Source organism: Onychomys torridus, chromosome 22, assembly GCF_903995425.1.
Source record: "Onychomys torridus chromosome 22, mOncTor1.1, whole genome shotgun sequence".
Lineage (NCBI taxonomy): Eukaryota > Metazoa > Chordata > Mammalia > Rodentia > Cricetidae > Onychomys > Onychomys torridus.
In genome coordinates, this window is record NC_050464.1 from 18763206 (window position 1) to 18833212 (window position 70007).

At 48.3% G+C, this 70007-nt stretch overlaps 4 protein-coding genes across 5 annotated transcripts in view; 2 read left to right on the plus strand and 2 right to left on the minus strand.

Annotated features, from left to right (window-relative positions):
• Positions 1–5308, minus strand: part of LOC118572184 (LIM domain kinase 1-like) — a 9169-nt gene extending 3861 nt beyond the window's left edge. Inside the window, exon 1 of the mRNA XM_036171632.1 lies at positions 5184–5308. Within this exon, the coding sequence (XP_036027525.1) occupies positions 5184–5308 (125 nt within the window). The remainder of the gene's footprint in view (positions 1–5183) is intronic.
• Positions 5309–22851: 17543 nt separating this feature from the next.
• Eif4h (eukaryotic translation initiation factor 4H) lies at positions 22852–44008 on the plus strand. Its single transcript, XM_036172083.1, has 7 exons — positions 22852–23015; positions 35327–35514; positions 37963–38027; positions 38112–38208; positions 39189–39248; positions 41774–41911; positions 42239–44008. The coding sequence occupies exons 1-7, from the start codon at positions 22957–22959 to the stop codon at positions 42376–42378; spliced, it is 747 nt and encodes a 248-aa protein (XP_036027976.1). The 5' UTR covers positions 22852–22956; the 3' UTR covers positions 42379–44008.
• Positions 44009–49268: 5260 nt separating this feature from the next.
• Lat2 (linker for activation of T cells family member 2) lies at positions 49269–63608 on the plus strand. 2 transcript variants are annotated; one of them, XM_036172521.1, is made up of 13 exons: positions 49269–49492; positions 54920–55042; positions 55672–55711; positions 57283–57326; positions 57483–57543; positions 57708–57739; positions 57993–58028; positions 58113–58143; positions 59384–59439; positions 60813–60875; positions 61149–61220; positions 61642–61742; positions 63279–63608. In XM_036172521.1, exons 2-12 carry the CDS (start codon positions 54946–54948, stop codon positions 61722–61724), a joined length of 615 nt encoding a protein of 204 aa, XP_036028414.1. In that variant the 5' UTR covers positions 49269–49492; positions 54920–54945; the 3' UTR covers positions 61725–61742; positions 63279–63608. The 2 variants fall into 2 exon arrangements, with proteins under 2 accessions (XP_036028414.1, XP_036028415.1); XM_036172522.1 differs by lacking the exon at positions 49269–49492 and having other exon boundaries at positions 54880–55042.
• A 2788-nt stretch (positions 63609–66396) lies between these two features.
• The window catches only part of Rfc2 (replication factor C subunit 2), an 11589-nt gene continuing 7978 nt past the window's right edge, over positions 66397–70007 (minus strand). Inside the window, exons 9-11 of the mRNA XM_036171974.1 lie at positions 69433–69513; positions 67703–67816; positions 66397–66684 (exon numbers count right to left, since the gene is read on the minus strand). Coding sequence (XP_036027867.1) covers positions 66574–66684; positions 67703–67816; positions 69433–69513 — 306 coding nt within the window. The 3' untranslated portion in view covers positions 66397–66573. The remainder of the gene's footprint in view (positions 66685–67702; positions 67817–69432; positions 69514–70007) is intronic.

The following is a 70007-nucleotide window of genomic DNA, read 5'->3' on the forward strand; positions in this document are numbered from 1 at the left end:
GGAAATAGTTAGGCGGTCCGCCGGGCAAGCCCAACCGTGTGCACATGTAATCATCTATCATTCCCGACTCTCATGTTTTAAAAAAGAAAAAAAAAAAAACGTGGATAGATGGGTATGGGACGCCGTTTCTCTCAAAGACTGCTTCAGGCTGAATGGTGGACGTTGATTGGTTTTGGGGGGAAATGGGGAAGCTGTCTCCTGAAGTTCTGGGATGAAATCCTGTAGCTGTGTCCATCCTCCAAGGTGTGGCTGGTCCTAGGATAAGATCCTGCAGCTGTCGGTCCTCCATGGTGTGGCTAGGAACCTTCTATCTGACAAAACACTGGTGACATAAAAAGCTTAGAAAAGACTCATTATTGTTTTGTTTTGGGAATTGACATTTATTTGAGGTAGATCTGGCCTGTCTGGATGGAGACATGTTAAAAAGGTGGCTGTGATGTTTTAGTACTCTGCTTAATTTTACCTGAGACAAGCCTTATTTAAGGCACCTGTTTGTTTTGTTAATTTAGCATTTAGGAAACACAGGTGATCAGTTGTTGAGTATTGAACAGTGATAGACTGGTATATCCTTACCGCCTGGATATTTTGATGGGCCTTTTGCCTCTGGCCCTGTGTGGCCCTAGTTGGGAAAGGAAGGGGTGATACCTTATTCCTCTGGAATTGGTGACAAGACAGTGGATCCTGGTGTCCTCTGGAGCTTGAGAGTGGAAGAGAACTTATTTTTTTAATTAGGTACAAGGCAAAGATCGTGGCCCTGTCTGTATGCACATGAGAAACACAGGTGGTAACTTTGAAATGAGACAATGAGCTCTTATCTTAGTTGGAAATCTTTCTCATTAAGTAACTCTGAAAGTGCAATTAAATCTGGTGAGGTAAGGAAGGCTGTCCTCTGTTCCCGACAATAGAAAGGAGTGACATCCTAAAACTCCCAGGACTGAGTCAATGGCTCTGGTGTCCAGAAGGAAAGAAACAGATCACTTCCCTGCTGAGTTCTGGGTTCCCTGCTGTGTCTGTAGCCAAGCCTAGGTTTGCTGGAGGTCTTAGCTTGATGTACCCTTGCGTCTTGGCGCCTGGGGGCAGTCAGCTGACTGGTTGTCTTTCTAGGCATCACAAGGACAAGGCTGTTGATGGGCATGGCATTCGCTAGCCTGTGGTCTTTTTCATTTAAAACAGGGACCCAACAGCTTTCGGGAGTCAGCAAGTGCCAGCATTTGGCAATTTTGTTTTCGGGCTTCTCTTTCCTGGCATACCTTAACCGCCACAGATGACTCTTTTGCCCGTGGGGTCAGGTGGCTTGCTCTCCAGATACTTAACTTTTAGCCGGGAACAAGAGATGGATTTTACTCTAGGTCCTGAATTTTTCCTGACGATTGGTGGCTTAAGGACAGCTTTTGGAAGATCTGCCAGTAGGCAGACTGTAAACCGATCCTTTGGAAGACTTGCTTGAGGCTATAAACTGATTTTTTTGTGGGGGTGCTTAGGAGCCATCCCGATTATTGTAAACTTAATTGTTTAGATCTTAATTGCTTTTAGACCCGTCTGTGGTTCTCAAGGCAGTTTGAGAATGAGTGGGTAGAGTTAAGGTAAATTAGGGCAAGTCTTAGAAACCGCCCAAGCCCATGTATTTGAGCCCGCCCACCAATGGCACGAAAGTCAAGACAGAAAAGGTTACATGTGGCAGACGCCGAAGTGGGAAAGGAAAGAAAGGGTTTAGAGCTTTAGCAGAAAGCTTGGAGATGAAGCAACTCTTATTTTCCCATTCGCTGGCTGAAGAACCTGCCACACTGTTAAGCGGCCAGATTTACCGGTACCGCCCCATCCGCCAATGTAAGTGCGTGGTATCTGCCCTCTGTCCCATGGCTGTAGCTGAGTGGAAATTAAAAAATTAAATAACAAACCGGGATCAGACTTCAACTCAGGCGTCCTGAGAATGAAGTAAAATCTACGATCAACTCAAGTCCCCCCCACCTTTCGTCAAGGGATGGGAAGAGCTGTGACTGTGCTGCCGTGGGTCCACCCGGTAGACCCCAGATGCCATTTTTGCTCTGAGCAAAAATGTGCCCGCCAATGCCAGCACACCTGGACAACCCCCGGGATTGTCCGTCACAAACATATAGCTCAGATTTCAGCCATTAGAACAGCAGACTCACTGTAAAAATCGTGGTGGTATCTATAGTGGAAAGCCGCGCTTCTCATGGCTGGCCACCCCCTGCGGCGGCCAGCTGGAGGTGCGTGCTGGTTGGCGGAAGAATCACAAGCCATGGTTATCTTTCTAGAGCTTTATTGAGAGAGAGAAAGCTAAGATAAAGAGCAACTCTTTCCATTTGCCTGTTCGCTGGCCAGAATTAGATAACTCTTGTAAAAGATTGGGATTTTTTTTGTTATTTTTTAAAGCATACTTGGGCCATCTCTCAGTACAGAGATGGATAAGCTTAGGAATCTTTAAGTAGGGCTGATCCAAGTTGGAGGCCTTATTTCCCATGTCTGCAGCGGAGAGGCAAAAAACGAAAAACAAACATGATCCGGAGCCAAGACCTCCCAGAGGTCTGGACAGATCTAGGGCACAAGCCACTTTATCAGCTCGTCAGCCGATAAACGGGGGCCCCACTGTGTGAAGCAAGGACTCCCCAGGAGCCCTTGACGCTCAGCCGCCCCGTTGGGTGCGAAGAATGTGCCGGCTTCACACAGACAGCCCCAGGACGCAACTGACGGTGGTGGTCCCTTTACGAAATATCTCAAGCTGCAGACATGGGAGGTGGCTGGAAATCCGAGCCCGCAATGGGGGCCAGTGGTAGCCAGTAAAGAAAAGGGGAAAACTAACCAAACAGTAGTGGTGTTGCATGCGGATTTGTGCAACCAGGCTAATGGAGAGTGATCTGTCGCGAATGGAGCAGAGTTCCCGGTGTGTGTAACACAGTTTCCGTCCCGGTTCCCAGGTTTCCAGGCAAAGAGTGCCTGGAAGCGCCCATTTCCGTATGGCACCAATGTTAGTATTTAAGTGGCACTAGGAACATGTCCCGAACACAACAAGACCACAGAAGAGTTTTATTAAAGAGGATAGAGGTGGCAGGCCTGTGTGAAACACACATGGGGGGAGAGAGAGACTAAGAGGCTGAGAGACTCATGCAAGATGGCACCGGCTTTTTAAAGGTTGGGCCGCGCATGCGTACAGGAACTCCTGTGGGTACTCCACGCATGCACGTAGATTACATGGCTGTGCACACGCTTTACGCAACCACGTAAAGCCACAGAGTCCTGGTCCCGAGAGATGTCTGACTCGGAGATGGCTATTCTGAACTGGAAATAGTTAGGCGGTCTGCCAGGCAAGCCCAACTGTGTGGACATGTAATTATCTATCACTAGTGAGACTCAGCAGGTAAAGATGCTCGCTGCCAAGCCTGAAGACTGAGCCTGATCTCTGGGACCCACATAGTGGAAAGAAAGAAGCAACTCCCACAAGTAGAACTTTGCATGCTGGAGTGCTGTTTCTCTCTCTCTCTGTCTCTCTCTCTCTCACACACACACAAATGTAACTTTAAAAAACAGCAGAGATACTAAAAAGTAATGTCATAAATGTTCCCATTTACAAGGAGCTGAGAAACTGGACTTGCTGAGGTCACCTAGCTGGTGTGGCCATGCCGTGCTCTGCTGTGGGATGGTCTGTATGTCAAATGTGTTGCTCTGATTGGTTAAAATAAATAAAATGCTGATTGGCCAGTAGCCAGGCAGGAAGGATAGGGTAGGTGGGACAAGGAGGAGGAGAATGCTGGGAAGTGGAAGGCTAGGTAGAGGAGAGACTGCCAGCCGCCCCCATGACAAGCAACATGTAAAGACACCAGTAAACCACAAGCCATGTGATAAAGTATAGATTAATAAAAATGGGTTAATTTAAGATAAAAGAAGTACATAACAAAAAGCCTGCCACGGCCATACAGTTTATAAGCAATATAAGTCTCTGTGTGCTTACGTGGTTGGGTCTGAGCGACTGTGGGACTGGCGGGTGAGAGAGATTTGTCCTGACTGTGGGCCAGGCAGGAAAACTCTAACTACAGTGCTCAATGACAAGGATGCATTCTGAGAAACAAGTCATTAGTTAATGTCATCATCATACAAACAGCATGGAGGGCACTTACACACACTGAGTGGTGAGTGTTGGTCATTCTCTTGATGCAATCGAGAGACTTGGTAAACAAGATGTATGAGATTGCTGTTGGCCGAACACCAAAGCTTGTTTCGAGGTGGAACTTCTTTTTATATGCACACTCTAATAAGGACAGAATGGCCTGGAGAACTGTCCCAGTGGGTAAGAACACTTGTTGACCAGTCAGGAGGACCCATGTTCAAATCTCTTGAATCCAGATTTAAAAAAAAAAAAAAAAAAGGCATGTCAGAGCATGCCTGTAACCCTAGTGGTGGGGGCTGAGGAACAGCAGAGACAGAAAGACCTCTAGGACTTGGTGACAGCCCAGTTCCAGTTTAAGTAAAAGAGCCTGTCTCAAAAGAATGGAGAGTGGAGAGTGACAAAGCAGGACAGATGCCCAAGGTCCTTGTCTGACCTCTACAGTGCCCCACCCCCATACGCACCTTCGTGCACACTCAAATTTTATTAAAAATTTTAAAAACACCGAATAAGGTGGCTTGAAAGATGGTTCACCAGTTAACATCACTGGCTGCTCTTCCAGAGGACCCCAAGGAGGCTCACAACCATCTATCTGTATCTCCAGTCCCAGGGGATCTGACGCCCTCTTCTGGCCTCTGGGGGCACTGCACACACGTGGTGCACAGTGATAGGAAATCAAAACATGTCCACAAGGTTGGGCATTCCCGGCGGACCACCTAGTTATTTCCGGTTCAAAATAGCCATTTCCAGGTCAGAACATATCGCATGGCTAGGACTCCGTGGCTTTGCATGGTTGCGTAAAGCGAGCGCGGCCATGCAATCTATGCGCATGTGTGGAGTAGCCACATGCGGTCCTGTACGCATGCGCGGCTCACTCTTTAAAAAGCCGGCGCCATTTTGCACAGGTCTCTCTCCTCTTTTTCTTCTCTCCTCTCCTCACATGTGTGCTTCACACAGGTCTGTCACCTCTATCTTCTATTAATAAACAGCTCTTCTGTGGATTTGTCATGTTCAGGACATGTTCCTCGCAGGGTAAGAGTGCCACTAAATATAAATAACTAACATTGGTGCTGTGCGGGAACGGGCACTTCCGGGCACTTTGCGCCTGGAAACCCGGGAACCGGGGACGGAAACTCTGCGCTGCACTATCCGGGAACTCTGCTCCGTTCCCGATAGATGACTCTCCATTAGCCTGGTCGCACAAATCCGCATGCAACACCGCTACTGATTGGTGAGTTTTCCCCTTTTCGGCTAGCGTAAACGGTTTCCTGAATCCGTGAGAACGACCGTTGAGTGTCCGGCACCTCACTGGTTATTCTTGAGACCGGGGGAACCCTGCCACGGTCTTCACTGGCTACGGTCGGCCCCCATCGCGGGCCCGGATTTCCAGCCACCTCCCACGTCTGCGGCTTGAGATATTTTTCGAGATGGGACCACTACCGTCAGGTGCGTCCTGGGGCTGTCTGTGTGAAGCCGGCACGTTCTTCGCGCCCGATGGGGCAGCTGGACGTTAAGGGCTCCCGGGGAGTCCTTGCTTCACACAGTGGGGCCCCCGTTTATCGGCTGACAAGCTGATAAGGCGGCTTGTGCCCAAGTAGATCTAACTTCGATCTCTGGGGACGCCCAGCATCTTAGCTCTGGGTCACTTTTTTTTTTTTTTAAATTTTTTGTTTTTGCCTCTCTACTGCAGACATGGGAAATAAGGCTTCCAACTCGATCAGCCCTAAATCTCCCTTAGGTTGCCTCCTTGAGGCTTTGAAACCTCTTACCTTAATGCCTTACTTAAAGATTCCTAAGCTTATCCATCTCTGTACTGAGAGATGGCCCAAGTATGCTTAAAAAATAACAAAAAAATCCCAATCTTTTACGGGAGTTTGCTAATTTTGGCCAGCGAACAGGCAAATGGAAAGAGTTGCTCTTTATCTTAGCTTTCTCTTCTCAATAAAGCTCTAGAAAGGTAACCATGGCTTGTGATTCTTCCGCCAACCAGCACGCACCTCCAGCTGGCCGCCGAGGGTGGTGGCCAGCCATGAGAAGCGCGGCTTTCCACTATTGATACGGCCACGATTTTTACAGTGAGTCTGCTGTTCTAATGGCTGAAATCTGAGCTATATGTTTGCGACGGACAATCCCGGGGGTTGTCCAGGTGTGCTGGCATTGGCGGGCACATTTTTGCTCAGAGCAAAAATGGCATCTGGGGTCTACCGGGTGGATCCACGGCAGCACAGTCGCAGCTCTTCCCATCCCTTGACAAAAGGGGGAGGGGTGAACTTGAGCTGATCTTAGATCTTACTTCATTCTCAGGACGCCTGAGTTGAAGTCTGATCCCGGTTTGTTATTTTAATTTTTTATTTTCCACTCAGCTACAGCCATGGGACAGAGGGCAGATACCACTCACTTACACTGGTGGATGGGGCGGGTACCGGTAAATCTGGCCACTTAACAGCTTTGCGGTACCAGTAAACCTGACCGCATAACAGTGTGGCAGGTTCTTCAGCCAGCGAACGGGAAAATAAGAGTTGCTTCATCTCCAAGCTTTCTGCTAAAGCTCTAAACCCTTTCTTTCCTTTCCCACTAAGGCGTCGGCCGTGAGCTTGGCCGGTTTCTCGCCCTAACTCACCTTAACTCCACCCACTCATTCTCAAACTGCCTTGAGAACCACAGACGGGTCTAAAAGCAGCTGAGATCTAAACAATTAAGTTTATAATAATTAGGATGGCTCCTAAGCCAAAAAAATCAACTTATAGCCTCAGGCAAGTCTTCCAAAGGATCGGTTTACAGTCTGCCTACTGGCAGATCTTCCAAAAGCTGTCCTTAAGCCACCAATTGTCAGAGAAAATTCAGGACACAGAGTAAAATCTGTCTCTTGTTCCCGGCTAAAAGTTAAGTATCTGGAGAACAAGGCTCCTGACCCCACGGGCAAAAGAGTCATCTGTGGTGTTTAAAGTATGCCAGGGAAGAGATAAAAGCCCGAAAACAAAATTGCCAAATGCTGGCATTTGCTGACTCCCAAAAGCTGTTGGGTCCCTGTTTTAAGTGAAAAAGGCCACGGGCTAGCGAATGCCCTGCCCATCAACAGCCTTGTCCTTGTGATGCCTAGAAAGACAACCAGTCAGCTGACTGCCCCCAGGCGCCAAGACGCAAGGGTACATCAAGCTAAGACCTCCAGCAAACCTAGGCTTGGCTACAGACACAGCAGGGAACCCAGAACTCAGCAGGGAAGTGATCTGTTTCTTTCCTTCTGGACACCAGAGCCATTGACTCAGTCCTGGGAGTTTTAGGATGTCACTCCTTTCTATTGTCGGGAACAGAGGACAGCCTTATTTACCTCACTAGATTTAATTGTACTTTCAGAGTTACTTAATGAGAAAGATTTCCAACTAAGATAAGAGCTCATTGTCTCATTTCAAAGTTACCACCTGTGTTTCTCATGTGCATACAGACAGGGCCACGATCTTTGCCTTGTACCTAATTAAAAAAATAAGTTCTCTTCCACTCTCAAGCTCCAGAGGACACCAGGATCCACTGTCTTGTCACCAATTCCAGAGGAATAAGGTATCACCCCTTCCTTTCCCAACTAGGGCCACACAGGGCCAGAGGCAAAAGGCCCATCAAAATATCCAGGCAGTAAGGATATACCAGTCTATCACTGTTCAATACTCAACAACTGATCACCTGTGTTTCCTAAATGCTAAATTAACAAAACAAACAGGTGCCTTAAATAAGGCTTGTCTCAGGTAAAATTAAGCAGAGTACTAAAACATCACAGCCACCTTTTTAACATGTCTCCATCCGGACAGGCCAGCTCTACCTCAGATAAGTGTCAACTCCAAAAATAAAATAATAATGAGTCTTTTCTCTAAGCTTTTTATGTCACCAGTGTCCTGTCAGACAGAAGGTCCCCAGCCACACCATGAAGGATGGACACAGCTGTAGGACTTCATCCCAGGACTTCAGGAGCCAGCTTCCTCATCTCCCCCCAAGAACCAATCGACATGCACCATTCAGCCTGAAGCAGTCTTTGAGAGAAACAGCACCCCATACCACTCACCCACATTTTTTTCTTTTTTTAAGAACATATGAGTCGGGAATGATATTAAATCACAACATGTCCACACAGGCTTTCCCGGCAGACCACCTAGTTATTTCTGGTTCAAAATAGCCATTTCCAGGTCAGAACATCTCGCGTGGCTAGGACTCCGTGGCTTTACATGGTTGCATAAAGCGCACACAGCCATGCAATCTACGCGCATGCGTGGAGTAGCCACATGTGGTCCTGTACGCATGCGCGGCTCACTCTTTAAAAAGCCAGCGCCATTTTGCACAGGTCTCTCTCTCCTCTTCTTCTCTCCTCTCCTCACTCACGTGTGCTTCCCACAGGCCTGTCACCTCTATCCTATATTAATAAACAGCTCTTCTGTGGATTTGTCGTGTTCGGGACGTGTTCCTCGTGGGGTAAGAGCGCCAAAAGAACTAACACACAGACGTATGTGCAGGCAAAATATCCACACACATAAGAAAATGGATCAATTTAACAAGAATATTGGTTATGGTGAGGAGTTACTTAGTGGAGCAAGAGTGACCCAAAGGCATCACTAAAAAGTGGATCCCTCGCCAGCATGGATGTGTAACAAACAGGCTTTCTTTTGGGCCACCAACCAGCTCCCAGATCATGACATGGGGACTTTTTAATTATGAATGCTCGGCCTTATTGTATGCTCACTTCTCACTAGCTCTTATAACTTAACCTGTTTCTCTTCATCTCCGTTTTGCCTTGGGGATTTTTAACCTTTTTTTCCTTCTGTATGTCCTACTCCGTGTCTGGCTGGTTGGCAGCTGCCTGGCTGGCTGGCCTCAGGTGTCTCCCTCTCTTTCTTCCTCATTCTCTTCCCCTTTCTCTGGAGCCCAGATTCCACCTCCTATTTATTCTCTCTGTCCGCCAGCTCTGCCTATCCCTCCACTGCCTAGCTATTGGTCATTCAGTTTTTTATTAGACCAATCAGGTGCCTTGGGCAGGAAAAGTAAACTGGCAACACATCTTTACCATAATTAATCAGACATAGCATAAACAAATGTAACACATCTTTGCCTAAAGTAATATTCCGCAGCATAAACAAATGTAACGTGTCCTTACATAGTTCAATATTCCACAATGTGGATGTCTTGGAGCTGGACGGTGGTGGCACACACCTTTAATCCCAGAACTTGGGAGGCAGAGGCAGTTGGATCTCTGTGAGTTCGAGGCCAGCCTGGGCTACAGAGTGAGTTCCAGGAAAGGCGCAGAGCTACACAGAGAAACCTGTCTCAAAAAAAAAAAAAAAAAGAAAAAAGAAAAGAAAAACAAAAAACCTGCATCCCTGGAGCTCCCTGCAAAACACATAGCTGCTTGCCTGGTTCAGAGTCTTCTCTCCCCAGCAATTGTGGCTGCTGCTGTAACTGACCATGACATTGGGAATGGGGCTTGCAAAGCTTCTAAGTTTTGTGAACTTCCTAGGACTCTTCGTGGACTTCCTCCCCTTCCCTGTCTCCCTCAGTTCTGAGGAAATAGTTACAGTGACTGTTGTGTAACTCATTTGTGAGTTACTATGCACCCTACAGTAGTTTGTTTCACTTTTTCCTTGGAGATAGGGTCTCACATAGCCCAGGCTGGCCTTCAACTTCTCATCCTCCTCCTTCACCTCCTGAAGCTGGGGCACAGGCTTAACCCAGGGCTCCCAACATGCAGGTAAGCACGCCACCTCCCAGCTTTGCACAGCACTTTCAGAAAAGGGTTTTGAAACACGATGGATTCAGATACACCGGCATCTCCACGAGCATGATGCATGAGTTTGGTTACCACAGGAACAGCCTCCTCAGGTGATAGGATTTTTTCTGGCTCCGTCCTTAAGCCTATGGCACGATTGAGTGTAGTGGGTAGCCATCCCAGCATTGGCCTGGAAGTTCCAATCCCCACTGAGGCTTCGGTAATGGTCACGCCCACAAGGCGGGGCAGAGGAGGAAGCGGAAGACGAAGGATCGGGAAGAGCTCTGTCTCTTGGTTCCCGGACTCTGGACGCAGGAGGTAGACCGAGCAGAGTTCTCCAGAGAACACCGCCGGACTGCGCTATACCCTTGCCAGACCCTGTAACCTACCCCTTCATTTGTAAGTTACCCCACAAAATAAACCTCCCTTTTAACTACGTGGAGTGGCCTTAATAATTTAACCAATATCTGGCGCTCACGTGGGGCAAATTCCAAAGGCCTAGGCGGCTCCCTCCCTCAGCCTCCTCCCCGGCTGGCGGGTACCTAAAACCGCCTGCAAAGTTCCATTTAACCAGGGGACACCTACACGGTTCCATTCCCGAAAAAGGGAGCAGCTAGTCCAGTCTCAGTTCCCTAGCTTATCCCCCAGACCAGCGAAAACCGCTGTGAGTGAGATCTTCCCACTCCTCCGAGTGCCGTTTCCCCGCCATCTTGGCTCCTGCCTTCAGCTGCTGCCAGACAAGGTTGCCAGCAGGCCCTGCTTTGGAGCTATACCAACGCCTCCTGCTGGCTGAAAAGTGCTATTGCACCCCCAAAAACCACGGAAAGGTAAGCTTCTTTCAAGTAAAAGTACTTGATAATTTTACACCTTAAAACTGACTAACAAATTTTGAGTAATTCTTGTAATATGGCTGACAACATTACCTCACAAGAATTTAATAACCTTTTTGCCTGTATGCTGAATGACATTTTCCTGGAAATATACGACCTCCCTAAGACATATCTGGCCTGTACCATTTTGACATTCATTGTAATAATTCACACAGTGTTCAAACACTGGTTTAATAATAAGAACAAAGATGAGTCATTATTGGGACTGATACAGGCTTTAAAAGATAACAATGAAGGCTTACAGAAAAAGATTCTGTCTATGGAATCTGCTGACCAGGACTTACATAAAAAGATTCTCTTTCTGGAATCTGCTAACCAGGATTTACAGGCTTTAAAAGTTAGCAATGAAAGCTTACAGAAAAAGATTCTGTCTATGGAATCTGCTGACCAGGACTTACATAAAAAGATTCTCTTTCTGGAATCTGCTAACCAGGAATTACAGGTTTTAAAAGATAGCAATGAAGGCTTACAGAAAAAGATTCTCTTCCTGGAATCTGCTAACCAGGATTTACAGGCTTTAAAAGTTAGCAATGAAGGCTTACAGAAAAAGATTCTGTCTATGGAATCTGCTGACCAGGACTTACATAAAAAGATTCTCTTTCTGGAATCTGCTAACCAGGAATTACAGGTTTTAAAAGATAGCAATGAAGGCTTACAGAAAAAGATTCTTTCTCTGGAATCTGCTGGCCAGGACTTACATAAAAAGATTCTCTCTCTGGAATCTGCTAACCAGAATTTACAAAACAAGCTTGTACCCAAAATTGCTTTTATTGATAATAAATATGAGTATCTAATGGATAGAACACTAACTCTCCAGAGTGAAGTTGTAGCTACTCAGACAATATATAAGGAAGAAAAATTATCATTACTTGATAAGATAAGGTCCATGGAATCATGTGTTTCAGAAGAACATAAAAACTTCCATGATTCCATGAAAAATCTGGAATCCCTTATAAGAGAAGAGGTTTACTCCCTGGAACAGACCCTAGGTGCTCGTTTACAAGCCCTGGAGGAAACTCTAAATAAACATGACAGGGGACCTAATAAGCAGAAGGGCAAGACCATACAGGTTGTAACATCTCCAAATGGCTCTCATACAATGGCTTATCCTGTTATCATCCATGAGAAGCCAGCAGATGACACACACCCCGAGCCATATACAACATATACATTACAACCAATTTCAACAAGGGACTTTAAAAATATAAAGGAAGCAGTAGTTACATATGGGATACACTCCACATACGTAAAACAGATGTTAAATTCGTGGTCTACCTCACATAGAATCATTCCAGATGACTGGCATAAGTTAATTTCAGCTGTTCTAGAATATAGCCAGCAGTTACAGTGGAAAAGCTGGTTGAGAGAAGAGGCAAGAAATTTAGAACAACAAGGTAAACTCAGAGGTTTTGAGATCTCCCAAGATCAAATACTTGGTGAGGGATGTTTCGCTGACAGGAATGTACAAGCCATTTATGATGAGCATACAATATCCCTATGCCGTACAGCAGCTCTAAATGCTTGGGAAAAAATTCCAGAACCTGGAAAAGCAACTGAGGTATACACAAAGATATTTCAGGGACCACATGAACCCTTCACTGATTTTTTACAAAGGCTGAACACAGCTATAACAAAAGCTGTATCAGATAAAGAATTAAGAAAAGTATTAACTGAGTCCTTGGCATTCGACAATGCTAATGCAGAATGCAAAAGAATACTTACACCATTAAAGATCAGATCAGCTCCTTTGGAAGAATGGATTCAGTATACTAATAGTGTTGAATCTCTTAACTACAGTAATGAGGCTTGGATAGGAGAGACAAATCCCAGAGGTGTAAGAAGGCCTCGTGGTACCAAATGTTTTAAATGTGGTACACCAGGTCATATAAGTAAAAACTGTACATGGGGTAATCCTAGAAGTAATACTCCTTCTAGGAATAGCCTAAACAGAAGACCCCAACCACCTCCTGGATTATGTAGAAGATGTGGCAAAGGCCGACACTGGACCAGTGAGTGCAGATCAAAAATAGATATACGAGGCAACCCTTTAGTAGCGGGAAACGCCTCAGGGGGCCTCTTGCAGGCCCCCAAATCAAATGTGGTAAGAACATTCCCAGCCACTGTGGAAGACATTCCTCTCCAGGACAACTGAATAAACCAATGTCTAATGTAAAAACTGATACTGCAATGGATGATAAAACAGCTCTGATAGATGAATCACAGTTTACAAAGAACACAATAAAACAAATATTTTGGCAGACTTCCATAAATGAACAAAGACCAAAGCTTAGAATTCGAATTAATGGCTTGGTTCTGGAGGGCCTGGTAGACACAGGTGCGGATGTGACTGTAATTACACCAAAATCATGGCATCCAAATTGGCCTCTTCAAGAGGTAGATGTCCAACTTTTAGGAATTGGCACCCTATCTCAGATAAAACAGAGTTCGAGATGGGTTGAATGCATAGGGCCAGAAGGACAGAGAGGAAGGCTGAAGCCATATGTAGCAAATGTAGCAGTAAATCTATGGGGCCGAGATCTGTTACAACAGTGGAATACCCAGATTAAAATTCCTACACTCTCAGAAAAGGAATACAGGCCAATGCATGTTTCTAGGAATAATCTCATAAAATGCTATAAAAAACAGTCACCAACCATTCAGGCTGTACACAAACAGAGCACAACTGCTGTTGAACTCTCAGAAGTACCAACTGCCTTACCTTTAAAATGGCTAACTAATAAACCTGTCTGGGTTGGACAGTGGCCTTTGACAAAAGAGAAGCTACAAGCTTTAGAACAGCTGGTTCAAGAGCAGTTAAATGCTCAACACATAGAAGAATCTACCAGCCCTTGGAATTCTCCTGTATTTGTTATTAAAAAAAAGTCTGGTAATTGGAGAATGCTGACAGATCTGAGAGCTATTAATAAAGTAATTCAGCCAATGGGCTCCCTACAGACTGGGATGCCCTTGCCCTCTCTGCTACCCAAAGAATGGCCTATAATAGTTATTGACTTAAAAGACTGTTTCTTTACCATACCCTTACAAGAAAATGATAGAGAAAAATTTGCCTTCACAGTTCCTAATTATAACAATTCTCAGCCAGTCAAGAGATATCAATGGAAGGTCCTCCCACAGGGAATGTTAAACAGCCCTACCTTATGCCAATACTTTGTGCAAAAACCATTGGAGTTAATTCGTGTAAAGTTTCCACAATCCATAATTTATCACTATATGGATGATATCCTATTAGCAGATCCAAAGTTAGACACATTAGAAAGCATGTTTGAAGAAGTAAAAAAAGTTTTGCCTCGCTGGGGACTGCAAATTGCTCCTGAAAAAATACAAAGAGGAGATTCTATTAATTACTTAGGATATAAGATAGAGTTACAAAAAATTAGACCCCAAAAGGTACAACTGAGGAGAGATCGATTAAAGACTCTTAATGATTTTCAAAAGTTGTTAGGAAGCATTTCCAACTTATTGGGTATCATGGGAATACCCAAAGATGGACTACAAAATTTGGCTAATACTCTAGAAGGGGACAAAGAATTAAATAGCCCAAGAGTATTATCAGCCGAAGCTGAGAAGGAATTGGCTCTAGTAGAAAAGACAATTCGAGAAGCACATGTGGATCGTGTGGATCCAGAACTTAAATGTATTCTTGTCATATTCCCCTCCAGACATTCCCCCACAGGTATTTTGATGCAGAGGGAAGATATTATATTGGAATGGATATTCCTACCACGTAAACCAAATAAGAAATTAAAGACTTATATAGAAAAGATCTCTGATTTGATTCAGAAAGGTAAATTAAGACTTCGTCAGTTGACAGGAATGGACCCAGCAGAAATTGTAGTACCTTTAACTAATGAGGAAATTTCGTCACTATGGAAAGATAATGAATACTGGCAGAGAGCCTGCAGTAACTTTTTGGGAGAGATTAACAACCATTATCCCAAAAGCAAGAGAATAGAATTCATAAAGAAGACTGAATGGGTCCTTCCTCACATTGTACGACACAAGCCAATTTCTGGAGTCCTCACATTCTATACAGATGCAAATAAATCAGGGAAAGCAGGATACAAATCAGGAGACTTAAGTAAAGTAGTACAAAGTCCATACAGCTCTGTACAAAAGGCAGAACTGTATGCCGTTCTTATGGTACTGATGGACTTCACAGAACCCCTCAATATAGTCACTGACTCTCAATATGCAGAGAGAGTTGTTTTACACATTGAAACTGCTGAATTTATTCCTGATAATACAGAATTAACTTCATTATTCATACAATTACAGGAAATCATCAGAAAAAGGGAACATCCTATATATATAACACATATCAGATCCCATACAGGTCTGCCAGGACCTCTAGCACAAGGTAATGATGAGATTGATCAGTTACTAATAGGTAATGTGCTAGAAGCCTCAGAATTTCATAAGAAACACCATGTAAATAGCAAAGGTTTGAAGAAGGATTTCTCCATTACTTGGCAACAAGCTAAGGATATTGTGAAAAAATGTCCTACTTGTTCCTTCTATAACCAAACTCCATTACCTGCAGGAAGCAATCCAAAGGGTATACAAAGAAATGAAATTTGGCAGATGGATGTGTTTCATTTTGCAGAATTTGGAAGATTAAAGTATGTACACCATACCATTGACACCTATTCAGGATTTCAGTGGGCAACTCCTATGAGTTCTGAAAAGGCTGATTCTGTGATTACACACCTATTAGAAGTTATGGCCATCATGGGAATACCTGTACAAATTAAGACAGACAATGCCCCAGCATATGTCTCCAATAAAATGAGACAGTTCTTTGCTTATTACAATATAAAGCATGTTACAGGTATACCACACAATCCCACAGGCCAAGCAGTCATAGAAAGATCCAATCGAACTTTAAAGGATATGCTAAATAAACAGCAACAGGTAACAATGACTCCTAGAAATAGATTGCATAGTGCTTTATTAACCTTGAATTTTCTCAATGCTGATGAGAAAGGAACAACAGCTGCGGAGAGACATTGGACGACAGACAAAACTCCTGAGCTAAACCAACCAGTTTATTTCAAAGATGTGTTGACCTCAGAATGGAAACCTGGATATGTCCTACGTTGGGGAAGGGGTTTTGCTTTTGTTTCCACAGGAGAAGAAAAGCTATGGATACCAACAAAATTAATAAAAATTCGATTCGAACAGGAGAAACCTCTTAATGAGGAGAAGTAAAGGATCATACACCAATGTGACATCTCTTCAGGTTGTAAGAAAAATTTTACAATCAAAGGTTGGGGTAGGGTTCTGTTTTTGTCTTTCCAGGATAATGGAAATACCCATCTTCCAGAAATCATAAGGCCTTGGATATCCAGATGTTTAGAGCAGAAAGAAAGAATCTATTGGTACCAATCTACACAGGGTAAGATATCACTGTCTAACATCTATATCTCTATCAATCTAGAATAGTTGTGGTTCCAATTTAATTATAAACCAAGCTGGATTTGGAGATGGAACTGGCTCACTCCTTCTCTAAACCCAAGCATATTGATAAAAGAAAAGGTTGAGAGATTCTTCAGTCCCATATCAGAAGAGCCCTCTGGTGTGAGACAGAAGGAAACCAATTATAAAGGACCATTATCTTCAAGATTCTAATTCTCTCCATGCTTACTCTTGATTTCTTGGAATCCTTTCTTACATGTCATGACATCTTTAAATCCAAACCTTCCATTCTGATAAAAAAAAAATAAGTTTTTTCCAATAGCAATCTCTGAAGTCTCCAGAAGGAAGATGGGGCCCCAACAACAACAACTCTACCCAATCCAGAATGATGCCATGGTAATCATCATCATATTACACTTCTTGCCAAAATTTCAGACAATCTTACCCATTACTCTGAGAGTTGCTGCAGAATCTACAGTTAGTCTAACTGAGATTTAACTATCTGAGCTTTCTCACAATACCCAACAGAGATACCATCGCTTCCTAAACAGCAGGAAGCAATTCTAAGAAAACGACGCCCCTTCTCCCTAAGGTTTCATATTTCTCAGGGTTATGGATAATGGTTCTAGGGTTGGGGGTGGAAGAAACTGTTAAACTCAGTACTCTCCTTAAGGAAAGAAAATATGTCTCAAAAAAAAAAAAAAAAAAAGGGAAAAGAAGAAATGGAATGGATAGGTATAAGATATTATGGTAGACTGTCATATACATTAGTAAACAAATTTAGTAATATACCAGCCTTTGCACTGTTATGAATTCTTATATGTTGATACAAATATAAACTTTTTACATTCCTATTTAAGATAATTTGTATATTGATACAAATACAGAACGATGTTTGTTATATTGTACATATATTTTTACTCTTATGTGAAATATTTGTATATTGATACAAATGTGAATTTATATCTGTCATACTGTATGTATGTTCTACTTCTGTTTAAGATATTCTGTATACTGATATATATTTAGGATTATTATCATATTGCATATTGCACTATACATTCCTACCTCTGTTAAAGATATTTTGTGTATTGTCACAATTTAAAGTCATTGTCCTTTTACTGTGCATTTGCTTACAGACTGTTTGCCTTATTTATAGGAAGCTTAGTCCTTAGGTTGTTTAGGTAGACAAGACTTACATAGTTATTGTCACCTATGCTTGTCATCTCTATAATTATGTTAGTTAGGTCATCCAGATTAATAAATACATAGGTCAGATGGACAGGTAATCTTCAAACACTTCATGGACCTAGAGAACATGGCATTTAAATAACTTAGAATTCTGTTGACGTGAGACACAATTGCTCCTGGCAGCACCAATTTGTTCCCGAGAGAATGTTGGGCTTCTAAGACATTTCCATTTGGAAGTTTGTCTTCTTGGCACAAAATGGCCTACTGGGCAAAGAACTGCCCTTGCCTCAACTGCTGACAGTACAAATGCTGTCCTTTCTGGACAAGCGGGACACAAGGAAAGCGACCACTATACTTTGCCAAGACAGGGTAAGATGGTCTTTCAGAATTCCTGCTTCTGAAAATGGTCTGTCAGATACTCTAGGCCTGTAGCCAATTTGAATGCACCAACGATGCTGAGAAACATTAGGTGACTGTCCAGGCTGCTAGCTGTCTCTGTCTACTCTTGCAAGACTCCCGAAAGTTGCTTGCATCCTTCTCCCATTTCTCAGGTATTATTATATTCCTTCTCAGGTCTTTGATGAGGTTGGAGATTAGCAGTTATAGTTACAACTTAGTATATATACATATATAATATTTTAGATAGGATATATTAAGTATTAGACTCAGGTTCTTTAGGATAGGACACCTTTTGGAATGATCTTTGTAACACGCCACCTACCCAAGCCCTAGACTTCCCTGGATTTTACTATGTGTTTTTTGCTTGATATTGTTTGTACTTATTGTAATTCCAACTTATCTAGGTCATTATCCCTCATTACTCCTAGACAATATTTGATAAGCATCTCTTTGTATATAGTCTTGTATTAGGTTAGAGCTTTCTTATTTAGACAAAAAGGGGAGATGTAGTGGGTAGCCATCCCAGCATTGGCCTGGAAGTTCCAATCCCCACTGAGGCTTCGGTAATGGTCACGCCCACAAGGCGGGGCAGAGGAGGAAGCGGAAGACGAAGGATCGGGAAGAGCTCTGTCTCTTGGTTCCCGGACTCTGGACGCAGGAGGTAGACCGAGCAGAGTTCTCCAGAGAACACCGCCGGACTGCGCTATACCCTTGCCAGACCCTGTAACCTACCCCTTCATTTGTAAGTTACCCCACAAAATAAACCTCCCTTTTAACTACGTGGAGTGGCCTTAATAATTTAACCAATATCTGAGCATTAGCTACATGGTTCAAGGTGAACAGACACATCACTATACAGCAAATGATTAGAGAAACTTTATCGGACAAGCAAATTAAACTTGAGGGACAGCGAGATGACTCAGGATGTGAAGGCGTCTTCCACCAAACCCAATGGATGACTCAAGTTCCATCTCTGGAATCGGCGTGAAAAGGCAGATATGGTGGCATGCGTCTGTAATCCCAGCACCACTGTGGTGAGATGGGAGGTAGAGAAGGCCAGCTGCCCAGAGACTACTGCACAACAGAAAAACAAGAAGGCTCCTGCCTCAGTCATGTGAAAAGATAACTGACTCCTGAAAGCTGCCCTCTGACCTCCATACACGTCCTGTGTATACACTGTCACATGAGAATGAGTGAGTACAGACATACACACACACACACACACACACACACACACACACACACGTACATATGCACATACCAGCACATTTAAAAAATTTACATTGAGAACCAGGGATGCTATATAGCAGGGGGGACCCTAGGATGACTGTGGCTTATAGTAAGTTTTGGTTTTACTCAATTACTGGGCAAGCCTCAATGAAACATTTCACTAATAGGATAAGAATTTATACTGTATCAAGCTGATAATAGAAAAATTAATTAATTAGTAAAAAATTACATTGATTTTTTTTAATAAAAAAAAAAAAAAAAACAAGCCAGGCACTGGTGGCGCACACCTTTAATTGTAGCACTCGAGAGACAGAGGCAGTAGATCTCTGTAAGCTGAGCCAGCATAGTCTACAGAGTGAGTTCCAGGACAGCCAGGACTACACAGAGAAACCCTGTCTCAAACAAACAAACAAACAAAGCAAGGACCAGTAAGATGGCTCAGTGGGTAAAGGTACTTGCCACCAAGCCTGACCTCAGTTCAATCCCCAGGGTCCGCACCATAAGGAGGAGAAAACCGAGTTCTGAAAGTTTTCCTCTGACCACATACACGCACTCTGGCATGTGCACAATTCCCCTCACACATAGTAAGTAGATAAACATAATAATTAAATAAATAAATAAATAAATAAGTAGCCAGGTGTGGTAGTTCCTGTTGGGCTTTCTTGGACCTCCAGCCTACAAATAATAACACAGAGACTTATTATTAATTATGAAAGTTTGGCCTTAGCTTAGGCTTTTTCCCAACTGGCTCTTATAAGTTAAATTAACCCATTTTTTAACCCATTTTTATTCATCTATGTTCTGCCATGCAGCTTGGTTACCTCTCCTCTGTACAGTATGTCCGACTTGTTCCTCTGCTCACTGGCATCTGCTCTTCCCAGAGTTCTCTCTATCCCTGGAAACCCTGCCTATTCTCTCCTGCCTAGCTATTGGCCATTTGGCTCTTTATTAAACCAATCAGAAGGCATCTTAGGCAAAGACACATCTTTACAGTGTTAACAAATATTCCACAAGAGTAGTGCATGCTTGTAATCCCAGCACTCAGGATCAAAATGTGGCAGTGAATGCCTTTAATCCCAGCACTCGGGATCAAAATGTGGCAGTGAATGCCTTTAATCCCAGCACTCGGGAGGCAGAGGCCAGTGGATCTCTGTGAGTTACAGGACATCTACGTCTATACAGAGAAACTCTGTCTCAAAAAAAAAAAAGTCAAGGTCATCTTCAGCTACAAGGGGAGTTCTAGCTCAGTCTGGGTTGCAGCCCTATCTCAAAACAAAAAATAATAACAGACAAGCAGAAAAGATAATAATAAAAGACTGAAGATGTAGCTCGGGAGGAAGGGTGTTCCCCTATGTGTCCTTGGTTTGATACCCAGTATTAAGGGGAAATAAAAACTGTGGGGGCAGGTAAGACGGTTCAATGTAGAAAGGGACTAGAGTTGGATCACAGGGACCCGAATGGAGGAAGGAGAAAATCCACTCCCGCAAGGTGTTCTACTCATAGGCAAAGGAACACCTGCATTACCCTCCCTTGCCCTACCCCAAAACAATAAGAAAATATATGCAAAAAATTAAATACACACAGCGTTTAGAAATTATTTTATTTACCTCAGTTTATTAACGTTAGCATTTAGGCATCTGTACTGGCCTACCTTTAGGATCCTGACAGGATACATCCTCAGCTGCAGCCACTAAGAGCACCCCCTGTGCACATTCACTATGTTTCCTTATAAAAGGTGGGCCTTGCCCACCCCCCATCTCTTTCTCTTCCTCCACTCTTGTCCCCAGGGACCAGTCTGTGCACCTTCTCTTCCCTTCCCTCAACAAACTTCCCAACAGTGGGTCCTGTTGTATATCGTGACTCCTCCCCGCCATTTTAAAACTGTAACAGTTAAGATAAAGCTCCCCTGTGTAGCCCAGGCTAGCCTGAAACCTTAGGCAATTGCCTTTCAAGCATCCTAACTGATGACCTCATACCAGCCTTTCCCAGGCTCTTGATTTCTACAGGGTTCTTTTAAATTGTACCAATGATACCTTAGCATCCAAGAATACTGGAGTCTCCATCAAAGTCCCAGATCACTAGAAAAAGTCCCAGGATCATTAATTCTCACCATGTAGCCCTTCCTGATATTTGGAGAAGCTGCAATGCAGATCAGGATTCTGGGTTGGGCTTTTTGTGGTTATTTTATTCTATGTGCATGGGTGTCTTCCTGGCATGTATGTCTGTGCACCATGTGTGTGCCTGTACTCTTAGGGGCTAAAAGAGGTTGTTGGGTCCCCTGAAGCTGAGTTACAGTTTTGAGTTGTTATGTGGGTGCGGAGGATGGAAATGAAGTCGACAGTACACAATGCTCTTAAATGCTCCAGCCCCTGGGTTTATTTTTTAAAACGCTATATACAAAAATGTTCATGTGCTGTGGAGTTCAGAGGTTCTCCTTAGATGTCACTCCCACCCCCACCCCCCAGACAGGGTTTCTCTGTGTAGCTTTGCGCCTTTCCTGGAACTCACAGAGATCCGCCTGCCTCTGCCTCCCGAGTGCTGGGATTAAAGTGGTGTCACTTCTTTAGGAGCTGTCCATCTTGGTTGATTTTGAGACAGTCTATGTATGTAGTCTTTGCTAGAGTGTGTGTGTGTGTGTGTGTGTGTGTGTGTGTGTGTGTTTAAGAGTGTGAAACATGAAAAAGAGAGATCACAGTTCTTGTGTGGTAGTCAGAGGACAACTTGTGGGAGTCAGTTCTCCCCATCCACCAGATGAGTCATGGGGGTCAAGCTCAGGTCAGGCCTGGTGGCAAACACCCTTACCCACTGAGCCAACCTACCCACCCTTAAAAATTCTTTTTTCAGAGCCGAGACTTCTGCCAAAGTGAAACCTATCCAGTCTCTTACTAGTTGAACTACAAATGACCTATACTCTCATCACCCCTCTCCAATATCCAGACAGCGAATAGAATTTGTTTTATTTTGAAGATTTATTTTATTTTTATGAGGTCTTTCTGCATAGAATTCACCATGTAGACCAGGATGGCCTCGGACTCAGAGATCCACCTGTCTCTGTCTCCTGGGTGCTGGGATTAGAGGCGTGCCCCACCACGCCCCGCTCTTTGTTTTGAGATAGGAACTCAGTATTCTGTCCAGACTGACCTCAAAGCCATAATCCGATCTACCAGCCTCAGTCTTCCTAGAGTAGGATTGCAGATACTTACCACCACGCTCAGCTGGTAGCAGCTGTCAAAGACAAAGCTATGTCCCTTCACCTTGTTCATACCTACACCATTCCCACTGGCAAGCCCTGGGCGTCTGGGGATCTCCACTTAGAACAGTTTGCTACCATTTGAATTCTACCCAGCGACCCTTCGTCCTGAAGAGTTGTGCCCAGGTGGAGCAGACCTAGGACACCTTAGTGAGAGCCCAGCACAGTGGCACACACCTGTCATCTCGGTCTTTGAGAGGTGGAGAGAGCAAAAAAAAAACAAAAACAAAAAAAATCAGGGATTCAAGGTCATCCCCAGCTACAGATGAGCTCCATGAGATCAAGTCTCAAACCCCAAACTGAATCAAGCGCTAACAGACAGCAGCGTGCACGGTGGCAGACACCGGCGGGAGCGAGGTGACCACAGGGCGGGGCGGGGCAGGGTCTGGAAGAGGCAACCACGCGTGAAACCCATCAGGCTAGCACACAATGGGCCTCGGCGGGCAGAGCATGCGCGCGGCGCTCCGGGGTGGGGGGGCCGGCCGCCGCACCACGTGGGCCGCAGAGCGCGCCGGGGCCAGCAGCCGGCCCCGTCGGCCCAAGGCCGGGCGCGGCGGCGCGCGCATGCGTGCGTGCGATTTGCGATCAGGCAGCGCGGCGGACAGCCCCGGTAGCGGGGCGGGAGGGGGGAGGAGGAGTTATATTGCGGGGTCCTTCCTCGCTGGCCCGCTGGTTCCTCAAGGAGCGGAGACGGCAAATGGCGGACTTCGATACCTACGACGATCGGGCCTACAGCAGCTTCGGCGGCGGTAGAGGGTGAGGCGGGCGGGCGGGGCGCGGGCTGGCGGGCTGGTGGGTCGGCCGGGCGGCGTGCGAGGAAGGTGCGGAGGGCACGGCCCGGCCGCGCTCACTCGAGACGGGCGGCGTGAAGCGGCCTGACCAGGCCCGAGGAGAGGCCTTGGAAATGGCGCGCTCCGGGAGCGACCGGCGACGGTTAGGCTGCGGGGCTCTTGCTCGCGGCGCGCATCCCTCCTTTCGGCTCCGCGCCGGCCCCAGCGCGGCACATTGCGGGGCCTCGGTCCCGGAGGTAGACCGCCAGCGACGCCGGAGGGTTTCCCGGGGAAACCAGCGCCCGCGTCCGGCTTCATCCCCATCGCGCTCTGGCGCGGCGGCGGCGGCGGGCTGCGCTGCAGCACGGAAGCGGGCGGAGGCCTGCCCCTCTCCAGGGTCCCCCGCTGCCCTGCCGCTGCTCGGCGGGACACCCCCCTCCTCCCCCCGGGTCGCCTGTCCGTGAGGCCCCGCGGACCGGATGAGGTCGCGGGCCGCGAGAGGGGCGATTCCCTTCCGCTTCGCGTCTGGATCCTGGGGACGGTGGGAGCCAGCGAGGGAGGCAGGGAGCGCGGACGTGAACCAAAACAAATAACGCCGTAGTGAGGAGTGGGGTGCGCGGCTGTTTCTCTCTGCCTCCCTCGCGTTTAGGATGCCTTCTTGACAGGTGCTACGTGTCTGCGCTGGCAGAAATGGTTCATGTCTTCCTCGTTTCTCCCCGCCCTGGAGAATCGCTTTCGCCTTGTTCTGATTCTAGTCAAAATGCAGACGACGTGTGGTTAAAAAAAAAAAAAAAATCAACCTCCCCCCCAAAAAAAACTCGTTAACTGATGAATATAGAAAGCTGTCGGTGCTTAATTCCAAAAATCGGCATCTGATACGTTGTTCGCTTTTAAATACACATTACCAGCTGGGGTTGTAGCTGAGTAGTACAGCGATTGTCTAGTATGCCCCAAGTCTTAGCCTTCTAAACAATAGAAATACACAAGCTTAAGCCACTTACTTTAAAAAATAATAATAATAATAACATTGCCAGTTACAGGAATTTTATAAGACGGACTGTTTAAGCATCTTGCTTATTTGCCAAGGACACACTTGGCCTTTATCCTTTTTACAGAAAAGGTGACTTTCCCAGGACAATATCACAGTAGTTCTACAGAGAGAGGTGTTAGGTTTCCCAAGTGGCTGCCCCCAAAGTATCTTTTGTTAGGTGAAGAATGATCACCTTTAAATACCCGGGTTTGGAAATGAGTCACAGGCTTGTTTGGAGGCAGGAGTGTACTGGATAGCACTCACTCTACCATAAGGAGGAAGTTGGGGGTAAGGTGGAGCCAGCCACATGTATTTCAGAGAGTATTTTATTTGCTAATAAAAATACAAATAGGTGTTGGATGAAATGTTAATATGAATGAATGCCCTGGGGGTAGCTTTCTAGGTACCACATCTGTTGGTAAAATCCTGTCGAAACTTTATCTTTTTTTTTAAGACGGGGTTTTTGTGTGTGTAGACCTGGCTGTCTCGGAACTCAGATAATCCCAGTGGTGAGATTAAAGACATGAGCCACCACATTCAGCAGTACTGTTTTTTTGTTTTTTGTTTTTTAAACTAGTTTGGGGAAAGGGGAAAAAGAAGTAGTGCTTAGGGGCTCTTCTTACCCAAATCCTAGCACTGTAGAGGTTGAGGCAGGAACCTGGACTCCATAGTGAGATCCAGTCTCAAGGGGAAAGAAAACTGCCTTCAAGCACATTTGCTGACTTTGTGATGACGGTGATTGGACTGGGCACATCAGATTTTGACAGTTGAGATTTCTGAACAATTTTTAAAAATTAGTAAACAAATTCAAATTCTCTTAAGATGCAGCTCATTTGGAGTACTAACAGGCAGATGAAAACAATGGTCGTTTGCTGGGATGTTCTGTCAAAGCTGTTTTAAAAGTCCCTTTACTTAGAAACCCCTGTGACCTGGAATGTTCAAGCTGGCTTAATTTGATTTCTTTCTTTCCTTTTTTTTTTTTTTTTTTTTTTTTTGCCAGAGCTGAGGACTGTTCGGGCCTTGCTAGGCAAGCGCTCTACCACTGAGCTAAATTCCCAACTCCTTCTTTCTCTTTTTGAGACAGGGTCTCAATGTGTGGCTCTGGCTGCCCTCAGAATGCAGGCCTGCCTGCCTCTGCCTTCAAGCACCGAGATTAAAAGCCTGCACCGCCACACACAAAGCACAGCTGGCAGCTTACTCATGTGAAAAGTACATTGCTCAATTTCTTTTGATTTACTTATTTATCAATCTCATTTTGTATATGAATGTTTTGTGTCCATATGTCTGCTTGCCTTGGATTGATAGAATGTTGAAAGAGGCATCCCTGAGGATGAGTTATGGGCTACCATGTAGGTGCTGAGAATCAAGCCCTAGTGCTTTGGACAATAGCCAATGCTCTTACTAAGTGCTGTGCCATCTGTGTGGGGGAGAGGGTGAGATAGGGTCTCTACATGCGATCCTGGCTGTTTTGGAACTTGCTGTGTAGACCAGGCTGGGAACTCACAGGGATCCTCTTACCTCTGCCTCCTGAGTACCACCTATGTACCGATTATGCCTACCCCCCCTTTTTGTTCATTCATTTTGTTGTTTTTTTAAGGTGGGGTCTTGTGTAGCCTAGGTTGGCAGCAAACTCACCATGTAGGATGACTTTGAACTTCCAGTTTTCCTGCCTCTGCCATCTAAGTGCTTTGATTTCAGGTATGTTTGGCTTGAAGACAGTTGGCAGGTCTTTTTGGTTTTTTTTGTTGTTGTTGCTGTTACTGTGTTTTGTTTTGTGGGGTTTTATTTTTGAGAGGGTCTCTGTATATGAAGCTCTGGCTGTCCTATATACTGGGCTGGCTTCAAACTCACAGATCCACTAGCCTCTACCTTCTCTTAAAAAAAATCTATTGAAATGGGGCCTGGTTGCACTAGTTACATCAGTTACTCAAGAGCCTGAGGCAGGCGGATTCCAAGTGAAAAAACACTGTTGGTGAGTGTGTCTATGTCTTACAGAAGACCATGTCTGTTCTCAGCTGTTGGCTGCCTTATTTGGGGTAGGTTTCTGTTTTGTGATTTTCTTCCCTCCTCTCACCGCTCAGCTGACTACCGAACCCCAGGCCTGGAACCTGCTAGGCAAGTAAGTGTTCTATCCCTGAGCTAAATCCCCAACCCAGTTCTCAGCTAGCTGAGTCTGGAATTTAGTGTTACGGTAGAAGAATTGACCAGATACCATTCATGATTGATCTTTTAGTTGCTATTTTAGTAACGTTCATATCAGCAGTTATCTCTGTGCTGTGCAATTCTTAAACCTTATGGACACTTCAGCATATATTGGAAAGCCTATCTTGTATTTTGTTTGCTTGTGTGAGGTATTTTCCCCAGTCCAGAACATGACCACACTGTGGCCTAAGTGATTTTTCAGAGGTCTATATTCTCCAAAAGCTTTTTTTAAAGCTTTGAGCCAGGGTCTCATTATGTGGCCCAGTGGCCTTGAACTGTTAGCAAATCTTTCCTCAATCTGTCCTACTGAGTTCTGGGTTCTAGTCATGCACCTCTTTGGAAAGACCCAGGCCTTTGTAGATGTGTATGACCTGCATTTGGCAAGAAGTGAGGACTAAAAGCATGTACAGATCCATCCACAGCATGGAATGAGGGCCAGGGACTGCATTGTTCTCCAACTCCAGATCCTCAAGAGTTGATTGTGCTAAGTCTTGAATAGACTTTGTTTTGCAGTTTGTTTAGTTGGGGGTTTGGTTTGGTGTTTTTGAGACAGCCTTGGCTGTCCTGGAATTCTCCTGAATGCTAAGATTAAAGGTGGGCACCATTACACCCGGTTGTTTGGTTTTGTTCTTTTGAGGCAAGGTCTCACTATGTATCCCTGGCTACCCTGGACCTCTTGTAGAACAAGCCAGAAATTTGCCTGTTGCTCTTCAGTGCCACCATGCCCCTGGGGGGGGTGGTTACGTGTCATTAAGCCCAGCTCCTAAGTTATCTTTCTGAAGTTCCAGGTTTGTGTGTGTGTGTGTGTGTGTGTGTGTGTGTGTGTGTGTGTGTGTGTTTATTTGTTTTATGTTTTTTCTTTTTATGTGTTCGGGTGTTTTGCCAGGGTGTGTCATGCATCGTGTGTGTACCTGCAGAAGCCAGAAGAGGGTGTCAGATCCAGACAGATGTGGGTGCTTGGAACCAAACCCAGGTCCTCTAGAAGAGCAGCAAGTACTGATAACCCTCTGAGCCAGCTCCAGCCCAGTGGTTCCAGTTGTTTTGTTGGTAATTGACCATAACAGAGTAATACTGATTTAATCTGTAATGACAACAAAAGCTTCTGAGTGCTTAATTAAAAGCCATCAAGCATGAGAATTAGGTGAGGAACCCAGGCAGCGGGAATGAGGTTGTTGAAGTGTGCCTGCTCGAAAGTGTGAGACTGCAGCAGGCTGAAGTGTCCCTGAAGCTGGTGTGGTGACATGAGCTGCCCCAGCTTCTTTGGGTTCTGAGGCAGAAGGATGGCTTGGGACTAGACTGCACAGTTAGATTCTGGCTCCAAAACAGACAAAAAGCCAGGTATGGTGGCACTCCATGGCTGAGGCAGGATGATTTCAAGGTCAGCCTAGGTTGCTACTATGTAGGCCTTTTCCAAAAAAAAACAACAAAAGATTGCTGTCAGATTCCAGTAAAGGTGCTTATAATTCTGACCTTACAGTCTTGTAGGGCTTCTGTTCTGTCTCTTAACGTCCACTCTGGCCCTTGGGGATAGAATTTCACTGTGTAGCCCAGGCTGGCTTGCACTCGAATCAATTTTTGAGCCTCAGCTTAAGTGCTTAAACAACAGCCAGTGCTTTTTGTAGTAAAACTCACATAACTATAGCTATACAGTGTCCCTTGTGTGCTTAAAACTGAGAAGTGGAAGCGGGGCATGGTGGTGGTACACACCTTTTAGTCCACCGCAGGGAGGCAGAGGCAGGTGGATCTCGTGAGTTCAAAGACGTCCTGGTCTACAAAGCAAGTGCCAGGGCTACACAGAGAAACCTTGTCTTGAGAGGAGAAAAAGACTGAGCAGTGTGTGAAAATTGCTTTTTCCACTGATGCTGTAATAGCTTTAATTTTAACCTCACTGGGTAGTGTATTATGTACCAGAGTCTAGAAACTTTATTTGGCCCCAAGGCTGTCCTGCTGCCCCAAAGCACAGAAGATAGTAAATGTTTATTGAATGATTAGCACTCAATCACAACTGTTTCTTTATTCATCTGTTTAATTACCACCACCCCAGTATGTCTTCTCTGGTAGCCTCTAAACCTTTGACTGGAAGCCGTATTGAGGGGAGAGGGGCAGATGAGCTAAATGAAGGAAGCAGGGGAGGCTTCATGGGAACATGAAAAAAAGCCAGGCTGTCTCATGGAGAGTATAGAAGTGTGTGAATATATTATACATGACATGTAATTAGAAGGGGACCAATGAAGGGACAAACATGGGGCATATGTGTGAGAATATGTAGGGGCTACATAACAAGACCTTCCCTCAAGGGGGGGTCTTAATAATGTCTTGGGTGTCCTGTTGTTGTCGTCGTCGTCCCTGTCCCGTCTCCCCCATTTCCTTGTACTAGTGCTTAAACTTGGAACCTGCTCATTTTGCTGTTATATTTTTGGGTTTCTTTTTAAGACAAAGTCACATGGTCTGGAACTTATTGTGTTGTCCAAGCTGACCTCAAACTCAAGACAATCCTCCTACCTTTACCCCCTGAATGCTGGGATTACCATCATAAGCCACTATATATGGCTCTCTTGTTTTTTAAATGTCTTACTGGTCTTGGCTCGGTGTGATGGTACAGGCCTTTAATCCTAGCACTTGGGAGGCAGAGGCAGGTGGTTCTCAAGTTCAAGGCCAGCCTGGTCTACAGGACAGACAGCAAGCTACACAGAGAAGCCTTGTCACAAAGAAAGAAAGAGAAAGAAAGAAAACAAGCAAGCAAAGGAACTTAATTTCTTAGCTGTGTTTCTAAAAAACAGGTTTTAAAAACCTTTTTAAAGGTATAATGCATTTTTAAAAAAAAAAATATTTTTAGACTGGGCTAGAGAGATGGCTCAACTCTTAATGAGCACTGTTCTTTCAGAGGACCTGGGTTCAATTCCCAGCCCCCACATGCCAGCCTAGAACTATCTATAATTCCAACATCTGACACCCTCACACAGACATGCATGTAGGCAAAACACTGATACACTTAAAAATTTTTTTAAAGTATTTTTAGATTTCTTTTTATTATTTTGTAGAGAAGAGGTCTATTCGGTAGCCCTGGCTAGCTTGAAAATAGGTAGACCAGACAAGAATGGCCTCTTAGAATGAAAAGCAGCTTGCTGTTCCTACTAGATTAATTTTTGTGTATTAGGAATGTTTTGTCTGCATGTATATGTGCCTGATGTCAGAGGTCAGGTGTCCAGTACCCTAGAACTGCAGTTGGGCTAGATGTAGGTACTGGAAATTGAGCCTGGGCTCTCCACAAGAGCAACAAATGCCCTTAACTATCCACTCCATCTCCAACCTTTAATTTTTATAATTAGTGTAATTATTAGTGACATAATTGAGTACTTAGAAATACCTGATAAGGAATTTATGCGTGGGAGCTGGGGATACAGCTCCTTTAGGAGTGTGCACCTAGCATGCAGAAGCTCTAGATTGCCCCCCCCCCCAGCACCAGGTAGATCAGCTGGTGGTATAGATATGTCTATAACCCCAGCATTTAGAGAGCCAGAAGTATCCAGAGTTCAAGGTCATCTGCTGCATAGCTAATAACTTGAAGCCAGACTAGGATACATGAAACTATCTCAGACAACAAACAAGAGAACACACAAGCCCGAATGCTTTCAACTCTGCTGTCTTTACTCAAGGAATTAATGCTTTGGTTGACACCTTAGCAAGGACATCCAAGGGGAGTGTTCTCCAGGCCTTTCAAGAAGCTGTGAGTCCTAACTACTATTGCACTAAAACCTTAGAGTGCCAGGTTTGCTCTAGCATTCAGAACACTCCTATCCTGTCGGTTGAATGCATTCTTCCCAGGGTGTAATTGTGGAGCATGTATTTGGCTGTTAAGATTTTACTTTTTCAGACAGGGTCTCTATGTAGTCCTGGCTGCCCTGAAACTCACTGTGTAGACCAGATAGGCCTCAGACTCAACAGGGATCCTGCCTCTGCTTCCCTGGTGCTGGGGTTAAAAACTTGGGCCACCACACCAGGTGCATTTGGAATTTGGAAACTCGGCAATATTCTGTAGTTGGAGATGTTGGCATATTTCCTTATAAGTATCCCAAAATGCATATAGTATCAGAAATCACAGTCATTAGTAGTAGGGTTTCCAGCCCTTCAAAGAGGAATGTGGTCAAGCTCTTGTTGATAGACATGGGTCTTCTTTCTCCTCCTCACCCAATTTTAAAATGCTGACTCAGACTGGCATGAACTTGACCTTGAACTTCAGATCTACCGGCCCCAACCTCCAAGTGCTCTGATTGCGGGAGTGTGCCACAGGCCTGGTGTGTTCCCCCCCCACACTTTTTTCTTAAACCCCATAGTTGCATGATGAGTATAGACTATAAGCTGATAAATATGGAATGTTGTGGATCATCAACCTATACAGTAAGAGTAACAGAAGGCTTGTCTTTGAGGGAAGACAGAGCATCTGTGCAAGTGTGGCAGGGTCTTCCCGTGTAGTCCTGGCTGGCCTCAAACTCAGATCTACCTGCTTCTGCCTCCCAAATGCTGAGGCTAAAGGTGTGCACCAACACACCCAGTCTTCTTTGTCCCCCTACCTCGACCTCCTGAGTGCTAGGATTAAAGATGTGTGCTACCACTGCCTGGCTTAATGCGCCCAGTGTTGTGGGGGGGGGCAGGGTGTATGAAACACCAAGATGAAAGAAATGACGATTTAGACAAAGGAGACTGTTGCGATGGACCAGTATGGACCAGGCTGTTCTTAACTCATAGAGCTCTTGAATTTATCTCGGCCTGCCTCTGCCTCATGGTTGCTGAGAGTAAGTGGATATGCTACTACACCTGGCATATTTTACTTCTGTGACTGGGTCTCCATATTTACCCAGCCTGGCATAGAATTTGGTACATAACCAAGAATGACCTTGAACCCCGATGTTCTGGCCTACTCTTGTGCTTTTGACACTAGGGTTAGAGACATGTACCACTGTGCTTGGTTAATGCATCGGTGTGGATAGATAGAGCCTTGGGATTCACCCAAACTGGACAGATACTCGATTGTTTGTTTTGTTGAGATAGTCTTGTTAAGTTGCCAGGGTGCCCTCAGATTTGAGACTCCCGCCTCCTATGTGTGTAGCTAGGATGTGGGCCACCAGGCCAGTTGGACCACTTTGATTTTCTGCTTCATTTACTTCATTGGATCCAGCCTCCAATAACCTCTACTTCTTTATAGATGTCTCTGGATGTGCGTTGTGCTCAGGGCAGCACCATGGCCTCAGGCTTACTAGGCAGGCCTTTCACTGAGTGCTGGACCTGATTTTCTTCTGTAGTCACCTCTGTGTCCTTGCCAGCCATCTTAGTTCACTTCCTCAGCCGGCTGTCTGCAGAAGTGAGCTCAGGTTCCTGGTCCTGTCCAGGACCTCTGACTCCTAGCAGCCTGCCCCAAGGTTCATCACAGAGCATTCTGGTGTCCTTTTCCAGAGGCCTGCCCTCTAGGCAGAACTGGGCCTTGACCTTCAGACATCCCACTGTTTGATTGGCTGGAGTGAAGAAAAATGACAGCCTAAAGGATTTGGGTTACACTTGGCAGCTAAAAGTTAGATTTCCTCAATTATTATTGCTACTTTGAAACATACCCATTATGTCATAGATCACTAGTCTGTTCCAAGCGGTCATTGAAAAGCTGTGGCTTAGAGGTGACATGTGATAGAGCCTGGGAGCTTGTGGGTGTCAGACCTGGCTTGAGTTTCAGGGTGCAGGGCTAGGATCTGCACTTTGGCTACCTGATTCCCAGTTTCCATTCCTCTCCACCATCTCCCAAGTACCAGGCTCAGATCATAACCTTGGGCGTAGCAGCCTAACCTTGAGTGCTCTATGATTGTTATTAAATTTTATATGGTACTAGGTATTTATGAAGTGGTTTATAGTCAATTAAATTTATTTGTGAAACTAAGGTTTCAAGCATTTATAAAGTAACAGGCAAAACAGAAGCTTGCTGTGTATCTTCATCCCAGCACTGGGAAGGTTGGCTGGCCTGGACTTCATAGGAGAAAACACAAAAACAACTGAGGTACAGAGAAGTGATTGGTAGAGGTCCTTCTCCAGGCTACCATCATCAAAAATCAATTGGTTTCCTAGACAGATTCTGAACATGTAGCCCAGGCTCAGTACTAAGGAAGTATTTTTTCAGGGAGTGGTTTACATGTGCTACCCCCTGAGCAAGGTGCTGGCTGGCTTTATCTGGACTTTGGACTCCAGTCTCTAACCAGTTGTTTGGTGTCTGGTGTTCTGAGAACCTGATGTCTCACTCTTCCTGGTGCTTCTTACCTGAAAGCTAAGCTTTCTGCCTTTCTCAAAGTGAGAGCTGCCGCCCCTTACCTAGGGCTTTGAAGTCAATCCCACTGGCTTTTTGCTTTTTCAAGACAGCATTTCTCTGTGTAGCCCTGGCCATCCTGGAACTCTGTAGACCATGCTGGCCTTGAACTCAGATCCACCTGGGATGAAAGGTGTGGGCCATAATGCCCAGCAGAATCACCACCCTAACCACCGTACCCCCTGGCCTGGCCTGGCCTTGCTTCTACACAGGTGTTCACTGTTGGTAAACCTTATTCATGAGACCTGTGCATTCATGAGCTCGCTTCCAAAAATAAACAGTGCTTAAAGTAGTTTGCTTGGGAGTAGTGTGATAAGAGCTTGTACTGTCCTGCCCTGGTGGGGGTGAGTCACATCCCTGTGTCTAGCATATCCTTGCTGCGTGTGCCACCCACACAGCTTCACAGCTAGGTGAAGTTCCTGACAGGTCATTGAAAGGTGGGTCAGAATACCAAGGGTGAGTAGAGTGCAGTATGGTGTCCTGACGTTGGCTGCAGTGGTACCAACTTCACTGGGTTACTGCTTAGCAACTGTGCCCTGCTTAAAGGGCTAGTAAATATGCAGTTTTCAGATACTCATGATCCCTGCGTGTCCTCGGCCAGTCCTAACGTAGCTTACTGGGAATATTCAGAAGGTGCTTTGGGAGGAGGGAGCGTGAGAGTAGTGTCAAAGGCAGTGAGGCTGTCACGTACATACAGCCTGTTCTGCTGGTAGTTAGGTAGACTTCCTTGGGGAGGGACAGTTTGGGTGTGTGTTCTTCTGTGTTTGTTTGAGATGGGATCTTCAGATAGACCACACTGACTATGAATGTGACATGGTCCTCTTTATGTCTCAGGGACTAGGATGACAGGCATGCACCTACAGCTTTGTTACGACATTCTCTCTTCTCTCTCCCTCCCCCCTCCCCCACTTGTTTGTTCCCATTGGCTTTTGGTTTTTTGAGGCAGGGTTTCTCTGTGTAGCTCCTGGAACTCAGATCCTCCTGCTTCTGTCTCCCTGGGATTAAAGGCTTGGGCCACCATGCCTGGCATTTGTTAGGGCATTCTGTGACCACTAGTCAGCAGCAGAGAGAAATGATTGTAACAGCAGTGTGTTAATAATAACCTCAGCATCTGGAGAGATGCCTAGGAGCTTTAGAATACTTGGAGATAATCTGGGTTTGATTCTGGATCACAACCTTCTGTAACTCCGGGGAATCCAACACCTTTCTGACTTCTGTGGGCACCATGCATATAATACATATGCATGCATGCAAAGCATTCCTACACATAAATATATCGAAAATGAAAGCAAGCTGAGTGGTGGTGGTACTTGTCTTTAATCCCAGCACTCAAGAGGTAGAGGCAGGTGGATCTCTAAAGTTCGAGGCCAGCCTGGTCTTAAAGGCAGGTTCCAAGACATCCTGTAACTGGATAGAGCAGTTACACAGAGAAGCCCTGTCTTGAAAAAACAAAATAAAAAAAATAGAAACGGGCTGGAGAGGTGGCTCAGAGGCTAAGAGTACTGACTGCTCTTCCAAAGGTCCTCAGTTCAATACTCAGCAACCACATGGTGGCTCACAACCATCTGTAATGAGATCTGGTGCCCTCTTCTGGCTTGCAGGGACACATGCGGGCAGAACAATGTATACATAATAAATAAATCTTTAAAAAAATAAACACAAAAACCAGGTAAACATGGTGGCATACGGCTTTAGTCCCACCCTGGGGAGGCAGAGGCGGGAGGATATCTTGAATTCAAGGCCTTCTTAGCCTACATAGTGAGTCCAGGACAGCCAGGGCTATGTAGAGAGATCCTGTCTCAATAAGTAAGAACCAGAATAAAAAACTTAAGTAGTCCCTCCTAGAAAAAGATTCCCACATCTCTCCTGGCTGGTCTGTTGTGGTTTTGTTCTGTGCTGACCTGCTGACCTCTACCTCACTATATAGATGAGAGTGACTTTGCTCCTGCCTCGGCCTCCTAGTTACTGGCGCACACCACCACGCCCTGCTCTCTTCGGCTTATTTATGTGCGTATTTAGTCCAGGGGTCAGTGTTGGGGGTCTTCTTTAGTCACTTCCCAGCTTAGTTTTGAGACTGGTTCTTACTGAACCTGGAATTTGTCTATTCAGCTAGACTAGATGGCCAGTAAGTCCCAGAGATCTAGACTGAGTCATTCAGCCCAGCCCAAAGCCAGAGTCTTATTACATAGCTTAAGCTAGTCCAGAACTTGTGGTCCTCCTTCCTTCAGGCTCTTGAGTTTTTCATATTTTTTTTTTCTTTCTAGTTTTTTTTTCAAGACAGGGTTGCTCTAGCTTTGGAGCCTGTCTTAGAACTTGTTCTGTAGACCAGGCTGGCCTCAACCTCACAGAGATCCGCCTATCTCTGCCTTCCAAGAGCTGGGATTATAGGCATGCGCTACCACCACCTGGCTGAATTTTCCATATTTCTTGTGTGGTTACATATGGAGGGTATTGACTTAGGTTTTACTACAAAAATATTGTAGACACAGATTCCAGCCCAGCAAGGGAGTCAGTTGTCATAGATGTGGTATGTTTGGAGCTTCTTGTACAGTTTTTGTTTAGATTCTGTGTTTCTATGGCTATTTCTGACCCCCAAATCAGGCACTTTTTTGATAAAGTGGGGGGGTGCTGGGCAGACAGTGAGACCGTGGAAACAGATGGGTATGGATGAGTTACTGTTGTGGGTCAGGAGCTTTAAACTCTTATGCATCTCTCCTCCTAGGTCCCGCGGCAGTGCTGGTGGCCATGGGTCCCGAAGCCAGAAGGAGCTGCCCACAGAGCCCCCCTACACAGCTTACGTAGGAAATCTCCCTTTTAATACAGTTCAGGGTGACATAGATGCTATCTTTAAGGATCTCAGCATACGGAGTGTGCGGCTAGTCAGAGACAAGGACACCGACAAATTTAAAGGTAAGTTTGAGGTATTGTGTTTACTGTGGTGGGTGTGGAGGGTAAGGGGTGGCTATATGAATGATAATGAGTTGAGTTAGCCAGAAGGCTCTGCTTTGGTGTGTTTCCTGTGTTAGCCTGGTCCACAGAGCAGAAATCAATGTAGCCCTCCCTTTACCTCAGTTCTGCAGTCTCCTTGGGGGAACAGTATTATGATTACAGTTGGTAGTGCCATGTGGTCTATGCTGCCTGGGTTTGTCTGCCCAGCTTTCATCCAGTTCTGTCTCTGCTGGCACAGGAGCTATCTCAGAGGAAAAGGAGGTGATCAAACTAAAGATAACTCTAAAACAAAACAAAAACTTTTTACTTGTGTGTTTGTACATCCCTGAAAACAATTTTTTTTGTTTTTTTGTTTTTCGAGACAGGGTTTCTCTGTGTAGCTTTGCGTCTTTCCTGGAACTCGCTTTGGAGACCAGGCTGGCCTCGAACTCACAGAGATCCACTGCCTGGCAACAATTTTTAATTAGATTTATTTTTATGTTGCATATGAATGCTTTGCATACATGCATGCATGTGTATGCACCATGTGTGAGCCCATTAGATTGCCTGAATCTGGGGTTACGGATAATTGTGCGCCACCATGTGGGTGCTGAGCATTGAACCCTGATCCTCTGCAAGAGCCAACAACTGCTCTTACCCAGTGAGCCATTTCTCTAGCCCTGAAAATAACTTTCAGTTTCTCTCTCAGTGTCTTGTTTTTCTGGGTAGCTCACTGGTGATTGTTATAAGAACTGGAAGTAACCTCAGTGGTGCCAGACTCCCTTGGGAAACTTAGAGCATATTTGGGAGGGCTGGTTTGTTTCACATAGCCCTCCATAGTCTGCACGATGGTGTCTGAATGGGCCAAAGATGGGAAATATGGGAAAGCATATCTTGCCTCCCAGGCCTAAGTGCAAGATGTCCTGAATTCATTCAGCGTATCCTGTGTATCCAAGAGAAGTACAGAAGGAAAAAGCATGTGAGTGTGGCTTTACCTATACAGGCTTTGCTTCAGACCCTGCAGCTAGTTATGGTGTATAACATGTAGTAAACACAGGTGTTAGGGAATCTCTGGCTGCATGCTAATAAGCACTTGCAAACCAGATTTATATAAGGTATATGGATCAATGAAGCTGAGGGCTGAATCAGTATTGGGTATCTTGGGGTCTGTCTCTTGGAACATTGTGTTGAATTAGAACTCTGGAGGTTGAGGTATGTGACTGTGCTGTCATTGCCTTCTTGAACTTGGAAATCACTGTCCCGTTAGCCTTCTGCAGGTTGGTGTTCTGTAACATAGTGAACAACAACAGCCAGCTCAGATCTGCCCAACACCATTTAGTGTTTCCAAGTGGGGTTTGTTTTTACACAGAGTGACCTGTGAGGAGGGTACAGCCTGAGCACATGGGTATGAGCAGTACTTAACCCAGGTTTAGCCATCACAGGAGAGGGCAATGTCAGAATCGTCTGGGATGTGGTTGTTAAAACAGACTTCTAGCCCATTAACATCAGAAAGTTTGATCCTGTTGATCCTATAAAAAGTAGGAATTTAAGCCAGGTGGTGGTGGCACACGCCTGTAATCCCAGCACTCGGGAGGCAGAGGCAGGTGGTGGATCTCTATGAGTTCGAGGCCAACCTGGTCTACAAAGCGAGTTCCAGGACAGGCTCCAAAGCTACAGAGAAACCCTGTCTCGAAGGGAAAAAAAAAAAAAACATAAAAAAAAAGTAGGAATTTAGTAGGCACCATGAGCCTCTTCCTTCAAAACATTGTAGGTATTAGTTTGAATCTGAAGTTTGCCTCCCAATTAGATTGCATTAAACAAGGTCACCCAGAAGCCAGACAGCTCTGCAGTGGTCCAAGAAAGATGTTTTAACAATTGCAGTTAAAGCATATAAGCAGAAGGCTGGGGGCGTGCATCTATGGCAGAGCACGTCACTAACATACAGGAGGCTCTGCATTCCACCCTCCCGCACTGCAAAAGGAAAAGTAAGTACATGTAGGAAGGGAGGCATTGTAAAAACACTTGCTGTTTCAGTACCTGATTAGCATTTTCTATCTGATGGAATACAACTAAGGGCTTGGGACATTGCATAGATGGTAGATGGTAGAGTGCTTGCCTAGCATGTGCTTAGCCCTGGATTCTATGTCTAGCATTATTAAACCAGGCATGGTGGTATATACCTATACTCCCAGCACTTGGGAGATGGAGACAAGAGTTCTAGTTATCTTTAGTTACTTATGTAGCAAGTTTGAGGCCATTCTGGGCTACATGAAACCTTATCTTGGAAGGCTGGTATACTAGCATGTTCTGGGATCTCCTGGCACTCAGATGGCACAATGCTACGGGCTATGGTGTCTAGTGATGCTAATGAGATTCCAGCAGACCTGGAGTCCAGGATGTGTGTACAAGGCGGCTTCTGTTCTCTTCCAGGGTTCTGCTATGTAGAATTTGATGAGGTGGATTCCCTGAAGGAAGCTCTGACATACGACGGTGCAGTAAGTACCTCAACCTCCGTTGCCCAGGCAATAACCTGAGGTATGTGTTCCTGTTGATACATAGTGTTTTCCCCTTGTCCTCAGCTCTTGGGTGACCGGTCACTTCGTGTGGACATTGCAGAAGGCAGAAAACAAGATAAAGGTGGCTTTGGATTCAGGAAAGGCGGACCTGATGACAGAGGTGATTAGCTGTTTTAAAAGTGGACACAATGTGCTGTGTGCACACACTGAGCACTGACACAAAGGCCTGATGGGTCCCTAGAGCTTAGGTTTTCTAATACTTCTGCAGTGACTTAGGGTTTCTATTGCTGTGATGAAACATCATGATCAAAAGCAAATTGGAGCCGGACGGTGGTGGTGGTGCGCGCCTTTAATCCCAGCATTTGGGAGGCAGAGCCAGGCGGATCTCTGTAAGTTCGAGGCCAGCCTGGGCTACAGAGTGAGTTCCAGGAAAGGCGCAAAGCTACACAGAGAAACCCTGTCTCAAAGAAAGAAAAAGGAAAAGAAAAAAAAAGCAACTTGGAGGGCAGGGTTTATTTGGCTTACACTTCCACATCATTATCATTGAAGGAAGTCAGGGCAGGAATCTGGAGGCAGGAGCTGATGCAGAGGCCACGAAGGGATGCTTGCTGCTTATTGTATTGCTACCCATGGCTCCCTTAGCTGGCTGTTTTCTAGAACCCAGGACCTCCAGCCCAGGGGTGGAACCACCCACATTAATCACTAATTAAGGAAATGCCCTATAGGCTTGTGTATAGCCCAGACTGAGAGGTATTTTCTCAGTTGAGGGCCTCTCCTCTTGTGAGTCTAATTGTGTCAAGTGGACCTAAAACTGTCCAGCACACGCAGTGGCATTGCCTTGACCTAGTTGATCTTCTCTTGCTATGGTGAATCACTGTGATTTACCGTAGCTGCTTACTGGCTTGCTCGACTTGCTTCCTTATACAGTCCAGGCTCACCTACCCACAGGTAGCACTACCCAAAGTGGGCTGGGCCTGCCCATGTCAATCATTAATCAAAATATCTTCTCAGACACTCTCACATGTCAATCTAATGGAGACAGTTTCTCAGTTGGGTTTCCCTCTTTTTAAATGATTGGGTCATGATGACAAAAAACTGATCAGCAACGGCCTCAACTTTATCTTTTTTGTGTGTCCTCAGGAATGGGTGGCTCTCGAGAATCTAGAGGTGGATGGGATTCCCGGGATGACTTCAACTCTGGTATCAGTAGTTAAACCTTCCACTCTTCCCCATTCCCTTGTTTTCCTTTGTTTCTAGGGAGTGTCCAGCCTAGACAGCCTTAACTCCCTCTCTAGTAAGACTCCCCTGAGCCTGTTGCTAGGGATATAGCCAGGGCAGCTCCTGTGATTTCATATATGATACAAAAAGAACAGTGTTTCTAGAAATAACATAGCATAAAGGTTCCAGAGGTGCCCAGGAAACCTCAGTGCTATGGATCTTGATGGCCAGTATTTTTCTTAAAGCATGGAACTCTGGTCTGGTCCCTTCTCTTCAGGGTAGATAGGCTCTGCCTTAGCATCCCCTCCTCAGCTGACCCAGGTTGATGAGAGGATGTCTGTATCAGTAAGTATGGGAGGCACAGGCAGGCAAATACAGAGTCCTGTAGCCAGTCAGATATGAGCTTATTCGTAAAAGTACAGTAGCATGCAGTAAGTCTGTAATTTTATGTATAAGCTGGTCTCTGACTGAAATGTGCAGCTTGTGTCTCAGAGCCAGCCCACGCAAGGAAGGCAGGTCTTGGGGTGGAGGCCCCTGTCCTACAATGTTAGAGCCTTAGGAACTGGAGATAGCAGGGTGACTCAGAAATAAAATGAGCAACTTACTGGTGACCAGAGCCCTCCTGCATCGCTTTGACTCGGCCATGAATGCAGTAGGAAAGTAGATGAAAATGTCCCACTGGAGCTGGGAGTAGGTAGTTCAGCAGCTAAGCATGTGGGCAGAGGTCTTGAGTTTAAGCCCTGCAACCATATGTGCACACATACCTCCTCCACCAGAAATAACAGCCAGTGTGCTAACCTTGACTTTGTAAAAAGAGCTTTGTAATTTCGGTGGTGTGCTTCCTAGAAGTCTATGGGTGGGCTTGTGTCCTCCTGCATAACCTTCCTTGGGGTTTAGGGTTTTGTTTTTGAGATTTATGTGTATGAATGTTTGTATACTATGTTTATGTACACCATTTGTGTGCTTGGTTCCCACAGATATAACTGTATGACCTATCTAATCCCAGTGCCACAAGGACAGGGGTAGGGAGATTTCAAATGTGAGTCACATAGTAAGACCCTGACTCAGAAAAATGTGGAGAATAGTTGCAAGGAGTAAAATTTCTACTTTGAAAGGGGAATTCAAATAAAGGAAGCAGACATGGTTGTCTGAGTACACTCTTGTGCTGTGCTCTGTGTGTGCTGTTCTGGGATGATTTGTTTAGATGAGAGCCCACCATGTACCCTTGACTTGCCTGGAACACTGTATAGCCCAGACTGGCCTCAAGTTCAGATCCATCTTCCCCCCAAGCACTGGAATTCAAGGCATGTGCCACCTGCCCTGGCTTTTAAAAAAGATATTTTCAATTTTGTTTCTCTCTGTGTGTGCACAAGCCACAGTGTGTGTATATGTATGTGCAGGTCAGAGGGTAGTTTTCAGAAGACACTGTCTCCTTCTACCATGTGGGGACCAGGCACTGAAGTCAGGTCAACAGGTTTGGCAGCACCTTTACTTCCTGAGTCCTGTCTTGGTTCGTTTTTTGAGACAGAGTCTCTCATTGGCCAGAGCTTACCTGTTCAGCTAGGCTGGCCGGCCAATGAGCCCCAAGGACCCACTGTTTCTGTCTCCCCAGTGCTGAGATTACAAGTCCATGACACCACATGAGAAACCCATGGAGGCCAATCTTTAGCTCCAGATTCCCTGGAGCTGTAGTTGACAGGCAGTTAGTTATGAGCCACCAGATGTGGGTGCTAGGACCTGAACTCAAGTCCTGGGAACAGCAAGCTCTTTGGATGGGTGGATGGATGACAGCTGAGTTCCTCTCTCTAGCCTGCCCACCACCACCTTTTTTTTTCTGCTATGGAGGCTTCCTATGTGATCTTGGCTGCCCTCAAAGCTGGTAACGTTCCTGTCTCTGAGAAATACCATTTATTGCTGAGAATTCAGCATCTCTTAAGTGAGCTGCAGTTTATGCTGTGGAGTCTCAGCACATACAGAGTTGTGATGATGTGAGATACCTCAACTCTTTGGTGCCTTCTGAGTGGTCCACACCACTGCAGAGACAAGTGGGATAGATCACCTGCCTAGAACCCCCAGTGCGGGGCTTAGGAGTGTGGCTCAGCGGTTGAGCACTGGCTTAGAATCTACAGTGAGAGGTAGCGGTGTGGCTTGGAGGTGGAGTGCTTGACTAGTTCCTGCCTTTAATCTCAGCACTAGGTAACCAGGCTAAGAGGATCTGAGTGGGAAGCCACCCAGGGCTACTAGTGGACACCCACCTCAAAGGGGGAGGTGCTTTCCTAGCATCAGTGAGAGGCTAGGGGCGTGTCTTAACAGCACACACAGGGTCTGGGTTCCATCCCCAAATGTGTAATTACCCAGCAAATGCACATTTTTATGCACTTAATTTTGGAAAAAAAATCTCAGATACTAGACAACTAAACATTAAGTTGAGAATCAGTTCCCAAACATTGCTTGTCTCTTTGATGTAATTGTATAAACAATTGTTAACTCAATGTTTTCTTCCTTAGGCTACAGGGATGACTTCTTAGGGGGTAGGGGGGGCAGTCGCCCTGGGGACCGGCGAGCAGGCCCTCCAATGGGGAGTCGCTTTCGAGATGGCCCTCCCCTGCGCGGCTCCAACATGGACTTCAGAGAACCCACAGAAGGTATGGCAGGCATCCTTGGAACTTACTGTCCACCCTTGTAAGCCTTTCATCTTACCCTGCATTGCTTTTAGTCTGAATGGTAGGCTGGCCTTGAATCGAATGTCAGTCATCAAAACTGGATAGGTCTATCATAATGGTCCATATCTCGGCACTTGGGGAGGGGTGGGTGGAGGACGAAGGATCCAGATGTCAGTGTCATCCTCAGCTACATAACAAGGTTGAGGCCAACCTAGGCGTGAGGCCTTGTCACAAAGGGCTGGTTATCAGCCTGGGTGTATGGCACGGCGCCCATTCTATATAAATAACTACCTTGTTTTCTGTCCTCAGAGGAACGAGCACAGAGACCACGGCTGCAGCTCAAGCCTCGGACAGTGGCAACACCCCTCAACCAAGTAGCCAACCCCAACTCAGCCATCTTCGGGGGAGCCAGGCCCAGAGAGGAAGTGGTTCAGAAGGAGCAAGAATGAGCTTAGGTTGGGAGGGAATGGGGCGTGGGGGAGCTGGAGCAAGACCACAGCCCAGCCTGGTGGCGGCCGGTCGCCCTGCAGGCCCCATTCCCGCCTGGCACTGTCCTCCTTACAGCGGAAACACAGAGCTTGTGAGTGCATGTCAGCTGTTAACAAGTGGTTTCTAGTACATTCTTGGCTTTGCTATATCTATCTAGTGCCTGTTTTGTGCTTTCTTTCTGTTTTCTCTCTCCTCCCTCTCTCTCCTGCCCTCTCCCTGCTCCTTCCCGTATGGGCGGCATGGGTGTGCTGGTCCCGTGTGGAGGTGGGCAGGCTGAGGCGCTGCTTCAGCCTTCTTGCTTTCTTTCTTTCTCTCTTTCTTTCCATGCCCTGGCCACGCTCCGGGCCTGCTGTCCTCTGCTTTTTCTCAGAGCTTCTCTCCAACCTGCATGTCGAGTTCTGTGTTGCTGTGGCTTCTGAGAAAGAGCTGGAGCCACTCACTAGGTGGCTGGTGGTGACTTCTTGGTATCCAGCTGGGATGAGCATCAGAATTGGAGGCCCCTTGCTTTCGAAACAAGGAAACATGGCTGCTGGTCCTGACAGGCCGCTGTTTGGGGGCCTGTCACCTGCCCCAGCAGCCTGTTCAGGCCCAGTGAGCTCCTGTCAAACAGTGAGGCCAGAAGGGTGCGGGGGAATCTGGACATTGACCTGAGTGCCAGCGACCATGTGGCTTTGCTCCTGCTCGCTCTTAAGACCAAGTGCAAGCTCATTCCCTGCTCTTCCTGGGCCACGGAGGCCCCTTGGGGGTGCAGCCCACTGCAGCTCAATCCGCTTCCTGCAGCTGAGGCCTGTGGGAAGCAGGGGTGGTGCTGGAGCTGCATTGGGCAGCTGTGCTTGCACTGAGTCTGCGCTCTTTCCCGTGTGTCTGTCTGCTCCCGGGCATTTCGAGGCTGCTCCCCACCGCAGCTCAAGGCCTAGAGTCTGGCACTTTATCTGATCAGATGCACAGCTGTTGACCCTCTTTACCTGGGTGTCTAGAAACCTCTAGGCTTGCTGCCTCTTCTGAGGGGCAGACCCCTACTCCCACAGATAGTGCTGAGCACTCACTTGGGAGAAAGGGGGTCAGGGTTTGCTTTTAGCTTGAACAGCTGTGTGTGAACAAATAGAAAATGATTTGGCACCAAGTCCCCGTCTGTTCTGATTGGAGCAGTTAGGGTCAGCCAGCCACTAGAGCCTTAGGGAAGGGGCTGAGAGGTGCGCGGCTTGCTTAGCTGGCAGCTTCCTGCCAGCCTACCCCTTGGCTTGTGATTGTCTTTGTCGCGAGGTCTCGGCAATTTACAGAACTCACTCCTTCCCTCGCCTGCCATCTTCTCTGCTTCTGAGATAAGAACCATTTGTGTAACACCAATACCTAACGTAAGACAGACATGCATCGCGTGGTTGTAATCAAAGCTGATGCTTTCAGATGATCTAATCCATCTCCAATGCGGAAAAGACAGAACAGGCACGTCCATCACACTGCTGGGCGCCCAGCTGACTGTAAGAATGGAATTCCAAACACTTAACACATTCAGTTCTATGACAGAAAGTGAGTCTATGGATATGGTATTTTGTGAATGATCTTTTAAATAAAAGAGAACCTTACGTAACATCTACTGTGTCTTTCTGGCCACTCATGAAGTTGGGTCTTGAAAGTGCTATTGAGGGCATTACAAGTACTTAGGTGGCAGGTTCAGTGCACCTTTTCTGCCGTTCAGAGGGCCATACTGCAGTCTGGATCCTGTCGGGCAAGCTGGAGCACTGAGTGCGCTGTCTCAGCTGCCCTTCCCGGTGTGTTGTGGTGGCACAGGCCAGGCATCTCAGTGCTTAAAGGACAAGTGTTGAATGTATAAGCATCTCCAGCATCCATGTAAAACTGCACACCCGTGTCCCAGGGCTGGAGAGGTAGAGACAGGAGGACACCTGGGACTTAGTGGCTAGCCGATCTAGCCTGGGTCGGTGACAGGCCTTTGAGGGCTAGAGATCGCTCAATAGTTAAGGACACTGGCTGCTCTTTGAGAGAACCGAGATTCAGTTCCCAGCATCCACATGGCAGCTCACAACCATCTATAACTTCAGTGCCAGGAAGTCCAGTGTTGTCCTCCAATCGCCATCAGACACGAATATGTGTGCAGGAAAACACCCTTACGGATAAAATGCCTGTGTGTTGGGCATAATGGCACACCTTTAATCCTAGTGCTCTGGAGGCAGAAACTGACAGATCCCTTGAATTCAAGACTAGCTTGGCCTATATAGTGAGACCACAGCTCAGAAATGGGGGTTAAACTTATAATGCTGCTCACCAGCTTACCTCCTATGTGTCCCCACCTCTCGGGAGTCACAGCCGAGGGTAGGTGTGACCCTAGCAAAATGCCCAAATGAAAAGGAAATTTCAGGGCTGGAGAGATAGCTTGGTGGTTAGCACTGGCTGTTCTAGAGGACCCAGGTTCAATTCCCAGCACCCACATGGCAGCTAACAACTGTAACTCCAGTTCCAGGGGATCCATGGCATCAGGTATGCATGTGGTGCACATATATATGCATGCAGGCAAAATACTCATACACATAAAAAATAAATTTTTTTTAAAGGAAAGGTTTTTTTCATAGTGTTTGAACCATTACATTGATGTTCCTGAGATGAGTTCAGACAATTGTGTATTGGTGTCTGCTTTAGTGGGATTGGTTGGTGCTCTGTAGACAAGGCTGGCCTGGAATTCAGAGTTGCGCCTGCCTCTGCTTCCGGCATGCACCACCACTGCCCAGCTTTGGGGGGTGGGGGGGGAGGCGGGTTGATTTTTGTTGTTTGGTCCTGGGAATTGAACACAAGGCCTACATGCTACATGAAAACACTACAGCTGAGCCACACCCCGGCCTCTGCCTGGCCTTAGAGTGGCGTCACAGAACAGTTAGTATGTGCTCTTCCTCGGGGATTCATTCTGTTAAGCCATACTGTCTCTCCAGAGTCTGAGTCTTGGTGACTTTGAGGGCAGGATTTATAGTGTGGACTCCGGTGGTGATTTATAATACTTCGTGTCTTTTAGCTACTTATTATCTGTATTTGTGTAGGTGGGTATGTACCTACCTACAGTGGCTAGATGATGTTGGGTCTCCTGGAGCTGGTTGGGTTTTTTTGTTTGTTTTAAATAAAGTGTGTATGTGTGTCTGCACTACATGCACTCAGCTGGCAAAGGCCTAAGGAAGGAACCAACTTCCCTGGAACTGGAGTTCAGAGTTGTGAGCCGACATGTGGGCGCTTGGTATCAAACCACCCTCTGGAAGAGCAGCCAATGCTCTTACTGAGCTGTCTCTCTAGCCCTAAGATTTAGTTTGAGCATGAACATTTTGCCAGTGAATGCACCATGTGCCCACAGTACCCATGGAGTAGTCAGAAGAGGGCATTGAATTTCTTGGAGCTGGAGTTAGAGCTGGTTGTGAGCTTTCATATGGGTACTGGGATTTGGACACTGGATCCTCTTCAGGAGCTTTTTTTTTTTTTTGAGATTTTCTGTGCAGCCCTGGCTGTCTGGGAACTCAGCTCTGTAGAGCAGGGTAGCCTGGAATGAGATCTTTTCATGAAGGTGGCCCTCAATATTGAAGATGGGACCATAAGATGGCTTACAGGTAAGGACACTTGCTACATGCCTGACAACCTGAGTTCAATCCCCAGAACCCACATGGTTGAAAGAAACTGACTCTCACGAGTGTCCTCCAATCTCCTGTGTCTACACACAAAAATGTAAACTTCATTTGGGGAAAAAAAATCGACTATAGCCAACACTGTTCCTGCTCTATCTGAATTCATTGGCATCCAACCAAAGCTCTATAAGACATCAGAGACTCGAAAACAGCTGCTCTGTGAGGTAGCTTTGTGGTTCTCTATTGGCCCCTACAGAGTCTGGATTCCCTGGGGGATGCAGTTAGTGGTTAGCAGAGCAGTGACTGTCCCTCTGAAGGAGGGAGACACCCAGAATACCAGCAAGAGTCCTTGCAGTTGGTAGAAGTCTCATATTGTACTATTGACATTAAGAAGACTCACTACTAAAGCTGTGCATGGTGGCACACACCTTTAACCCCAGCACTCAGGAAGCAGAGGCAGGCAGATCTCTGATTCCAGGCTACCCTGCTCTACAGAGCTGAGTTCCCAGACAGCCAGGGCTGCACAGAGACCCTATCTCAAAACAAGGTAATGGTCACTGCTGAGCATGGTGGTGCAGAGTTCTAGTCTTAACCTGAGGATGCTGAGGAGAAATTCATAAGTTCAGGCCAGCCTCGACTACGTAGCAGGAGCCTATCTCTAAAGAGCACAAATTAAATTGACTTTATGAGCTAGGTTTGTAATTCAACATGAGAATGCCTGCGGAGCACGCACAAGATCCCGGTCTCATCGCCAGTACAATAGAATGTCAGAGTCCAAGCTGTCCTGGATACGGAGTATCAGGGATGATGGTAAACTTCTGATCTGCCTCCACCTTCTAGGTATTGGGATTGCTGAGTGTATCCCCAGGTCCCCCAACGAGTTTAAGTCTTTCAAACATTGTTCAGGGTTACACAGAGAAACCCTGTCTTGGGAAAACCAACCATGGTTTAGGGCTGGAGGTAATGGCTTATCAGTTAAAAGCATTGGCTATTCTGGCACATGCATGAGGCCTCACAGCAGTCTAATTCGGTTCTGGGGGATCTGATGGCCTCCAGGATCCAGGCACACAAGTGTTGCACAGACATTCTGGCGAAACACCCATACACATACATAATTTTTTAACGTGCTTCAATAATTGTAGCTATTCGAGGGGCAGAAGCAGAAGGATTGCAAGTTCAAGGGTGTCCAGGGTGGCAAGAGGCAATCTTTTTTATTTTTTATTACTAATACAGAAGAGGGCACCAGATCTCATTACAGATGGTTGTGAGCCACCATGTGGTTGCTGGGAATTGAACTCAGGACCTCTGGAAGAGCAGTCGGTGCTCTTAACCTCTGAGCTCTCCAGCCCCAAGAGCCACTCTTAAAATGAAAATGTGTGTCTGTATGGGTGCCCTAGGAGGCTAGAAGAGGGCATAGGACTAGGGCTACAACTTGGGGTGGGTGCTGAATTGTTAGCAAAGTGTGGGGAAACGGTCTCTTGTGACTGGTTCCTGATGCCTGTGCTACTTTGCTTCACCACATGGTGGCAGCCGTAGTCTCGGCGAAAAGACTGGGAAGAACCAGCCAGACCACTAGGGCAGCCACCAGGTACAGAAATAGTAAACTCAAAGCAGATGGCAGGGTGGGACTGTCCTGCCTCAAACCTTGCTGTAACCAGCAGGTGGAACATTATGTTAACTTTTCCAAGTTCTGGGTGCACTGAGCTAGGCAGGTTGTTGATCCTTGTGCCTTGGGGTGGTGGTACCTTCTGGCCTTCCTACTTACCACTCGGAGCCACGCTGACCTACAGGCAATGACATTCCCAACTGAAAAACAGCTTTGGAGGAGAGGGGACACATGGCTCAATCCATAAAAGTCTCAAAAGCCAGAGGACCTGAGCTTGGGTCCTCAGCCCCGAGGACATGAAAACATGGCTCTCTGAAGTTTGCAGGACCAGCCAGCCTGGACTGCTTGGTGAGCCCCAGGTCAGTGAGAGAGGATAGTCAAGGTGTGGTCCCAGCACTTGGGAAGAAGCAGGTGGGTCTCTGAGTTCCCAGGCCAGCCAGAACTACATCGTGAGACTTAAAGACAGGAAAATAAAACCACTAGATGGGCTGGCAAGATGGCTCTGGGTAAAGGAGCTTTCTACCAAGACCGTCTGAGTTCTATCTCTGGGACCCATGTGGTAAAATAACCAGTCACATGCTTGGTGATGATAACACACTAATCCCAGCACTCAGGAGGCAGAGGCAGGTGGATCTCTGGGCCAGCCTGGTCTATAGAGTGAGTTCCAGGGCAGCCAGGGCTACACAAAGAAACGCTGTCTCAAAAACAATACAGAAATGTGGGCAACTTCTGGCCTCTACATTCACATGTACCCCCGCCTCCCCTCACACACACAGGCAGGTTGGGCGTCTCTCCAGCTGTTTCTGATACACTGGTCCTTTGTTCTGGCTGCTGTCTGTGTCATCCACCATGTCCCTTTCCTGTTCCCCATGTCTGCCCTTTGGTGTTTGTCCTACGGGATTCTGTTTCCTTATCTTTCTGAGATCCCTGTGGGTGCTGGCAGGACTCTGGCTTCCTCAGGCCTCTGGTTGCCACGGTCTGTCTGTCTGGATCTCTGTCTTTCTGGTCTTCTTCTGACCTGTGCATCTGTGTGTCTCCCACCTCCGGGGTGTGTGTGTGTGTGTGTCTGTGTCTGTCTGTCTGTCTGTCTGTCTGTCTCTCTCTCTCTCTCTCTCTCTCTCTCCCTCTCTCGTGTGCACACACGCATGCTGTGAGCTCCCCCCACCCCTGTACCTCCACTTGTGTTTGTACGTGTGAACTCTTGGGTTGACACTGCTTCTCTGCGTTCCTTGGGACCTGTGTCTGTGCATTTAGTTTGGTGTGTGCTGGGTGGCTGGGTGTGAGTCCTGGGCTTTCTGTCTTCTGTCTTTCTGTGCTCATCTCTTACTTCCCATTTCTCCTGAATCAGTTTCTGTTTCTTTTTTGTCCCTCCCCCCACTCCCCGTGTGTGTGTGTGTGTGTGTGTGTGTGTGTGTGTGTGTGTGTGTGTGTGTCTGCCTGCGCGCTGGCCTACCTTTCTTTTTCTTTAATTTTTTTCTCTGATTGGTTTTTTCAAGACAGAGTTTCTCTGTGTAACAGCCCTAGCTGTCCTGGAACTCACTCTGTAGATGAGACTGGTCTCAAACTCCCAGAGATCCGCCTGCTTCTGCCTCCCGAGTGCAGACATTTAAAGGCGAGCGCCACCACCGCCTGCTCTCCTCTATCTCTGTATCGTTTTTTTTGCCTTTGCCCCACCCCTTTGCCACTAGCCAGGCGAGCAGTCCGGCCTAGGCGGATGTACGAGGGATGATTCAGTAGTGACAGGAAGCCAACCGTCTTGCCTGCTGCCCGTCAGAGTCTGTGGTGTTGGCATTGGCTTGGGCAGGTGTGCCGGCACAGGATGGGGTGGCCATGGTGAGGAACCCCCACTCTCAGGTAAGTAAGCATTTCCCACGGGTGCCCAGCTGAGCAGGAATCCTCTTAGTAGCTATGGACTGAGCGATGACTGGGATAGTCCTGCCCTGGCCTGACGTTGTGGCCTCTTGGGGACAGCCTGTTTCAGGGGCTCCAGACACCTACCTGGATCATTGTCTTCCCAAACTCCCAGCCAGGAAGGCCCTAGGGTGGTTCTGTCACTATCAGTGACTGGGGAAGGCTAGCCAAAAGCCAGAGATGAACTTGGTTTCTCCCATCTGAAGTGGTTAGCTAAGTGCCACGGGCCTGTGGGTGAATTTGGATGCCCTGGGGAGCTGTGCCCAAGCCCCATGCCAGCCAGGAGGAAGTTGCTGTCCCCAAAAGTCCACCCAGGCCTGATCCAGCTTTGTATTTTCTGACTGATAACCGCTGTAGAGCTGTCAGGCTCTTTGGTTCTGGCTCCGTGAATAGGGAGCCCAGGTTGGCCAGATTCCGTCTACCCAGCCTCTACTGCTACCACTACTGTCCTGGAAAGGGGCCTGCCAGACCTCTGTACATAGCCATACCCACAAACATGCACAACCCACCTGGTTCTCCGGCCTCCAGAGTCCTCATTTGAACCCCAAATTACTTCGTCCAGCCGGGTGGGGATTTCGGTACACTCCTGTAATCACAGCACGGGAATGCTAAGGTGGGAGCATGGGTTCAAGGCCAGCCTGGACTGTATAGGAAGACCCTGTCTCAAAGGAGCCAGCCACAGCAATACTGTTCAGCTAAGACCCCAGGCCCCAGAGCAGCACATGAATACAGCCATCCCAGGTCTGTGTGATGGGTTGCAGACCCTCGTGGCCTCTGTTCCCTGGAGGGTGAGTGATCACAGCAGAGTGAGCACTAAGAAGGGCCCTTGAGGCTGGAGGCTCAGTGGCTACAGTCAGAGACCAGCCCTGTGCAAACCTTGTTCATATGAAAACTGCCCACTTCCCTTTGCGCTATTTTGGCCCACAGAGCCACAGGGCTGTGGCAGTCCCCCACACACCCACAGCCAGCCCTGCCTGGCCCCTTGGGGCCTTCTGCAACTGCTAGGTATGCCCTTCCTGGAGCCCCAGCCTCTGTTCCCTCCACCCTCAGCCCACAGGCTGTCGTTCCTGGTAGAGAGCATGAGCACATAGGAGGGAGGGAATTCATTGGGCCTACTCTGGAGTTCCACCACTGTGCCCCTTTTACTGTTTCTTTGTGGCACAGAATGCACCTCTCTAAAACTCCCGTTGGCTCCCTGGGAAGAAAACAGTTGGGCTCGGAGGAATTCCCAACTGAGAAGCAAGTCCCAGACTCTGTCCAGGAAGTGTCCCATGTACACCTGCTCTCGTTGTGTTTTGTTTTTCAAAATTTTAATACATTTTAAAATATTGGATGGATGGATGGATGTGCGTGTGCTATAGTGTAGGTCAGAGAACAATTTGCAGGAGTGAGTTCTCACCACCATGTGGGTCCTGGGGATCGAACTCAGATCATCAGACTTGGAGGCACACAAGCTATCTCACCAGCCCCCATTCAATCTTTTTTATTATCATGTATCAATTATGCATAATAACAGGCTTATGACACTTCTGTACATGTAAATGATGCATCTTGACCATATTCACCCCCAATTACCTCTCTTGTCCGTCCCCATTCCAATTGATCCTTGCCCTCTTCCCAACTAATCCCCTTCTGATATGTTATTTTTCCAGTGGGGGTGGGGTCTGGTGGTGGCCCAATGATTTCATTAGGTTTGCTTTCAGGATGGGAGGGGTTATCTACAGGGGCATGGGCACCTTACAGTGGAGCAAGGGCTTGCCTCCAGCAATCTTTTTTGTTAAATTTAAAACATTCATGTAAGTTGGCCTGTGATGGTGTACCCTATAATCTCAGCACTGGGAGGCAGAGGCAGGCCGGTCTCTGTGAGTTCCAGGCCAGCCTGGTCTACACAGTGAGTTTCAGACCAGCCAGGGCTACCCAGTGACTCCCTGTCTCAAAAACAAAATGTATGTGTGTGAGTGTTTTGCTTGCATGTACGTGTGTGCACCACATTCATGCCTGGTACCCACAAAAACAGAGAGGGTCGGATCCCCCTGGAGCTGCCATGGGGATGCTGAGAATCGAACCCAGGTCCTCGGGAAGAGCAGTCTATTATGTTCTCAAGCTCTGAGCCGCCTCTTTAAGTCCACCCCCAATCCGTTTGGTTCTGGTTTTCCCCAGTGCTGGGAATGCAACATAAATCCTTGCCCATGCTAGTTAAACATGGGCATACCCCTCACTGGGGGGTTCTAGGCAGGTGCTCTACTGTTGAGCCACGCCCTGAACCCCACACTGGTAGATTCTAGACAGCTGCTCTACCACTGAGCCACACCTCTAGGCCATCACTGGGGGATTCTAGGCAAATGTCCTACCGTGCCCCCAAGTCCTCTATGTTTTGAGACTGGGTCTCCCTGGACTTGAACTTGTAATATAGCCCAAGTTGACTTTGGAATTTACAATGCTCCCGCCTCAGCCTCCTGAGCAGCAGGATCACTAGCCAGCTCCACTAGGCCCTCACACCTCTTTGTAAGGTTTCTCCCCTCAGCCCCGCCTGGGGTCAGTGGAGGGAGTCCAGGCCTGTGCCTCTTAGACATCACCAGGCAAGATAACACAGCCCCTCAGTTTTTTGCCGCACGCCACCCTCAGTCCCTTCCCATGTCGCGTGGCTAAGAACTGTGACTACGACAAACGTCATGGTGGAAACAACCCACATAGCTGACCCTACTCTCCAGTCATCATCTCCATGACAGGCCTCATGTGACGAACTCAGAGGACACGTTCTTTTCCCCCCGTGTGGCAGGTTAGAGGGTACAGATGACCCAACCAACACTATCCCAGGGCTGAAGGCTTCTGGAGCCCGCTCATCCCTGGATAACAAGTCTAGTAGCAAGTGGGCTGTCTGGTAGCCAAGGTCTCTTGCATGGAGGATGGTCCTCATGCCAAAGGCATGGGGTGCCCTTGAAGAGGAAACAAGTCAGCAGGCCAGTGCCTGGGACCTTGAATGCCAAACCAAAAAAATGTGGGCTTGCTCTTGGGGTCATAAGTGGACTGAGATGGGCAAGAGCTGAGTTATATGTAGCTTGCTTGTGCACTATGTCCAAGTCTCCTCTTTTTGTTTATTTTCCTTGAGACAGAGTGTCTTGTAGCCCAGGCTGGCCACTATGTAGCCAAGGGTGACCTTGAACTTCTGATCTTCTGCCTATGCCTCCCAAGTGCTGGGTTACAGATGTATAGGAGTAAGACACCATGCTCTACTTCTCTCTTCTCCCCACACTCCCTCTCATATTTCTCCCTCTACCTCCCGTCTCTGTCCCCCCAAAACCTCCGTGTGTGTGTGTGTGTGTGTGTGTGTGTGTGTGTGTGTGTGTGTGTGTATACATACTGCTCTCCTTTTAAATATATATAGAGACAGGGTTGTGCTTTGTACCCAGAACTAGCCTTGATCTCCCAGTCCTCCTGGCTCTTTTTCCTTCTTTTTTAAAGATTTATTTATTTTATGGATATGGTGCTCTATCTGCGTGCACGCCTTTATGCCAGAAAAGGCGCCAGATCCCACTAGAGATGGTTGTGAGCCACCATGTGGGTGCTGGGAATTGAACCTGGGGCCTCTGGAAGAGCAGGCCAGTGCTCTTAACCGCTGAGCCATCTCTCCAGCCCTCCTGGCTCTATTTCTTAAAGCGCCAGAGTTGCAGGCCTGCGCCATATGCTCAGTTTATGAGTCTCTTTGGTAGACAAAGGCCACACCCCAGCCCCTCACTGGGGGATTCTGGGCAGGGGCTCTACCACTGAGCCACACCCCAGCCCCTCACTGGGGGATTCTAGGCAGGGGCTCTACCACTGAGCCACACCCCAGCCCCTCACTGGGGGATTCTAGGCAGGGGCTCTACCACTGAGCCACACCCCAGCTCCTCACTGGGAATTCTAGGCAGGTGCTCTACCACTGAGCCACACCCCAGCCCCTCACTGGGGGATTCTGGGCAGGGGCTCTACCACTGAGCCACACCCCAGCCCCTCACTGGGGGATTCTAGGCAGGGGCTCTACCACTGAGCCACACCCCAGCCCCTCACTGGGGGATTCTAGGCAGGGGCTCTACCACTGAGCCACACCCCAGCTCCTCACTGGGAATTCTAGGCAGGTGCTCTACCACTGAGCCACACCCCAGCCCCTCACTGGGGGATTCTAGGCAGGGGCTCTACCACTGAGCCACACCCCAGCTCCTCACTGGGGGATTCTAGGCAGGGGCTCTACCACTGAGCCACACCCCAGCTCCTCACTGGGGATTCTGGGCAGGGGCTCTACCACTGAGCCACACCCCAGCTCCTCACTGGGGGATTCTAGGCAGGGCTCTACAGCTGGAAGGAGGACTGAGTGAAGACAGAGTGACCACGTAGTCATTATCACTCTGCACGTGCCTTACAGAAAGATTGGCTCCCTCAGCTGTGTCCCTTGCTCGTGCCAGGGAGCTGAGTCTCCTCAGAGTTATTGGTTTCATAGCCCATTAGAGAGGGCTGTTCTCCACTCATTCACCAGACCGTGTGGGGCTTCACGTGGCCCTGGGCTAACTGGGGGTTGGCAGCCTCCTCACCCCGGGCATCCCTCTCCACAGCCTCATCTCCTTCCTCCTTTGTCTCCCAGAGGACCAGCCTCACTCTGCAGGTCCTCAGGCCCTATCTCTCAGAGGGACCCATCCATGAACTATACTGTCTCAGGGTTCCCTCCTCTGAGAGGCATCCTCCAGCTCCCACTTATAGGCAGGACCTGGGTTTGTTTGTTTGTTTGTTTGTTGGTTGGTTTGTTTGAAGACAGGGTTTATCTGTGCAGGTGTCCTGGAACTCTCTCTGTAGACCAGGCTGGCCTCGAACTTAGAGATCGGCCTGCCTCTGCCTCCCAGGTGCTGGGATTAAAGGCTTACAAGTACTCTTAACTGCCAAGCCATCTCTCCAGGCCCTGCGCCTTATCTTCGTTTTGTTTCTGATACAGGGTCTTAGTCTTTGGCCCAGGCTAGCCTGAGACTCGCTATGTTGTCTCAGGTTAGCCTGAAACTAGTGGCAATCCTCCTGCCTCAGCCTCCAGAGTTGCTGGGATTACAGGTGTGCGCCCCTATCCTAGGTCTCCACCTGTGAATTAGGGAGCCTGTGGATTGGGAATGAGAGCTTAGGGTTGGCCACAATTCCTTAGTGCTGCCTAGTGATCTCAGAACCTTCTAGCACATGTGGTCTGGTAGTCAGCTGGTTAGGGTCACATGGGAGACACGGTTGGTTCAATCCAGGAGTAGGGAAGGCTATTCCATGGATGTTGCTGGAGCCAAGAACCAGAGAGATCAGGAACTGAACGCGTTGGGTAGGTAGGGCAGCAGCTGGCAGCCACTGGCTCACAGATCTCCGATGCAGCTTCACAGCCCCCTCCCCAGGCCAACATGAGTGCCGACTTGGAGCTGGTGTGGCCGTTGTCAGTACCGCTGCTGCTGCTGTTGGGGGCCACAGCCTGGCTGTGCGTCTGCTGTTCCCGGCCAGGTAAGTGTCACCCGGGCAGAGTGACGGGAGGAGACTGTGTCCCAGGGGCTTCCAGGGCTGGACCTGGCTGTGATGGGAGGAGCGAAAGGCTGAGCACCCAGGAACCCACCAGCTGGTGGCCCCTATCCTGCCTCCCTGGGTGTGGGTGAAGGCTGGTTCTGCAGGACCACGGCGGTCACTCAGGCCAGGAAACTGCTCTGGATAAGAGAAGAAAGGCTGGTTACCTGTGGCACCCTCTATTCCAAGCTATCTTCACCCCACAAAAAGAGATTAAGTACCTCTCCTTCCGTCCCTCCTCCTTTCCTCCCCTAACCCGCTCCAGCCTTCTCCCTCTCTCTCCCTCCCTCCCTCCTTCCTTCCTTCCTCTTAATTCTTTCTCTTTTCACACTTTAGCTCAGGCTAGCCTCAGATGTTCCCGCTCTCCTGCCTCAGCTTCCTGAGTGTTTGGATGGCAGGCATGTGTCCCCACACCCAGCTGATCCGAACCATCTCAATAACAAGGCAGACTTGCCCAGGGCCTGGTGGAGTTAGTTGCAAAGCCTGGGGTGGGGGTGGGGTCCCAGACTTCAGCTTTCCCCCAGCACACACCCCGAGTTCAGGGACACTGGCTATGTTTTCTGTTCTTGCAGGGGTGAAGAGAAACGAGAAAATCTTCGAGCAGAGGAACCAGTGAGTTGCCCCAGCTTGGCGTATTTGGGCATCCTCTCAGTAACCCGGCCCCTGCCCTCTCTCGTGCCTGCTCCATGGCAGGCTCTAGTGGATGGGAAGAGAGTCCGGGGCTATCATCACACAGCAATAGTAGTGGGGGGCAGAAGCCTGAGCCCCGGTCAGAATGGTAGCAGAGAATCTCAAAACCACTTAAGAGAGGCTAAGTACCTCCTGTCACCCCAGATATTCCAGAGCCTGCCTGGGCCACAGAGGGAGTTCAAGGACAGCCTGGCAATTCAGTGAGACCTTGTCTCCAAATTTATACGTAGAGGGTTGCAAGATGGCTCAGCAAGTAAAAATGGCTGGTATAAAAGCCTGGGAACCCGAGTTCGATCCCTGGAACCCACGGTGGAGGAGATTGAGGACTCCCGAAAATTATCCTCTGGCATCCATCTGCTTACTGCACCACAACACACACACGCAAATAATAATAATAATAATAATAATAATAATAATAATAACAACAACAACAACAACAAAAAATAAACTTTTAAAACTGAGAAGCAGGGCTGGAGAGATGGTCCAGTGGTTAAGAGCACTGGCTGTTCTTCCAGAGGATCTGGATTTGATCCCCAACACCCACATAATGGCTCACAGTCTCTAACTCAGGTTCCAGGAGATCCAGTACCCTCTTCTGACCTCCTTAGGCACCAGGCTTATATGTGGTAGACAGACTTACACATGGGCAAAATACCCCATACACATTTAAAAAAAAAAATTTTAAAGTGGTAGGGGGAGATCATGACTCAGCTGTAGAGCCCCTGCCTAGAATCCCCCAGTGAGGGGCTGGGGTGTGGGTCAGTGGTAGAGCCCCTGCCTAGAATCCCCCAGTGAGGGGCTGGGAGTGTGGCTCAGTGGTATAGGTCCTGAGTTCAATGCCCAACATAAAAAGAAAGGCAGGGGCAGGCATGGTAGTATATTCCTTTAATCCCAGCATTCAGGAGGCAGAGGCAGGTGGATCTCTGTGTCCTAAGCCAGGCCTACAGAGTAAGACCATACATATTTCAAAAAAGAAAGAGAGGGGGAGGGAACCAGCTGATCACACCCTACCCCTCTCTGCTACCTGCACACACACTTCCTACACTCACAGCACAGCCTTCACGTGCACACCCCAATAGGCTGTGTCACACACACACACACACACACACACACACACACACACACACACACACACCCCACATGCACGCACTTCCTCATTTCCCTTTGCAACTGAAAAACCACAGAGATTTAAAAACAAAGCCTTCCATCTCTGATCACTGTGGGCCATGGTAAAGTTTGCCTGTTTGGTTTTTTTATTTTTTGTTTTTGAAACAGGGTCTTCCTGTTCTGTAGCCCTGGCTAGCACAGAACTTAGCTTTGTATAGCCCCGGCTAGCCTCACACTCATATTCAGGCATGTGCAGTCACATTCCCAGGCTCGACTCCTCTCTCTTCTCTGTGTTCTTTGTCCCTATCTGTCCCTCTGTCCTCTCTCTGTGTTCCTTGCCTGGGGAATGCCAAGGCCCGGCTCAGCACACCCTTGTGTATTCACAGGCAAGAAAACGAACAGAACTTCACCGTGGCTCAGACCTACTCCCGTGAGTCCCTGACACTTCCTGGGTTTGGTTCTGGGCTGAGACTTCCCCTATAAGGTCCCTTCTGTGTCCCTTGCCCTGAGGCCAGCCTGGTGGTGTGGGTAAAGGATCAGCTGGGTGACTGCCTACCAATACCCTGTCCCTGCTTCCCTCCGAAAGTGGCCAGGCCGGTGTGGCCAGGACCCCTGATGGACACAGCCTCAGACAAGTCATCTGAAAGGTAGGTAGGCATTCTGTAGTGCGTGGTCCTCCCAGGGCCCAGACCTGGAGAATCCCACCCTGCATAGCCAAGCCCCCCATGCTGCAGAGCCTCGGGCCTGGCCCATGAGGGGACTGTCCCCTCCCCAGAGCACCACCTCAGCCCCCCTTGCCCCATCCTTACAGGAAGAATAAACTGCTGTTCTCTGACCTTGATGGTGAGTGACACCAGGCAGGGAGGGCCTGAGGTGAGGATGGCGCAGCGGGACAAGTACCCAGCTTGGGGAGGCCTTTAGGGAGGGCTGAGCCTGGAGGTGATGAAATTGGCGTGAATAGAGGATAAGGCACAGGCTTGTGGCTGACTGTGTCCAAAGGCGTAACCATCCAAAGCCTCTTGCTTGGGCTGCAGAGCCTGGGTTGGGCTGGGGCAGGGCCTAGGGGGGAGGGAAGACAGCTTAGCCTTTCTTCCAGGTCCTGAGTCCCTTAGGTACCAGCACTTCTACAAAGGTGGGTAGCTCTGGGGGGAGGGAATGGGCCCCAGCCCGGGAGGGAGCTTCGCCTGTTTTAACTCTCCTATCTGGCCTCTTCCAGGAAGCAGACATGAGCTTGACGCTGCCTATGTGTAAGTGGCCCTCCCCCGAGCCTGCCCTCTGCCCACCACCGTGTTTCTGGGTCACTCATCTCAAGCTTCTTTATCTATGAGTCATCCAGTGAAGACACATCTCGGGGGAGCCTTTTCCATCTGGTGACCATGGCCTTGTGGGGCCTGGCACGTGGCTCTGTTCTAAGGAGGAGCATCTGGTGGGGGGTGGGCACTCATCCTGCCATCTGGGTGTAAGGTGACATGGTGGCCCAGCTCTGTCATTTCAGCACTCAAGAGGGAGGCTGAGGCAGGGGCATCAAAGCCAGTGTGGGCCATATCGAGTTGTGGTTCCCTCCCTCCAAAAAAAGGGGCTGGGGTTCAGTTGGCGGAATACCTGCCCAGCAGGCATGAAGCCCTGGGTTCCATTGCCAGCACCGCATAAACCTGGTGTGGTGGCTCATGCCTGTCAGCCCGGCTCTGGGAAAGGAGATCATCCTGGTCCAGTGAGTTTAGATCAGTGGAGGGGGTGGGGGAGGACAGCCAACTAGCTCAGCCAGTGAAGGTGTTTACTTCACAAGCCTGACAGCCCGAGTCCCACCCACCTCCCCCATGTCCACACCACATGGTGGAAGGAGAGAACTGAGTCTAAATAAGTAAATATAAACGTAAAAAGAGAGAAGGAAGGACAGTGATAGATGGTAGATAGGAAGGAGAGTGATGGATAGATAGATGACAGATGGATAGAGGGATAGATAGATAGATAGATAGATAGATAGATAGATAGATAGATGATGGATAGATGGATGGATGGATAGATGGATGGATGGATGGATGGATAGATGATGGATAGATGGATGGATGGATGGATAGATAGATAGATAGATGATGGATGGATGGATAGATAGATAGGTAGGTAGATAGATAGACAGACAGACAGACAGACAGACAGATAGATAGATAGATAGATACCGAGGGCAGGGCTTGGAGGTACAGGTCTGTCCTCCCCACCATTCCAGTACTTGGGAGGCTGAGGCAGAAGGATCTGATTCAAGGCAACCCCACAAAAAGAAATGACCCCTACCAGGGTCTCTTCATGTCACAGATGGGGAGAACTGTGGCCCAGATGGGGATTTGTTGAAGGTATCCTAGCCAGGCTGACCCCCCCTTTTGCCCTAGAGTAGTCAGGGGCTCTGGGAAATGTGAATGGAGGAGAAACCCCCTCCTGACGGCCCCTCCTGACAGGCCTGCTCAGCAACCTGCACTCTGTTCTCTTGTCCAGAGATCCCATCCCTACAGACTACTACAACTGGGGGCGTTTCCAGAAGTCCCCAGAAGGTAAGGTTGGAGGCTGGGGTGGGGAGGATATGGAAGAGGGGGCAGCCCCTAGGTCAGGCTGGGTCTGCAGAGGCGTTGAGAGATGGAGAGAGACATGCTGCAGGCCGAGGTGGGTGGGGCGGAAGGAAGCTGGTCAGCTGCACACGGAGGATGGGGACAGAGGGGAGTGAGCAAGGGACAGGACAGGAAGCAGGGGCGGAGCTGTGGGTAGGAGCATCTGAGACCAGCTCACTTGTCCTCTGGGGCTGGGCACACACAGATAGGCACCGATGACAGATAACCCCAGGGCGAGCTTGGAGGGCGCTGGAGCCTTAGGTCGCGACCACTTCTGCTTTACAGAGAGGGAGAGAGCAAGGGGGAGGGGCAGGGCCTTATGGAGAAGGGCAGGGCCGTTAGCTTGGGTCCTCACCGGGCTCTGGAGAGGGTCCTGGCAGCCTGTCAAGGAGTGCTCAGCTGGGCGGTGGTGGTGGCGGCGGCGGCGGCACACCTTTAATCCCAGCAATCGGGAGGCAGAGCCAGGCGGATCTCCGTGAGTTCGAGGCCAACCTGGGCTACCAAGTGAGTTCCAGGACCGGCACCAAAACTACACAGAGAAACTCTGTCTTGAAAAACCAGAACAAACAAACAAAAATATTTGTTTATTGTGTGGGTGTAGGGACACACGTGAGGCAGTCTTAGGATGACTTGTGGGAGTCAGTGCTCTCTTTCAACCATGTGGGTCCTGGGGATGGATCTCGGCAAGCGCCTTTACTTGATCTTTATCCTTATTTTTTTTATTATTTATTTATATATTTATTTATAAATAACTTATTTATGTACAATGGTGTTTTTGTCTGTGTTTATGTCGTGTGAAAGTCCCCTGGAAGTGGAGTTACAGACAGTTGTGAGCTGCCATGTGGGTGCTAGGAATTGAACCTGGGTCCTTTAGAAGAGCAGTCAGTGCTCTTAACCACTAAGCCATCCCTCCAGCCCAATCTTTATCCTTATTTTGTAAGAAAGGCCCCCTGCCAGGCGTGGGATAGCACATGCCTTTAATCCCCAGCACTCAGATCTTCGGGAGTTCGAGGCCAGCGTGGTCTACATAGCAAGTTCCAGGACAAACAGGGTTATTACACAGGGAGACACTGTCTCAAATGAAACACACAAAACCACCACCAACAAACAAGATAGTTCCCCACACTTGCGTCACACAGCATACACACAAAACAGAAACAAAGGTGACGAAAATACCGGTCGATCTAAGAGAATGCAGAAGCCCCTGAAGCCCGGGAAGAGCTGGGAGGGCCTGCAGGGGAAGCGGAAGGGGCACAGGGCACGGGGCTTGCAGGCAGGGTCCACCAGCAGGTGCCCCGTCAGCTCCCTTCTGTCAACAGATGATGATGATTCCAACTCCTACGAGAACGTGCTCATCTGCAAGCCCAGCACGCCCGACTCAGGTAAGGCTGTCTCCCCCGAGAAAGGCAGGGCAGGGGCCAGCACCCTGAGCTAGCCCACCATCTGAGCTAGACCACCTTCATGAATAAGAAGTGTGTTCCCAAGACTCGGCCCTTGCCTGCATCCTCTGTGTCTCTGGTGCCTTCGGGTCAAGTTCACCTAAGGGAGGAGCCATCCAGGGGGTTATCCTCCCTCACAAGGTCATCCTCAGTGGAAGAAGGCTGGCCCCCTTGGCTCCCTGGATCTACTCAGAGTGTCCCTACATCCTCCCTTAGGTGGGGAAGAATCTGAGGATTACCAGAACTCAATATCTATCCGAGAGTGGCGAGAATCCAGGAGGACTGTGGGTATGTCCCCCACGGGCAGAGGCTGCCCAGAGTAGTGGGGTGGGGTGGTGGTAGTGGTGGTATACCTCAAGCAAGCAGTGGGCTGATCCAGGAGGGTCGGCCTGGGTGGTGGGTTCCCCTCCAGCCAATCTGGCTGACTTCACAGTGGAGCCTCCATGGTTCCCGAGGCTGCAGGACCCTTGCACTCACCAGAACTCTCCTTGGTAGCAGCTCGTCCTCCAGAGCTGGTCACCCAGTCTTGGAGCAGGAGAATTTCTGAAAAACAAAACAAAACGAAACAGCAGTGACAGACAGATACCACGAGTCCTGTGCAGCGTGACACCTCCCTGTGTCCTTTGTGGGGTCTTGAGCACCCTGGCTGGGGAACAGCATTGGTGTGTGCCTGTGAACTGTCCCAACAACCATCTGTCCTGCCCCATAGGCGCACAAGTGTCTCCATTAGAAAGCCCAGATGAGGAGCCAGATTACGTGAACGGGGATGTGGCCGCTGCTGAGCACGTCTAGGAGAGAATCAATCAGAAGGTACAGCACTCTCGCTGCTCAGAAAATGAGGGGCCCAAGTCAAGGAAGGGCCCTGTGCGGTGGGGGAGCCTCATAGAGTGATGGACCCCCCCCCCCCCCGTGCTCATTAACTATTAGGACCAGAAGGGAGATGCTTGCTGAAGTCCACCTGCGGGACTAGGGGACCCAGAAGAGTTAGGTTCAACCACGTGACAGGTGGAAGTGTACACATGGGTCAGGGTCACTGGGGATGTCTAGCAGAGATGTCTATGGTTGAGCACTTGCCGAAAAATCCACCAATGGGGGAAGGAGGCGTGGCTCAGCAGTAGAGCAATTGTCTGGCATATGTGAAGTCCTGGGTTCCATCTTCAGCATGGAAAAAGAACAAAAAATGAAAAAATGTAAAAAGAAGAAGCCAGGCATGTTGACACATGACTCCCTCCTAAGTGAATCTCAGCACTGAGGAGGTGGAGACAAAAAGATCAGGAGTTCAAAACCAGCCTGGGCTACATAATGACTTTGAAGCCGGAGATCTGGTCTTAAATGACAGAAAGGGAGCTTGAGAGATGGCTCAGTGTAAGTGAAGGGGGTGAGTTCAGATCCCCAGCACACCCCTGTCACCTGGTGCTGGGGAGGTGGATCTCAGGGCTCGATGATAAGCCAGCCTAGCAGGAACAGTGAGCTCTAGGGGACGATGGTACAGGAAGATACACACACACACACACACACACACACACACTCACACACACACACACACACACACAGGAATGGAAAGATGGGGAAAGAAGACAAAGAAATCAGATAAGCAATAAAACAGATAAGAAAATTCAATATACCAGACATGGTGGTGCACACCTTTAATCCCGGTACTCAGGAGTCAGAGGCAGGTGGATTTCTGAGTTCCAGGTCATTCTGGTCCAGAGTGAGACCCTGTCTCAAAAAAAAAAAAAAAAAAAAAAAAAATCCCCAAATCAAAAACGTAATATGTTCCCTGGTGATAAGTCTTGGTGATAGACAGGAGGAGAGGGTTGTGACTTGGGATGGGGTGACAGGGACTAAGGCGCTCTCTGCCTCCTCACTGGGAAAGGCATCCTGGAAGAGCAGATGGGAGGTGGGAGAAGCAGGATGTCTGCCTGTAGCAGAGGTCATGGGAGAGGTTGGAGGTCGGCTGGCCAGAGCCAGCACTGGAGCTGTTGGCTGACATGGAGGGACAGTGAATCTGGGTCTTGCTCCCTTCTTCCTCCTGCCTTCCCCTGAGGAATGCTGGGATTGCAGGTGCATACCACCACACCTGTTTTGTTCTGTTGAGACAGGCTCTCCTTATGTAGCCTTGGCTGACCTGGAACTTGCTTCGTAGACCAGGCTGGTCCTGAACTCAGAGATCCTCCTGCCTCTACCTCCGAGTGCTGGGATTAAAGGCGTACGCCACTATGCCTGTCTGTATGTGGGTTCTGGAAATTGGATTCAGGTCCTCAGGCTTGTGTACCAAGTATTTTACTGACTGAGACATCTCTCCAGCACCTAACCTTTGCTTCGTAACTCTCTTCTCTGTTGAAGGGCCTGAGAGGGTCTTGAGCTGAAGCATTCACTGCCTGCTGAAGCCTATTTTCCAGGGATGCTCAAGCTTCAGACCTGGCTGTGGCTGCTCCTGGGAGGGGTTCCAGAACATCCTGGAAGACATTGGGACTCGCCAAGGCTGCACCCCCTAAGCAATGCCCTGGACTTCTTTGGGAGCAAAGTGGTGCCTGGGAACACTGGCTGTGCTGACCTGAAGCCCAGGACCTGAGGCTAGCTGTTGTCTCCAGTTATCACATCTAAAATATATCACAACACTGGCATTTGTCTTTTTTTCTTAATTTTGCAATAGGGTCTCATTAAATTGCTCAGGCTGGTCTCAAATCTGCAATCCTCCAGCCTCAGCCCTAGTGCTGGGATTATAGGGTGTATCACTACGCCTGACCTTGTATCTCTTTTCATTGTTTGGACTTCAAATTGCTTATGAATGTTGATTTCTGGGAATGTTATGTGACTGTTTCTGTAGTTAACGTCAATTGCTGGAGTTGTATTTAATACTGTCAATGTCAGGGGGACTTCCTGTTTCTCAGAGAGCATTACACGTCCTAACTTTAACGGATGTAGGGTAACCTGGAGTCTCCTTGTTCTCTTTGTAGGCTCCCATTTGCTCAAATCTTCCATTCCTGCAGGGACCTTGTGGGTCAGTGGTGGGGAACCAAAACTGCCCCTCACCAATCAATCAATAAACCCTTTGAGTTTAAAAGCAGGCACTGTCATGTCTGCTTTTGCTTAAACACCGGTGTGTCCATAGGGTTGAGCGTCTCCTTCTCTTGCTTTCCTATTTTTTTTAAGATAGTCACCGTGTAGCCCTGGCCGGCCTGGAACTTGCCATATAAATCAGGCTGGACTTAAAGACATCTGTCTGCTCCTGCTTCCTGGGTCCAGGGACCATAGGTACCACCACACCTGGCCTCCAGTTTAAAAAAATTGTGTGTGGCGCACGCCTTTAGTCCCAGCACTCGGGATGCAGAGGCAGGTGGGTCTCTGTGACTCAAAGCCAGCCTAGTCTACAAAGCAAGTTCCAGGATAGGCTCTAAAGCTACACAGAGAAACCCTGCCGCAAAAAAACAAAAATATTGTGTTATTGTGATTGAGTACATTCCAGTTCTGAAGGTATCAGAACACTTGAAACTCAATTACAGACTTTTGCCAGCTGCCCCACGTGGATGCTGGAAACCCAGCTAGGGTCCTCTGGAACCTAGTTCATGCTCACCTGCTGAGCCAGCTCATCTCTCCTTTGTTTTCTGAACTAGTGTCCCCATCACTGAACTTGTAGCTTGCCGATTGGGTAGACTCGCTGGCCATGGAGCCCCAGGTATCCTGTCTCCAACCTGCCAGCACTGGGACCATAGGCGCCCGCCACGGCACATGGCTTTTACCTGGGTTCTGTGGATTCCAACCCAGGCCCTCATGCTAACATGGCAAGCACTCTACCCAGTGAGCCTCCTCCACTTTTATTAGTGAGTGTGGATGTGGTCAGAGGACAGCTGTGCAGCCCACTCTCCTTCCACCCTCAGGAGGGCCCCAGGGAAAACATGCAGGTGACAGGCTGGTGTGACAAGTGCCTTTACCATCCTGTCAGCTATGTGAGCCTCACTCTGGAACCCAGGCTGACTGGCACTGAACTCATGGTAATCCTTTGCCTCAGCATCCCAGGTGTGGGGATTATAGGCCTGTGCCACCATGCCTGGCTCTGGTAAAGACCTTAGCTGGAAAGGAAGATCAAGGTTCCCCATTTTTTGCCCCTTTTTTAAGACCAGGCTGGGTCTCAAACTCAGAGATCCCCCAATCCCTCCAAATGCTAGGATTAAAGGTGTGTGCCACCACCGCCAAGCTTAAGATCCAAGTTCTTACTTAGAAAGGAACCCTGAAGTGCAGAGAGGAATGGGCTGTGTACTTGATGCCCAGCCCCTTTCCTCGGACATCACAAATTCATTCTGAGAAGTGAATACAAGTTAGAAAAGAAACGACACATTAATGTATTAGAAGAAACACCCAGAACCCAACTGATAGACACTGACACAAGAGGGCCTCGGTTTCCAGGCTGGCCTGGGCTCACTATAACAGGGCCTAGCTTTGAACTTAGCCCGAGTGCTTGGCATTCGGTCTGTGGGACTGGAGAGATGCTAGGCAGTTCTGGCTGTTCTTGCAGAGCTGTGCAAGGTCAGGCACAGCTGCAGAGGAGTTCAAAGTCAGCCCAGGCTACAAGAGACCCTGTTCTCCCAGAACCAAAACCACAGTGTGCTTGTTCTAACGATGTCTTGGGCACATCTCCCCATGACTGGACCAGACTATCTGCGAATCCAGCACCAAGGGATCCAATGCCCCCTCCTGGTCTCTTCAGGCATTGCATTCAGTGTACAGGCAAAACACTTAATACACATAAAATAACAAATCAACCTTTAAAATAAAATAAAAACCATTCATACACCATGTTAAAAAAATTATGGCATGTGCTACTGTGCCTGGCTTCAATTCTTAAATTGTATTTATTTTCATAATTTTACTTATTATTGTGTGCATGTATGCAGGGACCAGAAGACATCCTTTATTTCCCCCTTGTTTTTTTGAGACAAGTCTATGGAGTCTCTCTGACCAAGCTGGCCTTGAATTCAGAAATCCTCCTGCCTCTGCCTCCCAAGTGCTGGGATTAGAGAGGTGTGCCACCAAGCCTAGCTGCCCAGAGAACCCCTTGGTGGGGTCAGTTCTTCTTCTACCTTCTTGTGGGTTCTGGAGATGGCACTCCAGTGGTGAGGTGCGTGGCCAGACCGTCATCTGCTGCTCTCCAACAGGCAGAAGCAAGATGCTGCTTTTCCTCAGGCCTCATGCAATTAAGCGTTGCGAGACAAACACCCTAAGGCTTTATCAGCTACAGCCCCAAGTCTGAGGAGGTCGGGGACCTTCCCACCATGCCCCATATCCAGGCTCTGCAGCTGAATTCAGACACAAACTGCAAAAGAGCAATGTGGAAACCCTCCAGAACTCAGCCATGGGCGAGGCCTTCGCCCAGCTGGCAGAGCCCTGGGTCCCATCCCAAGCACTGCACAAACCGGGTGTGGTGGCACACCTGGAACCCCAGCACTCAGGAGGCAGAACAGGATCAGCTGCAGAGGAGTTCAAAGTCAGCCCAGGCTACAAGAGACCCTGTTCTCCCAGAACCAAAACCACAGTGTGCTTGTTCTAACGATGTCTTGGGCACATCTCCCCATGACTGGAAAGCTGGGCCATCAGTGTCTTGGTGACAAGGACCCTCCTAGTTTCATCCCTGGAGGCCATCTCAACTGGCCACTGGAGCCATGGTCTTCTGACACAGCCTGGCCAGGAGCCCAGCCATCTGCAGCAAGGAGTTCACACCTTCCGCCACTTTCATGTGAGTGTATCCAATCTCCTGAAACACAAGCCGGAAGAACAGTGGGCAAGCTGGGACTGTTGGTTCCTTTCTGTCTAAACTGGTTCAAACCACATACAATGACCTCAAAATGCAGGACAGTTAGAGGCTGGACCTGGCTTCACTCCAGTTCAGCTCATGCTGGAAAAGGGTGTTCCAGGTCTTCCAGCACAAGCCCCAGCCCCAGCCTGCTAGTCTCACAGAGCCCAGGCTGGTTTCCAACCCGCTATGTAGCTGAGGATAGCCCTGAGCTTCTGAGTCTCCTGCCTCTACCTCCAGGGTGTGGAACTGTAGGCAAACAAAAGGACACTCAGTTACGTTTGCTGCTGCTGTTTTGAACCAAAGTCTCACTACGGATCACTCAAGGTGTACACTACCATACCTAGCAGTACCCCAAATTATGCAGGGCTGAGGATCAACCCAGGGCTTTGCACACTCGAGGTATGTACTCTACCAACTGAGCCATCCCCAGTCAAATTTTTTGTTGTTTTTGGTTTTCAAGACAGGGTTTCTCTGTGTAGCCCTGGCTGGCCTGGAACTCAACTCTGTAGACCAGGCTGGTTTCGAACTCAGAGATCCACCTGCCTTTGCCTCCTGAGTGCTGGGATTAAAGGTGTGTGCTTCCATCACTGGCCAGCCCCAGTCAAATTCTTATAAAGTTAAGTGTACACTTGTCTGAGTTGGTGGTCTCCCACCTGGGAGCCTACCCAAGTGGAAGAGGAATGTGGCAGCCATGCTCTTTCATGTGTGCCAGTGGGCAGTGGCCTTTAGCCACAGAAACCCAAACGCCTTCCTAGAGAGCAAGTGGCGGTGACACAGCCACACAGCGAATGCTGCTCCGTAACGAGGGCCAGGCCGTGGACACGCCACAACAGATCTGGCAGGCACTGTGCACAAGTGCAAGGCAGTGTGGTGGCACAGCCTGTAATCCCGGCCTGGGCGACGCTGCAAAGCGAGGAGCCAGCAGACTGGACTCCAAAGAAGGCAGAAGTGCACAAGGTACCCCGAGCTGACGAACCTTGATGAACTCCAGTTTCAAGTATTCGGCCATGGGGAAGGTTTTACACACGCGGAAAATGTTACCGATGACGTCTTCTGGTGAGTAGCCCAGGTGCCACAGGTGAGCAAGAATCTAGACGAGAGACCCAACAAAGAGGCCATGAACACCGTCAACAGGAAAGGCAGATGGAGGCGGACCCACAGTGCTCCTAGCCTACCACCACGGCAACAGCTTGGCCCTCGTGATCCAGGAGGCTTTGAGGACCACCTGAACCTCACGGAAGTCCTCTGGTCGCAGCAGGTAAAATTTCCCAGGAGGCACCACATGTTCTCGACCTCAGGCAAGATGGTCTGATGATATCTTGCCCACATCACGTCTCTATCCAGAGCCTTCCAGGTGGAATCCCTCACCAGCTAGCTCCCCCAGGCCCAGTAAGAAAGAGGCCCCTGCATGACGGGACCAGACAACCTAAGCAGGACAGGATTTCACTAGACCCATGCCTTCCTCCCTCCTGTCCACTTTCTCCAGTCTGGGGCTGTGTCTAGAGAAAGCCCCTGAGCCTGAGCACCCTGGGGTGGATTCTGGTAGTACTAGGTAGAGTCAGGGGTCAGGTTAGCTTTGTTCCCTCAGTAACTACCTCTGCCTGTACCTGGTTCCCTGCCCGGCACTCCAGTGCTGTTCACGTTCAGTCCAACCTAACCTGCCCTGCCCTGCCCCAGTCAGTTTCCAGCCTGGCTGACTGCAGTGCGAAGCTTGGGATCAGGAAAAGGGTCTGCAATCACACCTGACACCTACAGACCTGAAACCACCATACGCAATGGCATCTGCTCAGGAACCAGGCCCTGCAGCCACACTAGACCCTCCCCAGCCCTCCTCTACCGTATAACGGGGACTGCTGGGTTTCTGGTTGGCTCTCAACCATGATTCTCATGATGCTCAGGAAGACAGAGTGGGATGTGATGTGTCCCCCACCCGACAATGTGACGTCACTGGAGAGGCTGAGAACCCTCTTTGTGGAGGGTGTAACCACAGCTGGCTTCCAGGTCTACCACGTGTCGCGTGGCTTAGGGGAAGGAGCTGGTCTCTATGAGTCAGTTCCATGATTTGGGTGTGAAATGCCCGCTTGGTGCCTAGCTGGCAGTGCTCTTCTTGGAGGCAGTGGTACTTGGAGGTGGAGCCTCTGCAGCGGCAGCAGGTGTGTGCTTCCCTATCCATCAAGATGTGAGGAGGCATCTCTTGGGGCTGGAGAGGTGGCTCAGTGGTTAAGAGCACAGGCTGCTCTTCTAGGGGACCTGGGTTTGATTGCCAGCACCCACATGGCAATTCACAATTGTAACTCCAGTCTTGGGGACCTGATGCCCTCTTCTGGACCCAAAGGGCACCAGACACACATTCAGGTAAAACATTCATGCATTAAAAGAAAGACACAAAGTGTCCCAGCCATGTGCTCCCACCACCAGGAGCTGTCCTGCCTTCCTGCCATGCTGGCTGCACCTCCTCTAAGCCCCCGTGGACACCTCTGCTGACTCCTCTAAGTCCCCGTGGACACCTCTGCTGACTCCTCTAAGTCCCTGTGGACACCTCTGCTGAGTTGCTTTTGTCAGGTTCTGAGTGATGAGCAGAGAGGGATTTTAAGGGTTAAGGGCAGAGATGAGGAATCCTGGTGTCACCCAGGGCTCCTGCCACTTGGCTCAAAAGTCCCAAGGCACCATGGGAATAAGGGGTGGGGTGGGGAGAGAAGAGCCCACCTTGTAGGCCTCGTCGATGTTGGCATCCACGCAGTGCTGGATCATCTCCTTCACCAGCAGGGGGTGGGGCTCATCACAGACCTGAGCAAACAGTCAGGAGACACATCGTGAGGCCCCACAGACTCCAACAACTGCAATGGGGTTCGGGAACGCCCTTCTCAATCCAAAGACATCCCCAATATGACAGCTCCCAATGTCCTGGTTACACTTCTCATCTCCCAAATGAATGAACCACAAAGCAGCCAAAGGCTCCCAAAGACTCTCTTCTTGGGTGGCATTACAGGCACGGTGCTGGGCACAGCAGCACGTGCCCGTAACCTCAAGACTCAGGAAGAGCAGAGCGGTGGTGGCACAAACTCTGTCTCAGAAAAAAACCAAAACTAAAACAAATAAAAACCTAAAAAAACTGGAGGGTCTCAGATTCAAGGCCAGTCTGGGCTACAGTTGAGACCCGTCTCTGAAATAAACGACTAAGTCGGGGATGGTGACGCATGCTGATTCCAGCATGAGGGAGGTGGAGGTTCAAGGCCAGCCTGGGTACACAGTCTGGGCTACAGGCTGTCAAGAACAGAAGA

What these genes read in the sequence shown, in the direction of transcription:
- Lat2 (XM_036172521.1), top strand. Translation starts at nt 54,946, where the DNA reads ATGAGTGCCGACTTGGAGCTGGTGTGGCCGTTGTCAGTACCGCTGCTG. An exon ending in ATCTTCGAGCAGAGGAACCA is followed by an intron (nt 55,712 to 57,282) that starts GTGAGTTGCCCC and finishes GTGTATTCACAG; the next exon opens with GCAAGAAAACGAACAGAACT. An exon ending in TCAGACAAGTCATCTGAAAG is followed by an intron (nt 57,544 to 57,707) that starts GTAGGTAGGCAT and finishes CCATCCTTACAG; the next exon opens with GAAGAATAAACTGCTGTTCT.
- Eif4h (XM_036172083.1), top strand. Translation starts at nt 22,957, where the DNA reads ATGGCGGACTTCGATACCTACGACGATCGGGCCTACAGCAGCTTCGGC. An exon ending in GGACACCGACAAATTTAAAG is followed by an intron (nt 35,515 to 37,962) that starts GTAAGTTTGAGG and finishes GTTCTCTTCCAG; the next exon opens with GGTTCTGCTATGTAGAATTT. An exon ending in AGGCGGACCTGATGACAGAG is followed by an intron (nt 38,209 to 39,188) that starts GTGATTAGCTGT and finishes GTGTGTCCTCAG; the next exon opens with GAATGGGTGGCTCTCGAGAA.